The 71,816-nt window shown below is 47.6% G+C and overlaps 1 protein-coding gene across 1 annotated transcript; it reads right to left on the reverse strand.

Annotated features, from left to right (window-relative positions):
* Positions 1-2,040: 2,040 nt before the first annotated feature.
* On the reverse strand, positions 2,041-44,256 carry LOC8037894 (protein O-mannosyl-transferase TMTC1). Its single transcript, XM_040222162.3, has 11 exons — positions 44,149-44,256; positions 38,159-38,326; positions 36,620-36,733; positions 34,783-34,926; positions 33,245-33,456; positions 16,728-16,863; positions 12,875-13,019; positions 10,935-11,072; positions 8,049-8,171; positions 5,545-5,622; positions 2,041-3,767 (listed from the first exon to the last, which is right to left on the reverse strand). The coding sequence occupies exons 3-11, from the start codon at positions 36,697-36,699 to the stop codon at positions 3,594-3,596; spliced, it is 1,230 nt and encodes a 409-aa protein (XP_040078096.1). The 5' UTR covers positions 36,700-36,733; positions 38,159-38,326; positions 44,149-44,256; the 3' UTR covers positions 2,041-3,593.
* Positions 44,257-71,816: the final 27,560 nt, after the last annotated feature.

Below are 71,816 nucleotides of genomic sequence, written 5' to 3' on the forward strand. Positions count from 1 at the left end.
GGCGGCAGCCCCCATGAAAACCAAGCAGTCCGGCGGCTGGCTTGTGCGCGGAGGCAACCACTAATGAGCGTGAGCTCGGGTCCGATGCTAATTAGGTTGCCTCGGTTTCTCTTGTTTTTCTTTGTGTGTCCCTCTTTTTGTCGTCCTTCTTTCGAAACTCTTCTTTCCGTGTTGTGGCGGAAACCATCTTTCTCGGGCTTTCTTCGAGGACGCGCCCCTGCGGAGTTGGGCTTTGCTGTCCCGCTGGGCTGCGCTGCGAGGCGGCGAACACGACTGTGCAGGAGGTTCACACGCAGTAGTGCGTCTGTGTCTGTTTTATGTTTATATTTTTTTCTAGGAGGAGTTTGGTGCTAATTTTAGAATAAAAACTGTGAATAATGTTTTTTTGGAAAATCGAAGAAAGGCTTACTATACGCTTTATGCGGCGTATCATTCATTAGTGTTAGTGCTTTACATATATATAAATTTTTTTGCTCGATGTCTGCCACAGTATTGAACATTTGGTTTCGAACAAAGACTTGTATAATTTACTTTTAATTCCGGTATAATTTTAATAAGTTGAGCAAGTTCTCCGTTTTGTGACAGCGTACACGCTTTTTGAAATTTGTTATCGGTTTGGCGTGTCGCTAAAGAAAAGATCACGTCCACATAAATTGTGTCGCTTCAAAATATCGTCCTACTTAATAAAACCTACTTGTGTGGTTTCCTTTTTTTGCCCTCACAAGCTCCGCTATACTTTTTTTCTTTCCGTTTTTTTTTTTTCAACCCACATGTAGAAAGCCGGTTTGAAAGTAAAAGCGGTTCTTGGAAGTAAAAGTAAACTTGTTTGTCGCTTAGGTGATGCAACCGAAAAGATGTTCATAGCATACTTGGAATGCTAAAACTTTGCCGCGAGCCGTGCAGAAAGGACGTGTCCGGCGAAGCCCTGGAATAACGTTTCTTGGTGTTGCGCAGTTCGGTGTTGCGACAGGAAGAAATGAGATCGTATGGACAGTGCTGTAAACTTTCTCCCGTTTCGTTCTGGGAGAAGAGACATTTTTGAACACGTAAAACCACGTCTAGATGCTCTGGTGGCGGCGGTGTAGTGTGCTTGTTCCCAGCAAATAATAAACATTTAATTTTTTTTAGCGGTTTTGATAGCGCTTTTTTGGTAACAAAGAAAAAGTTTAAGAATACTTAACAACTTAAATGGTAATGTTTTTTCTCTTTTTTTCTCGCCCAAATGTGATTTGGATGAATATGGCGTTGGCCCGCGTAACTATAAATATATATAAATATAAATAACTATAAATAAATCGGTAGCACACGAGGAAATAATCATCAACTAAAGTAATGATTTACTAAAGTAATGATGAATGAAACACGTTGGTAATATACCAACGTGTTTCTAGGATTGAACAGGTGCACCAAAGTGAAGGCCGCTGTGGTTGTTTTTGGGCACTGTAAATAAAGTCATTATTATTATTATTATTATTAAAATATAGAGAAGTCTCGTCGAACATTCTTTCGAACAGTTTCGAAAGCATAATGAGCACGGGCGTGACATTTAAATAAAACAGCTTTTTTTTTTTTTTTTTTTTTTTTTTTTTTAGCACGGCCGTGGTTGTTAATTTTTTGTTTTATTTGGAAATACGTCCGTATCAACCGTTTTTTTGCTTGTGCTTACAAACTTTTAAGTCAGCGGTAACGTATAGTACTGTTGCGACTGAGTTACTAGGTCTGCTCACATGCAGCGAGAACCGCGCTGACTTTTTGCTGAGGTTCCCTTTTCTTCCACTAACATACAGAAGAAAACAAAAACTGTCGCAGGATCGTCCCACAAGAGACACGCGTCGAACACTGTCTGCAAACTGTCTTTCATATGATGTGGTAGCTGTGTGAAAGTGGCCTAAAGCAACTTTAAGAGAAATGGGTTATTATTTTTGTTTAGGCCACTGCGAGTTTAGTAGATAACTCGCCGCCGAGCACACGTAGCTGCGTTGTCACATTCGGCATCAAGTTAGTTTTAGCCTGCCTGTGAAAGCATACTCTAGCGAAGCCGGTATGCTTCCATCACTAGTGAATTCTAGTTTGAACGCGGTTAAATCAAAGACAGCTAGAGGAGGAACGAAAAATGCATCCTTACCAAATCCGATACACGTTGTGAACCACGTTTCGTTTATTTATTTTTTTCTAAAGATTTTTTTTTTATTCTCACAGCCGAGTTGATTTCTGCCGCGAAACTTGGAAAATTCTTCTTTGCTCCAACACCGCGGAACGTCTTGTCACATTTTTTTTTGTTGCAAACTCTAGCGCGGTTGAGCACACGAACATGTAACGTAGACTACGACGATGTCTTCTTTGTTGTCTACAGTCGCAGTTCAACCTCAGTGCATATCTGAATGAGCGTTGTCTGTCGTTTAATTCGGCAATCGGGACCGTTTCATCGGTTCCACGCCTTCTTCCCACACGACCGGGACAAAAACAAAAACCTTGGAACCCCTCAACAACTCGAGGAACCCGCCGGACACAAACACGGACAGATCCGGCCACTGAACTCGCGAACGCGTCGTTACAGTCCCGGACAAAGTTTGTGGGGTTGCAAGAGCGAGGTTGCACGTCGGCAACAATTGTTCGCCCGTTGCGGTGTTTGTTTTCACCCTGCGACAGAATTTGTGCGGCGAAACGCAATCTTACACTGTCAACACCCACCAGCTGACAGGAGGCTACGCACCGGCCCGGGCCAATCAGCAGCTAGCCTCCCGACCTCGTCACCAAACTCCGGAAACCAGGTGGGTCACGTGGTGCGAATGCACGATCGCTGATTGGCCCGGGCATGGCGGCCGGAAGGCCCCGCCCCCGACTGGTAGTTTAGCGTCCCTTTGCGTCCCGTCCCGACATCCTGGCTGCTGAAAGTTTCATGGGCCCGTCAAGCTGGAAAGCGACCAGCAGCAAAACGAGCGTCTACGGCGTCTACCTCCGTTTGGTGTACCACTTCCGGTATCACGACAGGTAACGGCGTGTCAATTCTATGACGTCATCGGGCAGAAGTCGAGAAAACCGCACACAAGGACGCGGTAAACCCACCAGTCGGAGAGGCGTATTCGAGGCGCCATAGTGCAGGGATCCCGTTCCACTGTTGTACCGCTCCACCACTGCGAGAATAGGAATGACTAGAGCGCATCTGACACTCCCTTTGCTAAAAAAAGAAAAAAAAAAGACATCAACAAAGCAAGAACATTACGACAACGAAGGCAGCTCTAGAATGTGTGTGTACGGAACGCTAGAAGGGGTCTTCATAAACCCACGCTCTTTTTCTTTGTCATTAAAAAAAAAGAAAAAAGAAAAGGTGAATCGTGGTTCGGGTGTCGGGTCTCACGACAGCGTTACACTCACATACGCACACACACGCACGCACATACACACGCACGCACACACACGCGCGACGGGCGAGTCTGTCGGACAGGCACACGGTTGCATAGCTGGTGGCGCGGTGGCCACTCCTCGAGGGACGTGTCCCGTGCGTGAAGTTGACGAACAACGTCGGTACTGGGGCAGCCGCTGGCCATCGGGGTTGAGAGGGGAAAGTCCGTCGGGGAGTGAGTCCGGCGCCGCTACCGGACGTAGAAGGCGGCGTCGGCGCTCGAAGTCTTGGCCGACGCGTTCTTCTTGGACGGGGGTCTGGTGAGGCGCCGGCGAAGCTTGGCCATGTTATCCACGATCAGCTGGTTCTTGGGGTCGAGCGTGAAAGCGGTCTGGTAGTGGCGGAAAGCCCCCGTGTAGTCGCCCTGCAGAGACGACACAAACCCAGAAGAGCCATAAAACGTACGCTTGGGTTCTTGCAAACGATGCGGATATGGAGGCAGTACGACACAGTTAGCACGAACGAGGGACAGCCGGGTTATCCTTTTTTTTTCCTTTCAGAATCGAAAGATTACCGCTTAAACTAATATACAGTTCTGACGGTAGTAGTAAAAAGAAAAATAGAAAGAGAGAGAGTGAGGGAGAGAGATAATGGATGTTGTATTTTGGAGTGTTTGACTCTCGTGGAAAAGACACCGGCTAAAGTATTAAAACTGCTTCGCGGTAACAGTGTTTCGCAGTGCACTGTACGTGTGAGCGAAGCTCAAGGTTAAAGCCCGAGCATCTGGCCTTGAGCGATGCTTGCACTGCTAAACCAAAACTTGAAAGCGGAAAAAAAAAAAGAAAACAGTTCAATGTTGATGAATATTCTCAGAGTAACGCATTCCATAGAATCTGTACGAAGTAAAGAAACGATCGGATAGGATTATCTGACTGGGTTATGCGGGCCATGTCGACGCCAGGAAAACGAAAAAAAAAAAGAAAAAAGAACGATTTATGCACACTGCATATCACAGTATTAACGTGAACACGACATTGTCGCTCTTTGCTTTTCTTTCATTTTGCTCCGAGAGAGTATGGTCGGGCAGGAAACTTTTCCGCTTAGAATACTGCACCGAATGGAGACTTTCTGCAACACAAACGTATTTTTATTACAGTACTTCAATTTATACGAAAAATAAAAAGGGGGAAAGAAAAATCCGACGAACCCGTGTTCGCACGAACAATGTCGCGCTGTGCGCAAGATACGTGTGCATTGCGGCAGTTGAACATCCGGTGAATCACCAGTCGTCGGAAGGTGATAGGCGAGTTGGTTTTTGTTTATGCCATCTATGTTAGAACCCTCGCAAAATAATTTCCGAGAAAGAAAAATGGCGTCTCTTTCGGTCGCTCACGAGAATTAAGGCCCGATTTGATAGCAGACGGCGGCCATGTTGTAGCCGCGGCAACGCAGATGAGAGCTGGAAGGCGCTGGTGGTGGGGAGGGGGGGGGGGTGCACTAGTGATGACATCAGATGTGGAAGAGGGCGGGCCTTGACCTCTTGGATGAAGCGGTAAACGCTGCTGCCCACGAAGCGAGCCAGAACGCGAAGACGCTCTCGCGACGCCAGAGATTGATGATGCTTTTAGGGGTTTTTGCCAGCCGCAAGGATCGCTGCTTCATCTTCGTTTGAATTGCGTCGTGTTTAGAGGGTTACGTTTTAGGCCAAAGACTGCATTTCTGGGAGCGGGTGAACGAGAGAATGGGTCGTGTTCCCATAGATTCCGAAGAACTTACGAAGTTGCTGACGTGGCGCTAGAATACGAGACTGTCACATTCGTCAAGGTCGTGAAACTCATAATAACTCCGGAAAACGTTATTGAATGTATTGCAAAACAAACAACGATACGGCAGCCGCGAATCTGTTGGCAAAACTTAAGTCGGCTCTATACTAACGTTTGCGGTACTTCCTGTTTGCTTTTAGAATCGGCAATCACATGATAAACAGCAAGGAAGAATCGTTTTCAGCTCTCAGGAAAAAGAGTCACGTGGTTTGGAAAATCACTTAACGTCACCCCTTCCGGTTGGTGACCCAACGGAAGTCGTGACGTGATCAGCGAAATTCTTCCCTCGAAGGGGTGGTATGAAACCATATTTGTTAGAGCTCGACATTGGAATTCAGATAAAGTGGTCATACGTTTTCAGAGATGTTGAGATCTTACCTGAAGATGCCTGATGACTGCGAGGTTAAGGTGGGCATGAGCCAGCTCCGGGTCCAACCTGATAGCTATCAGGTAGCTCTGCGAGAAGAAATAACAACAGTGGCAATAGTTGATCTTCACTAAGTTTAACTATACGCATTACAGGTGCACCGTTATATATCACAATAGAACGTATCTGCCATTGAATGGTGACATAACCTAAAATGAAACGAAATAAAACATTGTCTAGTGCCTACCTCATCTGCAATGGTAGTACAGGTTCGGCTGAAATTCAAATAAAAAAATAGAATGACAATTGATGGACAGCTTTTTAAAGGTTTTAACTTCCTGTGTTTCCTATAAAGTTCCTGTTTATATTTTCTGAACTGGTTTCGATCCGTATAATACTCACCTTAATTATACGACGCTCAAAAAAATAAATAAATAAATAAATAAAACCAAGCTTAGAACCAATGCACTAAGGCGCATGTTAAAGGGGTACGGAAACCAAATTCTGGAGCTCATTTCCTTGTTTCAACACGACGCAGGTAGCAGCACAACCACAGAAACATAAATATTGCGCTAGAAAACGCAAGAAAACATATTTTAAAGTGAATTAAACGATAATCAAAAACCACGTGGTAGTTGGTTATGAAGCTTCAATGGAATGTCGTGACGACAACATGCCTCTGAAAGCAGCGCCGCAGCGGTATGTCCGCTCACTGGTATAGATTGCCTAGGCCTGAACGCAATACTGAGGCGTCTTGGTGGAAAGAGCCAAAACGAAGTGAGCCACCTTGGTTTCAGCTCTCGCGCGACGTGCAAACGCGTGCTTCGGTTGTTCTCAGGTTTGGTGCGCGTGCTGGCCCCGCGATATCTACAGCCCTTGGGTACTTCGACAAAGCGGGATTGTAACGCGTTGACGCCTCCAAGTGGCAAAACTCGTCACTACGGTACGCTTGGTCGTCCGAGGCATGATGACGTCAAGACGTCTGCCGGATCTCCCGAGATGCATCGCGCTCCTCCATGGCTGATTTTGAAGCGCTCGCCAAAATCGCGGCATTTAGAGCATAAAATATAGCCATCTGCTCAAAATACGACCGTGCGATTATTCATTACAGGCTTAGCTGATCATATTGAACTCATTTCTTGATGTTTTCTCTATATTTCAATTTTCAATTCCGTATCCCTTTAAGTTTAGCGGCAGTGTAATGTTTTAAAGCATGAAATGCTGTTCCATGCTACCCCGAATCCCAAACGTTTCTCCGTCCGTGCATTTTCCGCTAAATTTAGCGGGGAAAATGCCGTCGTGTGACGTCAATTGACGTCACGTGTCTTATACACCTTAGGAACATTGACGGAACGTGACCGCTACGTCAACTCAGTTTCTCCGCTAAATATAGCGAGAAAAATAACGTCTTGTGGCCAAAACATATATTAAGTTTCCCCGCTAAATTTAGCGGGAAATTGACCCATACACTAATTCTGTCACCCTTTAAATTTAGCGGGGGAAATCAACGTCACACGACCTATAAAACCATTCAGTTTCCCCGCTAAATTGAGCGGGAAACTATACATCACGTAAGCACCAATTCCCTGTAATGCATTTTATGCATTATAGAACTTTGACGGTAGAGGTCGCTGCCACTGTTTTTTCGTGATGCTTCTCCGTAACGTTACGGTCATCTCAAGCCACTTCCATGCCGCGTTAATTAAAGGGGTCATGCAACGATATCGCGTTGGAATGTTCATGACTTTGCAGAGGCGTACTGGTCTTAGTCTGGCCCGAGTATACTCGCACGGACCGTCACTGATTCAGAAGCGCCTTGGTCGCAGTGGCATTGCGAGGATCAAAGGGGGACTATTTCTTTCAGTCTCGTCTTCGCAAAGCTCGATGACGTAATTGTAGGATCGAAACCACCCGTCTGACGACAGTCGAGTGTGGCTCATGGTTTGGACACGAGAACCGCGTGAGCACTCGACTTCGGCTCGTAACAATCAATGCCTCGGCGGACATTCGAGTAGTGGCTCGGGTCCAGCCACTGCGGCGATGAGAATAACCGACCTCTAACAATGCCTGGAGCTCGGCAGGCGTTTACTGCTTTGCCGAACCCAGCGCGTGGCTATGATTCACGTTGGCGGCATAGGACAGGCACCAGGTCACGTGGCCGCTTGTTGTGGCTCCGAGTTGAGGGGCGGACGATGCTCATATTTCTCAGATTTATTTTCCCATTGCTTAGAAAGAAAAACTAGGGCAAGTATATTCGGTTATTAACGTTAGGGAGTGATTCTGAGTAGTATTTAGTGAAATTAGAAAAATCGTTTCATGACACCTTTATTATATAGATGCGCCCATACACAGCCGATGTTTTCGGGGACGAACGCGGTAAATGTGTTAATTTTTGTCTCGTACTTGTGGGCAACTCAGGTTATAAACGATTTCGGGAGAAACGGAGTTTCCCATATTAACAAGACATTACATCTTTAAAAAAATGAAGAGTGAAGGTGAAAAAACGGGGTCGTACCTCTGCAGAAGAACTGAGGTCATCCAGGTCCTTGAGAATGTCACCGTGCTCGGCGTGGAGCCTAGCGCACGACCGATCATCGACAGCGCACAGACGGAGCGCTCTGAGAATGAAATCCAGCGCCTGCGATGACAGGTAAACAAGGAAAGGGAAATTTACAACCCGGAGAGCACAGGTGTATTAGAAACGTCTCGTGACTCGCTACCGCTTTTCTTTCTTCTCACACAATCGAAAGTGTAGTCGGCTACGAGTTAAGAAGGCACCAGTGGCTCCTCCCACACCCTCGTTTCCTCAGCCTCTGTTCCTCCGCGATGTGCAAATAGTTCGCTAGAGCAGCCATCTTGAAAACGCCGCGCGGGCATCACAATATTCGTCGGGACTACTTCATCTTCTGGTTGGTCCGCGGAAAGATTCGATTTCGTGGCTTGAACGTGGTAGTCTTTGTATGGAGCATTCTGGATTTGTATTCGATTTCAGGAGGCCCTGATGGGAAGAAGTGATCAAACTATTCTACAGAGGTCGATCGAGAAAATGAAACACGTTTTTTTTTTTGGCCAGCATAAATAAACTACGCATCGCAAAAAGCTGGAACTCCGGAAAAGTGTAACGCTTGCAATGGTGAAAAAAAAAGCGGAAGTTCCAGCACATGGCACATGGCGCTCCAGCACATGGCGTCACAAAATACAAAGAAAAAATTATCTTTGAGTCGACATCGACGTAAGCTCAAATATGGTATTAAAGGGAAACTGAAGCGGTTCTCTATTTGAGAAAAAACATTTCAATGGCCTTCATTCTACCTCCAGGATCAGGAATATCAAGATTATTTTTCAATTTGGTGCACGGAGGCTTCAGAAATTAATTTTTAAAGTACCGCCGAAGCCCCTCCTTCCCGGGGCGTGACGTCACACTAGGAGCGTTCGGAATATCTGCTCTCGCGCATCTTAGCGCCTGTCAAAGCTATGCACGCGCACTCTTGCTATTTTCAGAAAGGTCAGAAAGAGACGTCAAGACTGGTGTCAGTGCGGGGAAATATACCTGGCAAGCTTGCCGTTGCACGCGCTGAACACACGAGCGACACGCGCTTGGAGGCCCGAAGATCCTAGTATGACGTCACGACTGGCCGAATGTTTTTTCTCTTTTTTTCGCTTTTAGTTGCATCTTCGGGGAAAACAAAAGTGATATTCAGATTCACGGGATAAAAATAAGCCAGAATTCACCTCTAACTCGTTTTTTTCAAGAAGTGTTTCAGCTTCCCTTTAAGGACGCCTGTAGCATTTATTTCATTAAAGACTTGTCAGTAAGAAAGATAATATTGTGTTTTTTATTGTGTTTACTGAAATCCATGCCACACGCGCCCACAATCTAACTTTTTTTTATGACTTTGGTGGACATCGGTTGTTTTTATTTTGTAATGTTTTTCTCCAGAGAATGTCAGAAGCTGTGGTTATGAAATTCGAACTTCCGAATTTTATAACCACAGCTAGCGTAACATTCTTACGGAGGTTCAGTTGTCCAGAAGGCGTGGTTTTTCTATGCTGGCCGAAAAGCCGGGTTTCATTTTCTAGATCGAACCTTGTAGTTCTTTTTCGCTTACAACCCTTCCTTACAACAACCCCGCTTCCACAGACCTCATAATTATTTTCACTGCGTATTCGAAATCCACCATGAAGTGCGACATCACGAGGTTGGCCGTTATACGCCGAGCCTAAAAGTATCTACCATTCAATAAATCTCGCAGAGAACCGAAATGTCAAGCAACCCTGTCAGTATCGGTTCAGGAAAACGGCGCCACTGTCTCTTTGTATGTTTTCCATCCACACTAAGAGACTCAGTGAACTGTCAGTGCCGGGAACGCTTCGCATGTTTCACTACACTCTAGTTGTGCTGAAAGCCTCCCCACTATTCTAATACCTCACTATGCTCATATTGTACTTAACTTTCTGAACTTCCAATAGTGTATTAATCTTCCAAAAGGGAACTGGCTTCACTATCTCAATATGGTACAACTTACAACGGTTAAACCAGCTGCACTCCCAACGTGGTACTATTTTCACTATCCTAATACGATACTGAACACCCAATATACAGGGAGTTCCCCAGAAACAAGAACCGTGTTCTTGTGCCCGGGGAAACAAACTATGCACCGCACAAAGCTCAAACTTTGTGAGAATGTGACGCTGGCGGTAGGGACAGAACGTGAAATTTTGAAAACATCGGATATTGCCTATATTTAAAAGTAATCGAGAAAAACGAAATTTTTTTACGAGCCAACGTCCACCTAAGCCTAATATTCTTAAAACAAAAACAAAAAATGACACTGTGAGGGCATGTAGCATCTATTTAATTCAATGAGAAAAAAAAAAATTATCAAGAAACGGAATATTGTTTTATTTCTTGCTGACATGTTTTTTTCACTAAAATAGATATTACAGGCGCCCAAAGTATGATTTCTTGTTTTGGCGATATTAGGCTTAGCTGAACATCAGTTCATAGAGTACTTTCGTTTTTCTCAATTATCTTTTGATTCAGGTTTCATCGTTCTCTGCAACTTTTGCGTTCTATTCATACCGCTAGCGTCATATTCTCACGAAGTTTGAGCTGTCTGCGACGCACTATTTATTTACACGAGTCGAAAAAAGAAAACAAGAAAACACAGTTCTCGTATCTCGGAAATTTCCGGTACTTGTCACCTATGAAAATGTGCTATTGAACTCTCAGTATACCAGTGACCTCACTACCCTAACATGATGTTTAACTCCCAATATGGTAATGGCATCACCGTCCAAGATGCTAGTGAGCTTCCAATATACTAGTGACCTAACTACCCCAATAAGATACCCAACTCTCAATATGGCCCTGACCTCTCTATCCTAATAGGCTACTGACCTCAGCCGTCCGGTTGGTATGGTTGTAAAGCAGCGCCGTCTGGTGCAACGCCTCCCTGTGCGATCCGTTCCTGTGCACGGCCTCCAGAAGTAGGTCTTCGGCGGTCCGGAAACTCCTTTGCCGCATCATCAGCTGCGCCTGCAGCGGCATCGGGCACATGATCGTCGTCGTTCGTCGTCGCAAACAGCGGTCCCGGAACCTCTCAGGAATTAATGAGCACTTTCGCCGTCAATGTAGGCCGGCGGGACACCAACGCCACGACCAGCTTCACCCCCCTCATTCTCCGCCATAGCATCGCTGCAAGCCGTCGCCGCGGTGGCGGCGGCTCTCCCGGCCGGGTCTCTCGGCTTGGATGTTTGCTTGGCTATTGGCTACACTTCTGCTTTTGCTCGTAACGGTTCTTTCTTTTCCGGCTCGCTCAAAATGGCGTCACCTAGGATGGGTCCATTTACGAGTAGGCTCTCCGTGAGATGGTTCGCGGGAGCTCCGGGAAAAGAAGGGCGGAAATCGAACAAAGAAGCCCGGCGCTGACAGCAGCAGCAGCAGCTCGTCTGCTCGCTTGGCAAAAAAACAAAAACAATAAAACAAATAGCGCGGACTTTTCTTTTTTTTATTCTTGAGATGGACCGTTGACAAGGTTACGGACAAGCACAGCCAGCAAGGCCGGACCATCCAGCGTGGATCCGCGCCCACATCGCTTTATTCCTTTCGTTCGGTTGGGAGCCAATCAATTACCCGGAATGTTGCAACGTTATTACGGCCATTGGTGGGCTGAGCCAGTCAGACGCTGTGAATTAAGGTGAGACGCTACTCTATCCTTGTGGATCTGCACGCAAGTGACTCGGTTTCGGTCCAAGTAAGAGAGGAACGGAGCATATACGAGTCCGTTTCGGCAGGACAGTTCCCATGTCGGTTTTTTTTTTTTTCTTAGCACTTTTGCGCAGTCGTTTCATGCACTGGTCCCGCGTCTCGGCTTGAAGTATGTATGTACCATTTTCGGAATGGGGAACACGTATGTTACGACCCTGTTTATGTAGCCGAGTTTCCGCTCGGCTACATAAACACACAAGACGTCGCGAATGACCGAAAATAACTTGTGTTTCTGTCGCTTCGATACGCGGTTGGGACGACGCAAGTGGTTCTGTCGGGGCTGGCTGAAAACGAATAGTCTTACTCTTCGTGATTTTTCCATCCCACACTCTTCATTAAAAAAAAAGAAAAAAAAAAAAACAATTGAAGACAGGACCCGGTAAAAGAATTATATGTGTAGCCGTTTGCGGTGACCAGTTCAAACCAAAACTCAGTACCAAGTCTTTTTTTGTCGTTTCTTTTTCTAGCTGTATTATTGAGAGTTCCTGTGGTTGGATGCTGAGCCTAATGCTTTTCGCTGTCAGAAAAGAGAAAGAAAACTAACGACAAAATAATAATATCGAACATAAAAAAAAAAAGATCAGAACATAAAACAAGACAAAGCTTTACCACTAGCTAAAATATGAAGCTGTTTTTGTTCTACTATGACGGGGTTTACTCAATAAACAACTTTGAATTCATCTGCACTTTTAAATTTACGACATTCTTTTTTTCCCGTACCGTTTTCAGTGATGAGACAGAATGATCAATCTATCTCTCGTGTTTACAACGATACCCAGTGATTCAAAACCGCTACCTTTTAGCTAGAGTGCTTTAAATAAAACTATTCCGACATAACTCCGGTACATCTGAATTAAATCGAATCGGCCTAATTTAAATAAAATAAACATAATAATTATTACATAAAAATATAACGATATTTTTTTTACCCGGCTGCGAACACCGTGAGGTTTGTATGAAGAATGAGCAGTGATATTGCGGCATTAAGCTGTCAGTTACGGGTTCATTAAAACCAAAAAAAAAGGACGACTCATGCTAGCTCAGTAGGAGGCGACGTGAGAATCACTCACGTAGTGGACCTTGCTGTCGAGGTGGTCCGGAAAGAGTAGGTGCACCTGCTCGTAGATTTCCCTCGCCTGATCGGCGCGCCCAGCGTTGATGTAGAACACGGCCAGGTTGTCCATCACCTGCGGGTCCTGCTGAACCGCCAACGCCCTGGTGCGGAAAGTGGGAAAAGTAAGTCGGGGAGTCAACAAACACAGTATGTTTGGTGGTCGAGGGAGCGTAACACCAGACACTTTACAACTGCCGAAAACAATAAAAATAGCAGATAAAAATAAAATAAAGTGAATTAAGGAACTCAAAGGAAGTTTGCATGGGATGGCGCGTCCACAAATGGAAAGATACTCAGATCTGTTGTCTGCATGTCTAGGGGGCTGGAACTTAGACTGTCAGACCGACAGGTCAAAATTATTTTTTTTTTATTATTATTATCTGACACGAATGAAAGCGATTCCTGTATATTACACTCAAGATTCGAAACTTGGGAATTCAGTATTTGAGTTGTAAAAAAAAAAAAAAAAAGGGATTTTACAGCGTCGAATTCGAAGTTCCCGCGCGATCCGTGCCAGCGCAATGACGTCGAAGATTGAGTCGTCCTGCAACTCGAGTTTCTCTCACACCTCCGTTTCGTGTTCGCCCGCGCCCCGCTAGGGTGCCTGCATGTCTGTCTGTCTCAGGGTGAAGACATCCATTGTTGCCCTGGATGTGTCAGCGCGTGACGCTCTCGAGCGCTCGGTGCGTGACTTGGGCAGTAAAATGGCGTCTATGTGTTAGCCAAAGCTACGCGCTCGAGCTGACTGACACCGGATTGCGCGCACTTCAAAATGCATAAAAAAAAAAACGATTGGGCGGAAAAATGGCTGAGATGTCACCACTCAAGCAAAAGCGCGCGTGTGTATGAAGGCACTCTACGCCCCGCGATCAACCGCTCCGTGCGCGCCACCTATCGCTGTGAGCAGACGACGCTTCACTTTCGTGTTAGTTCTTTTTAAGGCTCTTTCGGCGATCTCAATTTCTTTGAAACGGTATGAGGTCAAAAAGAACGGGCTGTGGGCCTTTGGGAGCGACGTGAGGTGCCACATAGCGCCGGTTCTGCGTGAAAGGCTGCCCCGGCGGAGTCACAACCGAAACCATGGTACGCAGACATCAAACCCAGTTGTTTTGACCGTTTGACTATTTCCTTTTCGAAGTCTGAGCTGTTGTCGGGCGCCTAAAGAAGAGAACTTCGTCCGATTCCCCGACTCAGCGATCATCCTTAGTGCTACATGCGTCTAGCACCACCATATTTTTCTAGGGAGGATAAAAATCAAGGAGGCGACATCACTCAAAACTCAGATTTTGGTAGATAAAAAAAAAAAAAAAGAAAGAAAGAGAAGGCCGCAATGCGTTCGCAATTGCGTTAAAAAAACATGCTTTACGAATCCCATTAGTAAATATTATAGAAATGTCGTTTACAAAGCTTCTTAATTTCATAACCGATTCCATAACAAATTAAAAGTGAGGAATGGAAGAGAAAAACGTCAAAAATAAAAAGCGCGCGTGCGTGGGAATTTTTGTCTTGTTTGTGCTCTGGTATTCTTTTTTTTTTGCGTGTCTATGACGTTTTAGACAACAAAAACAAATACGACATTTAAAGTGTCGTGCCCCTTTAAAATATTAACATTCTAAATGCCTCACACACACACACACACACACACACAAATGCTTATTAAAAACGAAAACATGCATTTGTTCCCCTTTCCACTGTCTCTTATTCCGACCGCCAGGCATCGCCAATTTTCGCCGCACACTTGAAGAGGCGGAAGCTCCTCGCTTCTGTTCTTCACGTCTTTTCCACTGGGCGGCGTCGATATCTCTGGAGTTGCAAACAGGAAGGACATTTGCGACGACGTCGACATACCACGGCCCTCAAACCTAACTCTTGCTGGAGAGCCTACACGAGGTACCATGCTTGTAGAGTGACCGGTCATGCGCTGGCAAGCGCGACTACTTGAATCCAACAGCGACGTGAATTAACGGAAGACCATCAACGCACCCTCACTGTAAACGTAAATGGAGCGTAAACATATTTTCTTTAATGAAAATAATCCCTGGAGAAGGGGAAAATAATCCCTGGAGAAGGGGATTGTTCCCCTTCTCCAGGGATTATTTTCATTATTCTTGTCCAGCTCGCTTGCACCTTTGCATTTAATTGCATTATAAAGATTTTTTTCCTCGCTAAATTCAGGGAGAAAAGTTTCTCCGCTAAACATCAAAGCATCACATGACGCCATGGAGTCACGTGACTCCGTGACGTCACGTGCTACGACCCCCCCCCCCCCCCCCCCCCCCCCCCAACGAAACACATCCGGGGGGACCCGTTGCGAAATCTCGCCGTAAAACACCGGCTGAATTGTCTCTAAAGCGCGCGAGGCCGCCACACCGATCGCTAGATCACGGATCTCAACTCCGAGAGCGAGTTGACTTCCCTTCCTGAAATTAAGTCTCTCCCGGGTTAAATTAAGAGTATACGAAGAGGAGCTGCCGTCGACCGTAAAGCCAGGCTCGCACCTATATGGTCGCACTGTTCTTATACATCATGCAAAAGGCAGTCGGCACACAGATCCGGCGTGGACATTGCGGTGACTGGTGTCTTTGCAGACTGTCTTTTGTACGAGGCATCATAGCAGTGTACCCGCCATCTCGCGTATCTGACCGATTAGTGTACAGCCACGAGACGGCGCGGTGTACCGATTCGACGCGCGTTCACACACCGCGAGTCGAAATTCCGGCTTTGGGCCGGGCGTGATGGCGGCGTTAATAGGGAGTTTTCGTAGATCGTTTTCGGCGTCCCGCAAGGCCCTCCGCAACCCGCTACAATAGCGGGAACTCCACATTCGAGGCTATCGGCGCGCAGGCGCAGTAGCAACTTCTTCGTTGCGGAACGCTTAGCGGAGGGGGCAGCGCGGTCTACGAAAACTCCCTAAAGAATCGCTAGCGAGCGAAGTCGTCGATGGACCGCGTGCGCACGGCGTTGGCGGTATCGTAAGTGGCCTTGGAGACTGCGACGCCCGCAAAAGAACGGCCGGCGAACGACGAACGGGTCCCGTGTAGGAAGAAATGCTCGAGGTAATCGAGCGCGAAATGGAAACCGAGGTGTAGAGCCCTCGCTCCTCGAACGTTCGACGAAAATACTCTCGGTGTATATGCGCTTGCATATTACGCGGAGCTAGAAAGCCTCGACATATTGGCGGGACAAATGCAAACGTTTCCTCTTCTTCTTCTTTTTTCTTTTTGCTGAGTACGAGTTGAAATTTATTTTGTTTCTGGCAACGCCAGTAATTTTTCTTCGTACCGCATGTTCGGGAAGGTGTTTTTTTTTGGGGACAATTGCTAAAACTCACGCGTAACATATAAAAAAATAAAAATAAAAGTGTGATGACGCACGTAGAACACGTTATAGGCCTGGCTAAGCAAGAAACACAAACACAAAAAAACGGCATTAATCTTTTCTTCTTTTTAGAATAAATATTTTAAGGCTTTGACTTCTTGAGGAACTTAGAGCGCCCCACTGCGACGGCGCAGTGCCAAGCTCCGTGGAGCACCCAAAGCTCGTAGTCGAAATGCGCCTAGCAGCAACGAAACTCAGGTACGGAGAGCTGCGGCCACTACGCCCAAAGCACCTTAGCTGGACGGATCCACGCGACAGAACCCTTTTCATCAAGCGACGGCTTAATCCAGCCCGTTTCTAGCCTGAAAGGATGAACCCTATACTCAACGTACGTAACATTAGCGCTAAGCCTTTTAATAGCGGAAACCCCTAACAAATTAGAAGCCACGCGTCCGCCAGCGAACGCCATCTTCAGGTGTTTGTTCCTATACCTTTTGTAGAGGCTTTCGGCTTCGCGATTGAGCTTCATGCTGCGTAGACTCCTGGCGGCGTTGAGCAGCGCCACCGTGTGGTTGGGTTGGAGTTCGAGCGCCCGCTGGTACTGACGCACGGCCTCTTCCACCCGACCTGCAAAAAGCAAAACGAAGTGACAGTGGGACGATTTTCGGAGTACGGAGATATCTTCACTGTCGTTCAAACGCGAGGCACAAATGGACCTTTTTAGAGTAAGCTTCCGCGCATGCGTACACTCCCGCCGTCGCCATTTTCGGAGGGCATCGGGACGGTGCCCTCCAAAAATGGCGACAGCCACATTCATCTTCGCGCGTATTTAGCCTATTTTGACGCTTTGTTTTTTAGTATCGGTAGCATGGGGTATAAAGAACACTGAAAAACAATACAACGGCACGATGCCAATGTGTTTTGACGGGCGGAGGCATGTTGGGCTGCTCTTCATTTGTAGTTCGCAGACAACTCCCCAGACGGCGCTCGTTACTCGAAAAAGGCCCATTGAATCTGCCGTTGCACTGCCATTGCATCGTGCGAAAGAGAGTCACAGTATCTGAGGCGTGTCCGCGGATATTTCTCTCGTCATATCTGCGGAGAAACTCCGTGTCCTTTTGCACCATGTGTACGAGCACAAGAAACGCGGTTTTAGCGCTCATTTGGTTTCGTACGGGAGTCCTCGCTACCGAAGGGCGTTGCACATCCCCCCTACAGTTTGTTCAAAAAGCGTGGTTACTCGGAGGAGCTGCGAGTAAAGGCTCGTTCACACACTTGCGACCTCTTAGAACCGAAACCTCTTAACATCTCTTATGACAAGAGGACACACTGGCGCCATCTATTGGGTAGCAATGTAAACTTGGCGGTCCGGCATATTTTCTATTTCTCTCGTGCATTATCCTCTCTCTCTTGGCTCGAAAAACTTTTGTCAACGTTATAAACGAGCCTTTCTCATAGGTATTGCGCATATTTGACATCGGAAATCCCGCAAAACCTTCGCTTTTGTGAAATGCATTTCCAGGGTCACCGCATAGATGACGCCAGCGTGCCAGTGTGTTCTCTCGTCCTAGAAAATTTTAAGTTTTCAACAGGTCTCGTCTCTCTCGGTCATACTCGGTTGCAACTCTGTGAATAGGCCTTAATTGTACGTGCAAACCGCCTTTCCTGTTTGTATTTTTTTAGTTTTTTAAGTGAATTATTAGTGTAAGCGCCATTCGCCGTCTTTTTGGCGTAACGCCAAAAAGCTTAGTTGCGGGTTTCCGTCTCTCGTTTTGCACCAAGAGAAAATAGAACGTTTCTCTGTCATATGAAAAAAAAAAAAAAAGCTGTGGATTGTAAAAAAAAAAAGAGAGAAAAAAGTCTTTGAAAGACTTGTGAGCTAAAAGAAATGTGAGGTGAAAGTGCGTCACGAACTTTATTTTGTTATTAATAATAATAGTATCGTACTGACGCCGGAGACGCGGATAACGCGTTGGGTTAGGGAAAGTATCAGTATACGCACTAAGAAGTGCTAGTGCACCGCAATCTTACACTGCCGAATGACATCACAGTTAACAAAAGTATAATAGCAAAACAACGCAATATTTGAAAAAAAGGGACCTAAAAACAATTGGTTGCACTAAAATTGCTGTTGCATGCCTCTGATCTTTCCTATAATTCAGTCTTCTTCTCTTTTGTGGTATCAATGATAATGGTCGCAATATATCCTATCAAATAAATGTATAAAAATCAAACAAAATTTCAACACATATTTTGATAAACAATAACGGCGAGTCTGAATATATGTAACGTTTCATATCATCAGAATCATAAGTGAGTCCATTCACGCCGCTACGAAATAATAAGTAAATGAATACCATTGCCCATGTTCAACAACGCTGTCTAATGATCTTCGGCGTCGCCATCTTTTGTATCCACCTAATATCGTAAAACTAAAACTAGAACTGTTCCTTGGGCAGAATTTGTGGTCGTCTCAGTTTCCGCGTCATCTTCCTTCCGTTCCCACCAAAAAATCCGCGCGTTCCCAGCGCATAACTCTTATTCCCAAAGATATACATAACTGCACTCATTCAGCGATGTCTCGTTCATACGGGCAAGTAAGTCCCCCGAGAAAAAACATCCGTAATGTGAGTTGTCCACAATAGCGAAACGAAAAACGAATGTTTACCTTGTTCGATCCCGAAAACGTTGACTCTTCAGTGGAATATCTATATCTTAATAGAACCCCCATTAACGTGACATGAGTGTAGTAATTGTCTTGTTTCGACATAAAAAAAGATCCGTAGTCAAACATGTAGTAATCGTCTTTCGTTGCTCCTAAAGGAATCCATAATCAAACATGTAGTTATAGTCTTTTTTTGGTCCTAAAGAGATCCATAGTCAAACATATAGTAATCGTCTTTTCTTTTCTTTCCACGGTCATAAATCTCTGCCCCGTTTTTCTTCCCTGAATAAAAGGGGTAAAAAGGAAAGAAGGAAAAAAAAACTAATAAAAAAAGGTAAGAAAAGGGGAAAAAAAAAAGTGGCTTGACGAACCATAAACGTTGGAAGCAGACGGGCCTTTTCTGGCGTCCCTTAACGCAAGACTGAGTTCATTGGCTCTGGACGGTGACCCATATTGACTTTGAGCCAGGGGCTGAGTTATGACTCGAGTCTCTTTTGATTCATCCGCGCTGTATTTTGTTTGCTTTATTTTTTTACGTTTCGTCGATTATTTATCCCGCGCGAACTGGCCCTCTTTCCATGAGCTTTCTTTGATATCTTTTTTTTTATTATACAGTTGCTCATCCATACGCTAGGCTGAATGATCCTGCAATTCATCATGAGGGACTCGCTTGGGAGTGCCTCTTCGTAAGCGAAAACAATTGGGACATAGTTGTGGTTCGACCGTGGCATTCCTGTGGCATGCGTCGATCAGCGGGCTAACCGCTTGACTCAACAATTAAGTGATTGGCAGATTTGTTGATCGAGTAACGTAAAAGCCTAGCCTATATAGCTATTTGATATGTTAGTGAAATATGTCGAACTTGTATTGCGTATATGTTTAGACAGCGCAAGGTAGTCAGTGCTAATGGGCGACTGGTGTCTCCAGCTGTAGACGAAAAAACATAAAAGAGGCCATGAAACGATTTCTATACTTTCACTAAATCCTACTCAGAATTACTACCTAACGTTGATAACTGAATAAACTTGCTTTCGTTTTTTTTTTTTTTCTTCTTCTTTTTAGGCAACGGCAGTCGCCAAAAAAAATCGAAAACTCGGAGCCAGAACAAGCGGCTTCGTGGCCTGGTGCCTATCCTATGCCGCCAACGTCAATCATTGCCGCGCGCTGGAGCCGGCAAAGCAGTAAATGCCTGCCGAGCTCCAGGCATTGTTAGAGGTCGGCTGTTCTTAACACTGCAGTGGCTGGACCTCAGCCACTTCCCGAGTGTCCGCCGAGGCATTGTTTGTCACGAGCCGAAGTGGAGTGCTCACGCGGTTCTCGTGTCCAAACCATGAGTCGAGCTCGACTGTCGTTTTACGGGTGGTTTCGATCGCACAATTACGTAATCGTGGTTTGCGAAGGCAAGACTAAAAAAAATAATTCCCTTTTATTCTTGCATTTCCACCGCAAAAAAAAAAAAAAAAAAAAGCTTTTTAGTCGGTGGCGGTGTGTGCGAGTGTACTTGGACCCGACTGGGACCAGCACGCCTCTGCAAAGTCATGAACGTTCCAACCCGATGTCGTTTCGTGACTTCTGTAACCACTGCTAGCCTGAGCTGCGATAACACGAGTGAAGGCCCGAACGATGCTGATCCAGGTGGAAACAAGGAAGGCTGGGGATTGAGGCCGTAATCCTTGGGTTCTCCAACGCGAGCGACTCCACACGCCCCGAGCTGCAATTGACTAGCACACTCGGCCACCGATCTCCCCTATAAGTGTGTGGAAAATCTCAGTTTCCGCATCTTTAGACGCGAAAATTTAATCAAACCAAAACGCATAAATTGCCTCCGGATATACAGTGAATGATGCGGACATCGTTAAAAGACGTCGATCGCTTATTTTTGAATCACACAATTAGTGTCTAGTTTTTCGAGTATTGTGCGCATTATGTTTGTTTCCCGCACAATGAGCACTTAGGTACTTGAATATTGTTGCGTTATTTCCGTTCACACAATTCGCACATAGTCATTTAAGAATTTTCTGCGCATTTTTTTTTTTGTTTTACAGAATCCGCACCTAGTTACATGGGTATTGTCGAAATTATTTGTTTTTGTTCACACAATCAGGATCTGTTTATTGTAGTACTGTCAGTATTTTTTTCTAATATGCAAAGATTGTCAATGAGGCAGGTTTTAAGCACGCACTTGCAAATCTGTAAAACATGACGATCAATTTTGAGTTGACATCGCATTCATAAAGAAATTTAATACGGTTGACGATTGGGCTAGTTGGTCATTCATATTAGCGGAAAACAGACAGCGCAGGGACAAGGAAAGAGTAGAAGGCGGTATACACACACAGCGCTGACTTACAACTCAGCGCTGTGTGTCTATCGCCTATATACTCTGTCCTTGTCCCTGCGCTGTTTGTTTTCCGCTTATAACGAAACATCGCATACTTTAATCTACTTTTCTATGTAATGCTCTTCGATATTAAGAAATTTGTCATGTCGTAGCGCGCGGTTTTTGATAACCTCCTTATAGGTGTCTGCCGCCGGGAGTCTTTAGCCGAGGACTTTCGCAACCAGCACGAACACAATTCGTGTTACCGAAGTGTTTTGCGGTCCTTTCGTGAAGTACAAGGATTTCGAACGGCGTCCATCGCGCTACTGAAGTGTTGCGTAACCATTTCGCAAAATAATGATTTCGTAACTTCAGGGACACGTATTGCAGGATCGCAAACTATAAAACGTCGGTTTTCCAGAACTTTTTTCATTCCCTTCGTCCATCAAATCGTGCGCGACCAGAGACGGTCTGCCTTACATCAAGTACGGTCTCTCGCCCTTCGTTAAACATTCGAATGCGTTTACGCGCCATTACTTCGCCCATTACGATTACTCTATACATTTCGCCATAACTCATAAATGAATCTTTGATTGTCGGCGTGATATGACATTTGTCACGTTCGCGGACATCTTATCACAGACGCATTTTGGGAATCGGTGGACCGTTCTATCGACTTCAACACGATCTTCACGAAGCACACATATAAATTGCAAATAATATTCTCATAAAATGGCGGTAGGAAGTGACTATGGTGCAACACAAATGCGCACGAGGGACTTGGAAGGGAATAATCCTGCTAGATATTACGAGCGGACGGTGCTGAGTTTCAGAACATGCCTCCGTGTTCATATTCTGCACACTGATCGAGAAGGCCACCTTCCTGCTTGGAACTGGTCTAATTATGAACTATATAAGGTAATCAGTGGACGCCATACTTGATAGGCCATGTTTAGAGCGCATGCTCAGAACGAGCTCACATTACTAGGCTGCTTGGACCGTCAATCTGGATGATGCGGATTGCACGTGGCGAAAGAACTGTGGAAGCCTGCCGTCAGCACGCGCTCAGAAGTCGGGCACGCAGCTATGGCCCCCAGTGCATACTCGTTGAGGACCCCGGTACAAGCTCGTCCTCCAGCGCGCGCACGTTGCCTTTCGCCATGATTTAGTGCACGTGCGACGAAGCGCTACCAAAGGCAGAAAGCTCGCGCTGGAGGGGGAGTATCTGCAGCATTCTTAAGCAGTCACCAACCGTAGACCGATCACACCCAAGTGTTCGGCGCACGCGTGACGCCGCCATAGCTTTTGTCCACGGGAGCGCAACGAGCGCGTGCTGGACGCGAAGTGTTTACTACTATCGAGACCGGTTATAGCGAACTCGGTTATATCGAAATAGCGGCTACAGCGAAGCGATCACGATTTCCCATTCCCTTCTGCACTTCGTTATAACCGAAATCGGTTATAACGAAATAGCAGATATAGCGAAGTGATTTCCGATTCCCGTTGACTTCGTTATAACCGGACTACCTTCTCAGCATGTCACTGACAGTTTTGTACACGTTACTCGAAATAAGTAATTGATTACGATTACAACCACCCTCGGTTAGAAAATATTAAATTGGTTTACTCGATTACTTTAAAAGAAAAGTAATTGGCCGTTTCTCGAAAAAATAACGCCTACTCTTCCGGTTACATCAGATTTTCAAAACGACATATTTTTTCTGCCGGTTTGAGAACGGGTCTTTCTGTGCCGTTCAATATTGGATTAGAATCACCGAAATATAAGCTACTCGTACTTGGTTAGAAGCGTTACCGCACGACCGGCGCCATTAGGAAGAGAAGGGGAACATAGTGCCGGTTACAGGTAATGTCAATACTTCTAAAAGTAATAAATTACTCTCGCGATTCCCGTGCCTAGCAAATGTACACAAAGGTTTCAAAAATTACACACATTACAAGTATAACGTTATTCCTTATAATGGATGCCTTACAAGTCCGGTCATACACCCGTTCAGCGCTCATCACTTGGGCGAAATATGCCGGACACTATGGACACATGCGCGGCGTCTGATCTTCGGCAGAACAGAGTGAGTGCGCATGCTCAGAACGCGTTCCACAAACCCTGACACAGAAGCGCGGAGAAGGCGATCGTTGGAACGGTCCAAATCTATGCAGTCCAACAAAATCGCGATGTCGGACGACCGCAGCAATTCAACGTAAACCCCCATACGCCCCCCCCCCCCCAAAAAAAAAAAAAAAAAAAAAAAACAATAACAACAAAAAAAAACAACAAAAAAACAATCAAACAAACGCATTTGTATATACCAGCGCGCACCGCGAACGCAGCTATATCCTGAAATCGTCCATTGCGACGACGAGAGTCCTGCCGGAGTTCCGCAGGCCCAGGAATAATACATTAGGCCCCGAAGCCGTTCGGAATCGTAAAAATAGAAATAAACACACAGAAAAACAAAGACGTCGAATCGCACCGAAGAGAACACGGACCACACCGCGTTTCTTTTGATGTTGGACCGGAGAGAACGCTACGGGCCATCGAAACCAATCCCACGCCGCGTTAATGTCACCTGTCCCTCCGGAAACGCTCATCGACGCTCGCGCGTGCCGTCACGTGGTATGCTCGTAGCGCTGGAGTACTACCTCAGATGCAGTATTGTGGAGGTTACTCGATTAAAAGGGAATCGATGACAACAGCATTTAGTCTCTCTTGAAAAAAGTATTGAATTGGATTACTTGATTTCTCGAAGCACAAAGTAATTGGCCGTTACTTGAAAAAAACTAATCGATATTGAGAAGAGATGTTTCTGCGGTTTTGGAAAAACGGATTCCGCATACTGTTCATTATTAGATTAGGATCACGCAATTATAAACTACTTGCCTTCTTAATCAACCAGTTTTTGTGAACCAGCGTCCTGTACAGCAGACTTAATTCGAGGATTGCTCGGTAGGAAACGGTTTTACGAGCGAAAATGCGCCATTATATAAACGGGAAGAAATAAAAAAGTTGAGCGTTCCTAATATAAAGGGCGGACGCGTCCTTCACCGATTGGTCGCCAGTGCCCACGCGCTGCGTTTTGCCCTGGTCGGAATGATTAGAGTGTAGACGCGAGGCTGCAAAAGCATCTTATAGCTGGCCGCCTCTGTCTCCTTTCGTTCTTAAAACGCGTCCGAACAGAGAGTAGAGGCAACACCAGCTAGCTTTGCGCGTACCCACTAAACCATCCAACCAGAGCTCGCTGTTCTCACCGACCCCGTATGCACTTGTCTGCTCCTCTACCTAAAGTGTGTGCGAAGCACAAGTTCGTCTGCTTCCTACACGGGGGTTGTGATGGTGTCAGAACGCTGAACTCTTATTGGCTGATTGACAAACATAGTGGGTAGAGCTCGACTTATCTAGCATCGAGGTCTACCCACTATCCTTTCGTTTAAAGCCAATCAGAGCTCGCTGTGGTACTGACGTCACTGCAACTTCTGCGCAAAAAGCAGACGAACTAGTGCTCCGCATAGGCACTCTAGGATGGTTGGTGGCGTCCGGTGCGGTCCACCGTAAGCTGTAACGGGGTGTGGAAAGAGAGAGAGAGAGGGAGAGAGGGTGGAGAGAGAGAAGGGGATGGTTGCGGGTAGGTCATCGATTGTTCTTCGCTGCGGACGATGGCCAATTAGAAAGCGATCGCGAGCTGACAGTCCGCGGCGCAAGCGGCAATTACTCGGCGGGGGGGAGGCAGGCTTTGCGAGCCGACGCCGCGGGTGCTTCTGGCGCCCGAGCCTTTTTTGTTTTTCTCGCGCTGTAGCTTTCGGCGGTGCCGATAATCAATCGCGCACGCTGCTATCGCTCGCTCGCTCGCTCGCTGGGCGATGACGGTTCGGGGAGTATGCGTGCGTGGAGACCGACGACGACAACGGGCTGGGTACGGGGGGACGGGGACCATGAAACATGACGATGAGACGACAAGTTCCCGTCCGACCCTGTATGCGTGTCGGCGTCGTTTCGTAGCGCGGTTTTTTGATCGAGCCGTCGGAAGCATGGGTCATGAAGCGAACCTGCGTCGAAGTTCGAGCTGAACCTGGTTCGACATTGGTTTCGAATTTGTATAGCAGCGTTTAACGAAAAGTTCGACTAAACTGTGTTCGACACCTTGAATGCCTGGGAATTGGATACTAAAAGTTGACAACCCACACACAAACCTGTAGACCACAGTGTTGTCCTACGTCCGGGGGGGAGAGGGTTCGAGATGTTGAAAGTCCACCAGATCGGTTACATGTACTTTGTTATTTCTATAATTGTGCTGCGTGTTTGTCTAGACGGCGGAAAGTTAGACAGCCTTTGAGGGCGTCCGATGTCTCCGCGGCAAATGAGAAATTTAGCCAGTGTAGTATCGCCGCAAGCCTGGCGTCTTTGACACGCTCCACGCAGTAGTGACGTAACGACACACGACCGCAATGTGCTGTACGATGCTCCTCCAGATCGAAACGGGCAGGGGCGGGGTCCTGAACCTTGGGGTTCTGGGTTCTGGAGCGCGAGCTTGAGCTCCACGTGCTCCAAGCTGGTGTGCCTTAACGCACTCGGCCACTGAACCCCGAAAAGTTTAAGCAAAGTTCCGACTTTTGTGCGCATGCGCGCAAATTGAGAAGAAGCTGGCTCCACCTGCCGGACGGAAATTCATTTTATTTATTCAGTTATTCGGTACCCACAGCGCCTTTCGGTATTATAGCGGGGGAAAAACAAAAAGAAAAGCTAACGGGTAATAATTTTTTAACATTTTAAATGTTGTTTCACATGATTAAACTAACGAGAGCGATACAAGTAGATATGTTTGCTTTTATAGTCTGTATAAGCATTAGTGATCCTGTTTGTCAGATACAAAACGAGCTACTTTATGAATAGAGTTCCGTGCTTTCGGTAAATACCAATCAATTTTACCGATTATTCGGTAAATACCGAATAATCGGGGAAAACTGATAACAAAAACCACCAGATGTGAGCTTTTCTTGATTAAGGAAAAAAAAATAAAAAGCTTTACGGGAAGAAAACATTCGTCTACAGCTTGTCTACAGCTTTATATTGTCTTCATCTCGAAACACAGCTCCCAATGAACTGTCCGCGAGGCCTTACCTTGCTTTGGAGCCACACATCTTGTGTCCGGGTCACTCGTATCTTCCCTGGAAGCTGCAGAATCTGTTTGCCCGTTATCTAATATCCTTAACATCTGCCCTAAGACACCTGCATTTTTCTCGTCCAACATCAAAAATTGATACCGAAAAACAGCGAACCTATAGGACAAAAATAAACCCCGAAAGAAAAACAACCTCGAACTGAAAGAAAATAAAACCCGGAAACCCGGAACTCTACTTACGAATTGTTCTTTTTTTCCCCCTTAAATTCAAACTTTTACTTGCAGAATACGGGAAACGCTGAATAGAATTTGAACCTGCAATTATTCAGGAGGGGGCGATAGATTTAGCCGGATCGCTGGGGTTTGTAGAGGAGGAGGGAAGGATGGTTGATGAGTGCATTGTAATAACAAAAAGAGATTGGGGAGACTGGCGGAAATTATCTAGGGAGAATTGAACAACGTACAACTAACTAACAAAACTGGGGGAGACAGGCGGGTCATACGAAAATAGGGACTCCCTCCCGCGTGGCTCCGGCCCAATGTCTCACCCCTGTCTCCCAGTGGGCCCCGTGCTGGGATAACGCCGACGGTGTCTGGTCCACGCACTGGCTCTGCCCGCGCCTCCCATTGACCAAACTCTCTCTATATACGGCTCTAATTCCATCCGTTCCATCCATTCATCTAGGGTAGTGACGGCGCAAGTTTCTGCTCGTTATAAAAAGGTACCGTTCGAAGCATAGCCAAACCAGTGGAACCTCGCGGTTCGACGAAATTTCGCAACATCACCAGTTATAAGCAGAAACGGTGGTGACAAGGGGGTAGGCGGAGATGAGCCGGAAATTTGGAGCCGCGTACGGCGGCGACGCGTTCCGGAAAAATAGATTTTTGTTTTCTTGTTGCCGTCGATAACATGGAAGGAGGCGTGTTTGTGTCGCGGCTGCTTCGAGCGGGTAGCTGTTTTCGGTCGATTATCGCGGGTGTCCTGACGTAGGATGGCGCTTGGATTTGGGGGGGGGGGGGGGGGGGGGGGGGTCGGAGTCGTTTATTGAAAGGATTGTTTGTGTGGCAAGAGGTATGCCTTTATGTCGTACACCCCAAAAGCGCGATCAAAATTGGCTCGTTGTCGTGTCGCTGCGTTGTTGTTGTTTTGTTTTTTTTCCGCGTTCTTTGCATTCCTGACTAACTTGCGTCGGCATCATCAGCAACGCGTCTCGAAGCGCCTCGCACCGGCGCGATTCGATCACGAATCGATGCTAAGGCAAACGCGTCTCCCGCTTTGCAGCGTCTCTCATCTCATCTTCCCCAGCTCCTGTCCGTTCAAGTTCATAAGCAGAGACGTCAACGCAGACAAGACCCGCCCGCGGCGCTCGCACTGCTGTCTCCCATCGCATCGCTCAAAAGCGTCCGGCGTGTCGCACCATTTAATCTCCGGGAAAAGTGTAGTGAGATAAATGGTCGGTAGAAATAGAGAGAGAAAGAGGAAGAGAAAGTGGCGGGACGTGCGTAGCAGTAAGTGGTCGCTTTGAGCAGTTTTCGAGCGACCAGGGGGATGGTTTAATCAAAATGGACGTGCCTCGCATGCCGTCCGCGCCGTGTCGCCCTCCCCGCCCGCACCGAGTTATTCAGATGAGCGCGCCTATCTCTACACAAGTGGTTTGGCCGCCACATTACGTCACCCTCTTATCCTCGTTTTTTCAATCTAGCCGTGTCGCAAGTGCCGCTGTCGGGGAATGCTGGACGACCGCGGACAGCGCGTGGAAGTGGCGTTCGTTTTGGCGGATGGGTTGGGAAAATGGTTAAACTCGAGGAAAAGTTTTCGTGCTTCGTTAAAAAGGGGGAGGGGGGTTCATGTGTGTGCGTGTGCGTGCGTGCGTGTGTGTTTTGTATGTGTTGTTTTAAATGGGGAAATGGGAGTGTTGCATGTATTGTTAATCTCTCCCTGAGTAAGACGCGGCCATGATGGGGGAAAAAAAAGACAACGGAAGAGAGGGGTTTGCAGTTTTGGTTCCAATGGTTATACCCATTCATATAAAACTTCGATAATTTCCCTTTGAGCGAGGGAAATCGGGGGGGGGGGGGGGGAGAGGTTGGTAGGTGCAGTGGTGAGATCTTCAAGTACGTAATATACGCAACGAATAAAGATTAAAAGAAAAGTTGTCACCAGGTGTCGAAATGGTACTGAAAGTACTGTCGAATAAATGCGTGACTGATTTTTTTTTTCTTCATTTACCACGAACTTTGCATGACTAAAGATTGCCACCACGCCGCCTCCAAAACCCATGTACCTCATTAAAACAAATTTATATTAATTTTAAGCCCGGTGAATAGACCTAGAAAGACAGCAAGAAATACGAGACGTAAACTGGATCAGCATACAGAAATCGTGCAGGAGACGGGGATCACCCATTTATTTAATTTTTTTTTTAATTTTTGTTTTTTAATTTAATTATTACTTAAGGAAGAGCACTAAAGCGAGCCGGTGCAAATGATTGCCTTGGCGCCCTTCTCAAGGGAAGCTGTGGCAACCTCAAATCGTACCAGAAACGCAAGACAGAAATGTTAAAAAAATAAGAAATCGCGCGAACGCTTGGGTTAGTTTACATATGAATATAAACCACGTGTGTAATAAACGAGCGTCCACCCGAAAAACGCTTCTTCCAGAAAAATGCAGAGTCACAGGAAGCCGGTAAGCCGTCCTGAAACGTCCGCAAACGCACGTTTTTCTACAAAAAAAACAAAAAACAAAGAAAACAGTGCCGGTACGGTCGCGCGCGCACGCATCCAAGTCAGTGCCCATAAACCCCTTGACTGCGAAAAGCCTGGGTAACGTATGCAGGCGAGACGTCCAAAACCGCGGCATCTCCGACAGCCAGCCGTCGCCGAGCCGTTTCCGGTCAGCATGGGAACGCCACGCGCCTTCCTCAATGCCTCGCTTATGCGAGCAAGGGACTTCCGCAAAAAGAGAGCTCGCCGACGGTGCACCCGCCGACCAAGATCTCCACGAGACCGGACACTCGGGCAATGGATTGCCGAGGATGCCGAGAGCGAGCGGGGAGGCGCTCTCGCTCCGTTACGGCTCGAGATGGACCGAATGGAAAGGCAACGACCCAAGCCAAGCCAACCACGATACCCCATTTCACCCAACATAAAATAGCGGCCAGGCTCTTTGAATCAACCGCGAAAATCGGTTTCTTAACCTATCGCGTTCCGATTTTGTAGAGCGTTAGCCACAGGTGGTGCATTTTTTCCATAAAATTCGGAAAGAGCGAACTTATTTGAGGGAAAAGTAAAAAAGGAAAAAGGCTTAACTGCTATGGAAACGCAAAGAAGTTACCGGTCTTCGAGCGATAGGGCGCCCTATGGTCTGATGACCGGTGGCTTCGCCGCGTTTACATAGGAGTTAAGCCTTTTTTCTTTTTTTTACTTTTTCCTCAGGCAAGTTCGCTCTTTGCGAAATTTATAAAAAAATTGCACCACCTGTGGCCAACGCTGTACAAATTCAGAACGCGATAGGTTAAGAAACCGATTTTTGCGGTCGATTTCAAGAGCCTGGTCACTATTCGGGACACGGGGTAGATTACCTCAGTTGTGGAACTCCCGCGGATGGGGGTACAACCCCCTCACTCACTTCCGTCCGTCTCCCGTCGTTTGAAGCGCCATCTAGATTGTCGTTTCTTAACTGCGTGTTCCATAGAATACGAGGGAGCGTCATCTATACGCTGTGCTTCGAAACGTGCGTATTCCATGGAATACACTGCAGTTACCGTGGCAGCCGTCCGGCGGCGCGTCGACCGACGGGAGGCGAGTCGTGGTGAGTGAGGGGGGGGGGGGGGGGGGCACTGGCTCGTGCAAGCGGCATCTATGAGCAGTTCCATAACTGAGTTAATCTAAGTTGTAGAGTTGTACGAGTTGTAGATGAGTCTTACGCGGAAGCGCCTACGCAGTTCGTACCGGACGTTGTATCGCACCGTTACGGATGTGCGAAAACGGTTCTCTAAAACTCTCTAATAACGTCGGTTTCACCTTACGATAGCGAACGCTACGAGCGTTCCAGCCAACACAGTGCCGAGAACCTGTAACGCGATTAAACACCCCGCCCGTCGCGACGTTCCTAACGAAGGTCACGTGACAGTCATGCGCCATTAGATTGGCTTGGATCGGCTTGGCTTGTAGCGTCCTCCGTGATCCATCGTAAGCTGAAACGAAGCGTAGTCACGAACGCGTTGCGTCACGGAAAGTCACGATCGAGTTAACCAATGGGGAGCCGGGAGAACGCGACGCCATCCCCGTCACTTCGTGGGACAACCAATGAAGCGTCGGAGACTAGGCGCGAGCGCGTATAAGGACTATCGCGGTCGGCTTAGCGTTCGGTCCATCCGAGAGAAAACTGCGAGAGAGCGGTCGGCGGGATTCTTTCGGCCGTCGGACCCGCCGCGAGCCGTAGCTTCCGGGAGGACGCTGCTCAGCCGATGCGTGAGACGCCGGCCGCCGTTTCGTCCCGCGTCTCGATGCGCTCTTCCTCTTGTGTTTATGTGCGCGTGTGTGTGTTTTTATCTCCTTCGAAAAGCAACATCTTAGATGCTCCCTCTCCATTCCCTCGTCTCTTTCTCCCGTCGTCCCTCGAGAATTCTTCCCCCCCTGCTTGAGCGAGTGGGCGAAGCAAGCGGCGAAGGATGGTCCGAGATTCGTGTGTCTGTTTTGGGGAAAAAAAAGAATAACATCGGCGAGTGAGACCCTCTTTCGCGTCGGTAGGGTGCACTCGTTTGAGCGTGCATCGTTGGTAGACTCCCTGCGCCGCGCGGAACGAACGTTTTGTTGCTTGCGTTGTTTCTCGTGCGTGTGTATGTGTGTTTGTTCGTTATGTTGATGTCGTCCTTTTCTCCTCATTCCCACAGGGAGAAATGGTTGGGCGTTTGTCGTGTTCGGTGAACGCTGCCTTTTTTTTTGTTTCGTGTGTGTTGTTGTGTCTGTTGTCCCTGGATCGCGAGCGCGTTTTGCGCGTGGTTATTTTGTTCGAGGGTGCCGTATCGGTGCAATCTTTCCGGTCCCGCGTCTGCATATTTCAGTCTCTGTGTGAGTGCGTGCGTCCGTTCGCTTGTTGCTGGCGAGCTTAAACGGAAATCTCTGACGCGTTCATTCTGAGATTGGTCTCGCCCTGCCCCGCGTGGATTCTTTTTGTTACCGTATGTGCTTATACGTAATCGTTCTTGTATCCTCTCGTGATTCGTGTATAGGTTCCTCCGCTCCTAAATGAAGTTGTAAAAACAAAATCTACTCCATGTTGATTAAAAACCGGAGGTTGCGTACGGGTAAATGCAGTAAAACCTCGACGGTGATTAATTTTTCGATGCTAATTCGCAGCTGATGGTATTCTTTAGCCGCATAGTTTACGGCGTTATTCGGCAGTTGTTCCAAATCGCTACGACTGCTGCACCTAACCTACGTTATGCAACTCCTACAAAAAAAAAAAAACAAAAAAAAAAACAAGAAAACACCGAGTTCTTTTTTTTTCTTGTGAAGTGGGCGAGGGTTGCAGCGGATTAGCATGTATAGAGCAGGGGTCTTTCAACTTTATAGTTAGGGGGCCAGATTATCTGTCTTTCGCAAACTCTAAAGTAAAAAAAAAAAAAAAAAAAAATTAAATCAGAAAAAAAAGCACCCTTTATGGTCTTAGATACTGATTTAAATAGAAAAAAAAAAAACAAATTGGAATCAAATTAAAATCCAAGGCGGAATAATATAAAGCCTACATGCGAATAAAAAAAAAAAACGTGCGAGTGATGCAGTTCACTATATAGCATAATTTAGTATTTCGCTAATCACGGCATTGTACAAGAATTGTAGTCCAGAAAACTCACCCGGCATAAATCCAAGTGCATAAGAACGTTAGCTTATTCCCAGAGGGCAGAAGACTAGTGAGGATAGTTCGACCGATGGTGGCCATACGCAATACTTATGACACGGGACATTAGACACGTTGCAGTATAGAGGTTTTTTTTTGCGCTTGTCCGTGTCTACTCGCTTGTAATTGTCCCCTGTGTCGCGCAAAAAAAAAACACCTCTATACTGCATCATGAACCAACTAGGCCAACAACAAGTTTTAATTAGACACGTTATACGTGAGAACGTAAAATAATTTTGACATAGTTACAAAGACCTAAAACAGGGGACCAGGAGTGGAGATGCCGGTGGTGACCATGTGCAGTAAATATGACACGCAATACCTATCAAACAAGGCGATAAGAACCAGAACGAATACGAAGCACTACACGCGACTATCTTTCTTTTTTTTTTTTTTTTTTTGCCAGCGGGACTGGAAACGGGCCGTGGGCCGGGCGTCGCTACAAGGGCGGCGGCCAGCCACGGACCGGTGAAGTGCGCTGCTGTATGCGCAGACTCTTCCACCTCGCGCGATTATGGTTACCGCGAACGCGCTGTGCCATAGCCTCCTCTATACTGACAGAACCTGGCAGATCGCCACGAGAAGCGGCTGCCGAAATTGAAAAAGGTAGAGAGGCAGACAACGGATGAGAGGAGAGCCACGTGACGGGCGCCCCGCTGCGGCGAGATGCCGAAACACACTTCTCCCGAGCGATAAAATGTCCGCTCGTGCTCATCGCGTTCCTCGAGCTACCGCTTTTTTTTTTTTTCCCGTCGGGTTTGAAAACCATGTTTCGGGTCCTCGCCGCCGCAAAAGCTGTGCGCTGACGTTCAGGTTTCCCCGAGAAATGCTCTGTGCCACCAGACCCTCGCGCTCCAAATCTGCGACCGGGCACCCTATGGCTCCGTCGTCGAACTGCCAGGCTTTGTGAGTATAGGGGAGGCTATTGCAGAGCCCACACGTCACGTGGAGAGACGCGAGCTTGTTCGTAAACAGCGACAACAGCTCACCTTGTGTCTGAAGGAAGGTGCCGTAGTTGTTCCGCGCATCGGCGTTTCTGGGGTCGCTTCGCAGCGCCATCCGGTGGAGTGACTCCGCCCTGGCGAGGCTTCCCTGATCGGCCGCCAGGGCGGCCAGTGACGAGTACGCCTCGCAAAAGTCGGGCTCGAGCTCCACGGCCCGCTCGAGGAGGGTACGGGCCAGCTGCTGATTGCCTCGCTTGCTATAAACGCGCCGTCAAAGAGAAAAAGAAAACAAATACAAGATTTCTTTATATATGATAAAGCTCAGGTGCCCAAGTTCAGAATGAGAGTTGGTACTTGCTTTTTGCTCATGACGTTTCTGTTTACTATTTTTTTTCAATTCTTTTTTTTTTGTGAAGTTCAGCAGACGTTAATGGAATTTAACGGGAAACGTTTCTTACCTAGATTATGTGGTGCAATGTACTTTTTATTATACACCATTTCGGGTATTATTTTCGTTAAATATAACGGGAAATTAGATTGGTAAATAATTATACACATGTTCAAGTTTGCCCGCTAGATATGAAGGGCAAAGGGATCTTTTATAATTATAAACCTATTGGGGCTTCCACCGATAAATTTAGCAGGGCAACTGAGTGTCACACTTTCGCGTTATAAAAATCTTAGTTACTATGGTCTAGTACTCACGGGTCTAGTATCGAAGTTACCAATTGTACACTACAAAGTACACTAAGGCATAGTACATAAAGTCCCACAAAGTACACCAAAACAACAAAAACACTAAGGTCTAATATACAAGATCCCAAAAGTACGCCACAAGGCACACTAAGCACCCAAGGTCTGACGAAGTACTCCAATGAGTACGCTAAGGTATGGTATCCAAGCTCCCTAAAGTACACTTCAAAGTACGCTTACCTCTAGTATCTAAGGTTTCAGAAAGTGCACCAAAGTCTAATATTTATGGTCCAAAAAGTACACCACAAAAAGCAGTAGAGTCTAGTATCCGAGCTCCTGAAAGTACTCTAAGAAGTACATCAGGATATAGTACCCCTGGTCCCACGAAGTAAAACAAATAGGGTATCTAAGGTCCTAAAAAGTACACTAAAGTTTAGTACCCAAGGTTCCACAAAGTGTACCGAAAATTACAGTAAAGTCTACTACCCAAGCTCTTAAAAGTACACCACAATGTAGGCTAAGGTCTAGTACCCAAGGTCTCAAAAGTACACTACGAAATACACTAGGGTCTAGTACTCCAAGTCCTATGAAGTACAGCAAAGTCGAGTATCTAAAGGCCCAAAAAGTACACTAAGGTTCAGTACCCAAGGTCCCACAAAGTACACCAAAATGTAAACCTACGGTACCACAAAGTACACCAAAAAGTACACTTGAGGTACCACGAAGTACACCAAGGACGAATGCCCAAGGTCCCATAAAAGAACGTGCACGCTCACGAGCTGTCCTGCGTGAAGGTGTTCGGCTCGTCAAAAGGATTAGCCTCTCTTGTGGGCAGATGATTGTCGGCGTTTGTACAGCGCGCTGGTGGTTCTGAGGCCAGACGACTGTACCTGAAGAGGTTGGCCAGGTTGAAGTGGGCCCCGGGATGGTTGGGGTTGATGCGAAGCGCGTGCCGGAAGTGGCGTTCCGCTTCCCGGCTGGAACTTAGCACGGCTCCGAGGTTGTTGTGGGCGCTCGCGTGGTCCGGCCACAGCCTGCAGACGTTAGGGTTAGGGTTAACGGTTAGGTTAGGCTGGAAAGCACTCGGCTATAGTCTGCGGACGTTAGGGTTAGGATCAAGGTTAGGTTAGTTCATGAAACATCCGGGCATAACCTGCAGGAGTTAGGGTTAACGTTACGCGAGATCCGGCTATAATTTGCAGACATTAGGGTCAAGAATAGGTTAGGTTAATTCATGGAAGATCCGGCTATCACTCGTAAACGTCAGATTTAGGGTTAGCGTTGGGTTAGAGAGTGCCCTGTCGTAACCTCAAGACGTTAGGATCAGCGTTAAGATTACGATAGGCAAGGTCCGACCATAATCTACAGGTGTTAGGTTTAGGGTAGAGGTTACGTTATGAAAGGCTATTGAAGAACCGACAGTAATCTGCAAGCGTTTAAGGCTGGTTTACACGGCCCCAGTTTCTTACCTTACGTCAAGAAGGCTTACGGCATAAGTTACCAGAACATCCGTGTTTCACATTAAGCGTGACTACCAGTTCAATGAGATAGCCTGGCACGCAACATTCGAGGCACGAATGTTTCGGTAACTTCTACGTAACGTAACTTAGCGTAAGAAAATGGGGCAGCGCGAATGAGCCTTAAGAAAACGGTGCCGTGTAAACGAGCCTTTAGTATGAAGGCGATTTTAGCTTCGGTTAGGTAACGCCCCGAGATGTCAAGTTTTCAGGGTTATGGTGAAGATTAGGTTAGGTTAGCTGAATAATGTCCGGCCCTTTACCAGCAGATGATAAGGATAGGGTTTTGTTTGATTTGATTAGGCCTGCCCGTAACTTGCACACGCTAAGATTAAGACAGTTTAGGTCCACTCATAACCACCAGGCAGTTATAGTTTGGGTTACGGCCATAGTTGGGGGGTAAGCAGATGTCTGGAGTCTCAGGTCGTAGTGTCGCCGCCCTGAGGCTGTGAAATGACTGGTTCTGCTCCAGCCAGGGACTTTACAAGCGTCCAGTGTCTCTCTTCTTAATTTTCATGTCCTGATATTCACGGTGTGAAACGAGGTTGCCACTTGCTTTGCGTCCTCCATTATCGTGAGTGATAAGATCTAGTCGGCGGGTTGCCCCTTTGTAAAGATAACTGAACAACGTTGGCATAGAGCTATTGTTAGGAAAAACAAGAACAACAGAAGATTAGAAGAAGCTTAACACGTAAACTCTGCGTTCTATACAATGTTTACCAGAACTCTTTAGTACATAAAGCAACCTTCATTCAAATAGGCGCCTCTTTTTCGCGAGGGTCGATCGATAGAACAGTAAGGCGTCTTTTCCTTCACGAGGCGGTATTTGAGGGGAAAGCTGCTTTACGGGTCTGGCAACGCGGATTCAGCTTTTGTTCAATAATCTTCTAGATGATGCTCCACACCACGGCGAAGTTATTTACAAAATCCCCTTTTCCCCCCCATCCTTTTTTTATTTTCCCTTTTTCGCTACGCGAGTTTTACCCCCTGCACAAGAGGATAATGGTTTGCATCGGCATAAAACATCGTTTTGCGTACCGCCAGTACATTTAGTTCGGACTAGGCTGTGTTCTTTTTATTGCGTATCTAAGCGCGATTCTAGCCTTCTGAGAAACGTGGTGCATGACTAAAGTGAACAACATTTAGAATCCAGATTAAATATTTTTCTCGAAAGAGGAAGCGTTGGGTCAAGCGTCCAAGCTTCTCTGACCTGATGGCAAGTCTGTAGTGCTTGATGGCCAGCGGCGCGTTGCCCAAGTCCTTTTGAAGGTTGGCGTAGTTGTAGTGCATCTTGGCGTTCTCCGGAAGGTCCCGGATGCCGGACCTGCAAAAACACGTCACGGAGAGAGGGCTACATTCCGCAAAGCAGTTAGGTCACACACGAAGTTGACTCTTGTTCTAGTGTGCTACGCGTGGAGGCTCTGTTGAAGGACACTACGGTTTACCACCGGATTCAAAATCATTTCGATAAAGGTGATTACTAAGCCCCGATCCCCCTCGACCATTAAGCAACAAAACAGCATAAAAAACAAACTAAGATGGGGTGCAGAACTTGTTTTATGTATTCCTAATCAGCGCAGCTATTTGGGGGAAGGGGGGCGGGGGTGTGCCTTATTTATCATAAAATTTAGAGAACACTAGAAGTGTTGTTTTTTTTTCTCGTCAAAGTTACGATTCTGAATTTTAGAGTCGTACGTCTTTGTTCAAAAAGAATAAAAAAAAAAAAAAGACCCCTACTAAAATGCATGTGCAATCAATCGATTTACACAATGCTGCTTCACGAATAAGCTGAGGTCGGCTGATGCTTGAGGCTCAAATCACGTGCCACCTTTCACACTCGCACCGCAGGAAAGTGAACAAAAATAAGTACATTAGCGAAACAAAGGCCCCCACATCCAATCTTCCAGAACCGCCTTCATTCTGATTATATATATATAAATTGAGTGAGCCCAATGCGAAGTAATTTAGAATTTGTTTCTGGTTTTCTTATTCCCTAAACGTGGTGGCATATTTTACCTTTAAACAGAACAAAAAAAGAAGAAGAAAAATACAAAGCAAGAACCAACGTTATTAGAACCAACTCAGTTCTGGAACTCCGCTGAGGAGGAGGGTTCCTTTGCGTGGCGCCTGTTAGAGGGCGCGCGCTCCACGTTAACACTCGCTATCATCATCATTGACGTCACACTTATGGCCGTTGCCATAGAGATCGTACATGGCCGTTGCATCTGGCCTACTGAGCTTACGGATGTCCGTGGCGATTCTTTGACAGTAACAGACGACTTTCAAATTGTTTCTGCTGCAGATGGTAGTCATCGGCACATCTACTATTAGAGTAGGTACAAACTTGCCCTGATTGCAGCTACCGGATTGTGGCGCCGACGAATTTGGGTTGTTCGAAACGCTTCGCGCAGTCAGCACAGCTAAGGCAGCAGCATTTTACAATAATGCAAAGCGTATGCCAAAACGGTCGTAGCGCGTTTCATGCTCAAATTGTAATTTTTACTGGCGAAAGGGCAAACATTAACCGACAACCATGCTGAGCCTCGAGAGGAGTCGGGACTCGCAAGCAGCCGCGGAGCAGTAGCAGACACAAACGCGTAGAATAATGCGCCGGCAGCGCCACCTAGCTGTAAAAAAATCGGACACGGTGTCGGACCCCCTCCATTGTACAGCGTCTATGGGAAGTTCCATAACTGAGTTGATCTAGTAACGCTGGCAAGAACCGCCGAACTCATAGATTCGAACTTACTCGAAGAGGGCCTCCCTGGACGCCCAGACGGAGTTTCGGTCGAGCGTCTTGACGGCGAGAAGCGATACCAGAACGCAGGTGAGTGCCGGGGCAGCGCTGGCCACGGCGCCGCTGAACCTCCGCTGGATCCGAGACAGCCCTTCCCCCACCAGCAGGCAGACGCCGATGCTGGGTACGCACAGATCAACGTACAAATGCAATTAATTCTGTTCAAGGCGTAGTACTGGAACATGGTCACGAAAAGTGAACGGCGCCGAAGAAAGCGAAGGACAAGAGGAAGGCGGGCCACACTGACGGAGTCGGCGCGCTTCGTCCGCGTTGGCTGAGTTCGTTGAACCTGATTACAAAAAGTGAAGAGCGAAAATAAATTCGCTTTTTTTATGGAATCGCGTTATTTCATTTGCAAGACGTTGCGAGGGCACGCCATTTTTTTTTTTGTGTCGGAGGGGTGATTAAAAAAAAAGGTGTAACCGCACAAACGGACGCAAGGTCAAGCTAAAGTTAGCGGGAAAATTTAGAACGTTACGTGACTTGACCATGTGGAAATTCGTCACGATCCCAGGTGGCACCGCGCGACACCTTTGTGTCGCGCGGTGCACCACCCTTTTCACTGTCACTTTAAAGGCCGGTTCTCACATGCAGCGAAGCGCTGATGTAGCGCTGCTCACGTGCCGTCAGCTACTTATCGTCTGCCATGAGCAACAGTTTTGACGGTGCGATACAAAGCTGGTGAACGCTCCCGTCGGCACGTGCTTAGTGCGAGGTCAGCGCTATGCTTGTAGCGCTCCGCTGCATGTGTGAACAGGCCTTAAAAAGGGACCACGAAATGATTTTTTAACTGCATCTTCCCTATAGCTTTATTTCTCAACTCGAAAAGCGAAACGATAAATCACGGAGTCGACCTGCTTGGGCACTAATGCGATGACTCAAAGCTTCCACTGTGCTTTCTTAAGCACACCATGAAACTTGTAATTCGCAAGGGATGATAAGTGCCGTTGTGGCGCAAGTTGGGCACGAACGCGAACCTAAATATTCGTCGACGGATTGATACGAGTGCGTACGTCCGTGTGACGCTGTGATCGTGTCCAATGTTTTATGCGGGGTCGGCTGATGTGTTTTTGGTACCGCGGATTCATCGCAGTGAAAAGGCAGACAGCTTTCGAAAGAAAGAAGGTACGAAAGAATCCGCTGTATCTTCAAATTTTTGTAGCAGATGCAGATGTTTTACTTCGTACCTTTTATTTTTTGGCTCACTAAACGATATGCGATTTGAAAAATTCCAATCTAAAATTTACTGCCCCGGCCTAAAAACAATTTCACGGCCCCTTTAAACAAATCACAGAAATAGTAAGGCGTATTTGAAATGAAACCCCTTTGTTAACTTCAGATTGCCAGTCTAGGTTAACGTCTACAAAGCTTAAACCCTTTGCGATTCCAGTGACATCGAGACCCCTCAAGTTCTTCTCACTTCCTTAGTCCGATTAGTAGAGATGCTCTTTTTTTTTTCGTACGTTTTACTTATCTTCAATTTTAAGTGATATCTTACCCCAACACTCTCCCATTTCGCTGCTGTCGTTCACTCGTCTACGGTCGTTTTCCGCGCACTTTTAGGATTTCAAGCATCATCATTTTTTTTTTATTCTGAATAAAAAAAAAAAAAAAGGTGTATTGAAATATGGACGCTACTGCGAAATCCTGATATCCCTAACAGAATTTCTTTTTCTGCGAATTCTACTTGATTTCTTTTTGTCTTTTCTTTTTTCATTTTAGGCTTTTCATGGCGTATATCGTAACATAAAAGCTATGCCACCTATCCCCTTCCCGGTTTTTTTTTGTTTTCGTTCTTTTCAATACCACTGGAGAGAAAATGTGTAGGTTCTCGTCCTCACCGCGTAGAAAGACACGAGAGAAAAACAAAATAAATACTACTAGAATATTCAAAGAAGCCAAAAAACGATTCCGAGACGCCAGACACCAGAGTCAGAGGAGTGCAGTAAAACTGCATGAAATACGCCATGCTTGCGGCGTCTGCCGGGAATGGGCGAATGAAAAGAATGACCCCCGTGTCGCATTACAAAAAAAATGTTGAAAAAAAAAACAGATTTAAGGAGAAGGCTGAAAAAAACACACTCGCAAGCAAAACAAGACAAAATAAAAAAATGTCCAAAAACCTGCTCTTCGCATCGAGACAAAGGCGATAAAAATGGCAGCTTTCAAAGCCTCGAAATATCTTCCGCGTGGGGTCTTTGGGGGAGAATAAATAAAATAAATAAATAAAACGCGCAACGCCAGACGACGCACGTGAACCTTGCATCATAACAAATACAAAAATAAAATTAAAAAAAAGCGGCACAGATATTAAGCAAAAAAGATGAGGGAGAACCGCAGGTCGCAAAAACAATGGCATCAACAACAATCAAAACAGCAATAAAAGAAGAAAAGATGAAGGAAGTTCAGAGTATGTATATGCCGTGCTCCCAAAAACAACGAGAAAAGGGGGAGGGAAAGTTTTCGGCTATTTCTTCGAGATTCTCCGAGATTCCACGAGATATCGGCCATTCGCAAAGTCCGACCGTGAAAGCATAGCTCGCCTTTCGCAGACGAGACCGAGTGTGATCGGACGGTGCGTGTTTATTTTTATCCCTTTTATTTACAACATCAGGACAAGCCGCGTCGGACCGTTTATAGCAAAGCTTGGGCGAGCTACCTCAAAACTCTGTTTCGCGTTTTGCTCTGGAGCGAAAATTGTGTACTTTGGCGAGCGTTCGGTTTATAAACAAAAATCGTATTTTCACTTTCATATAAAAACACACACACACGTACACAGACACAGTCAAACGTGGCGGTGAACGCCCGTGGCAACTGCGTGGGCGATTAAAAAAACGCAAGGAGCTAAGGTATTTGTTTGTTACACAAACCAATACAAGATCTTCGTCACTTTACAATATCCACTTTAGAACTTGGGCACTGAAAACAGATAAGAAAAATAAACTCTTTTAAGACACTTTGTCACTTTGAAGCTGCAGAAATATTCTCATTTTCTAACTGTGGTGTTTGCCCGGGTGCGGATTTGCAGATTGGTGCTTGGGTAGATTTTTATGGTTAATCAAAAATAATCTCTTTCTGTATGCTTGAGGGTGCGTTTCGCCGAGAAGCTACACTGCAATCGCAGCTTTGTTCGAAATTTATCAACTGTCCATCCCTTCGCCTTCTCTTCTGTTTTGGATCTCTCGTCGCGACTTAAACAAAAAAGAAAAAAGGAACGTCGTTGCCCTACCCTTAAAAAAATGTTTATCGGCGACATGCGTTCGATGTCACCAAACACCACTTGCAGAGATTACAAGTATGTCATCACTGCACTCCTTTTCGGCGTTTTCCTACTTGGTCCACATCCCGATGACGACAAGAGCGCCGGCGTGCGGATGCCCAGGTGACGGGTTCGAATCCCTGCCGAGGTGCTCGCAACCTCACGGAGGCTCATCGCGGAAAAAAACGCCGTTTAACCGAGCTGTCGGTTGCACGTCAAACGTTGTCCAGGTGGTCAGCGAAATCTATTCTCAATCCTCCGCTGGGGAATGCCAAATGCCCTTGGTTGGATTGGCACGAAAAATTCCCCAAATCTGTTTCTAATCGCTCATTAAGGCATCATTAAAAAATATAATCTTTCAGTAGAAAAAAAAAATACTGAAAATAATCGAGTTTTATTGTTTTTATAATAAACACCCGACCACAAAAAGCTTCCAGAAACCTCCAGCTTGACCGGCTAGCCTCGGCTAATGCATCAACATCACGCTACCGGGCACAACTTATATTTTGATTTTTTCGAAAACACGTACCATCGATGCAAGAAAGCACGATTCCACACAAACGGATACTGCGGCGACATGGCCTCTCACTCCAGAACTAAACCTGTTACGGTCAATTATGCGCAAGAACAAAGAGCTTTTTCATCGAAGTCCATCGCGAACTTCCGCTTATTACGCATAGTCCACGATCGTCGACTGGCAGCATCGCCCTCGAACTATAACAAAGAGAAAGGGAAGTCATAGAACTGACACATCCCCGTAATTTCTACGCGAGTTGCTCCCTCTATAGGCTTCGTTATTTTATCCGAGCACGGTTCATCGCAGCTCCAAAGAGAGATCGGCGAGCAGCAGGCGCCGTTTTTATCTTTCTTTCTTTCTTCTCTGGAAATTCAGCGTTAGAAGAGGCGCTCATTCCTTGGGCGCTGTCACCCGGATCACAGCATGGTGAGCAGCACCGGTCCTTTGCACTAATGAGAGCCGGCCATCTTTTGTTTCGACGAAAAGACAATGAGCCCTAGACGCCAAACACTCTCCCAAAAGGTTTTTTTCTTTAAAAAAAACAAAAAAAATATATATATAAGGGGCAGTGAAGACAAAACAAAACAAACAGAACAAAAGGCAAACGCCAGATAATTTAATACATGTAATGGAGAGAGACTTCACTAGAGAGAAAAATAAAGAGGGAGAGAGAAACCTAGAACGACAAAAAGAAAAGAAAAGGGGAGGGGGTGACCAGACCACTTCGTTTCATTGTGTCCTCCATCTAATTTGCGCGACGTTTCTTCCGGTTTCTTTCATTCGAAGTCTTAGAGCTCTCAACGTGTTGTTTTTGCGGAGCTTTTTTCTTCTCCTTTTTTTTCTTTTTTGAGAGAGAGGGGGGGAGGGGGGAGGGGTTGCTCCTTTCTCGACCTTTATTAAAAAGGGTATAATCCGACCGATAAAGCTGACAGTGAGAGCTGCGATTAATTGAGACGGGTAGCAATAAAACCGAATTGAAATATTCGTCGAGAGCACGCGTCAAAGAGGAGCTAAGATCTCGAGATTTCCGTCGAGATATTCGTCGAGAGCATGCGGTTTTGACGTCACGCCGACGTGGTGGCTATGTCGTTGGCACGGCGCGTACGCCGACGGTTGACTTGATGTATGGATGATTGTATTCTTCTTTCTACGGCGTGACAGCCCCCCCCCCCTCCCCCCCGCAGAAAAAAAAAAACAAAAAAACAACTGCACTTTTCCAACTGTTTTTAACTGTTCGCACCAACGACAAAGACGCTAAAGTTTGTCTGCTCCTTTTGCAAGGGTTGTGGTGACGTCAGAAAGATGCCGAGCTGTGATTGGCTCCTCTGATGGAAGGACAGTGGGTAGACCTCGAAGTGCCTCGAGGTCTACCCACTATCCTTCAATCAGAACCAATCAGAGCTCGGCGTCAATATGACGTCACCACAACCCCTGCACAAGAAGCAGACGAATTTGCACTCCGCTCATTGTCTGGAGCGCGTCCCCTAAAAGGTGCGTTTACCGCGTTCTCAAAAGTGGTTATTCCGTTTCCGCCTGATGGCGTCACGAAAGTGTCGCGCTATCGCCTGTCGCGATCCTGGCGGTGTCACAGCGGCGGGTGTGTACGTTGCAGACGCCTGTTCCGCCGCTGGTTGCTCCGCAGCCGGACAGCCGACGGAAACCAAAGCAGACGCGAGACGGGACGCCGCGACGGCAGCGACCCTGGCGCTCGCTCCTACTGTCCCCCAGCGTTTCTACAACCAACCGCCAGGAGCGCGACATCCGACGGCATGACGCGCCGGCTCTTGCGACGCCGTTTGTTGTCATTTGGGGACCGCTTTCGGTGGGTGGACAGGATAGAATGATAAACACACGAGTCGCAGATGCGCTCCAGGCACTGTACTATACGGAACGCAAGTTCGTCTGCTTCTTGCAGTGATGTCAGGTTACCAATCTTTTATTGGCCGATTAAAAAAAAAAATAGTGGGTATACCTCGAGGCATCTAGCATTGAGGTCTACGCACTATCCTTCCAATCAAAGATCGGCGTCGTTTGGACGTTACCGCAAGCCCTGCACAAGAAACAGAAGACTTGCTTTCCGCATAGAGCTCTTTACGGGAGCGAGCTACTAGATGCGCTGGCGATCGATATGGAGAAACGCGGGTTGAAAGGAAGGGCGAAGCTCACCTGGGGATGTAGAGCACGCGCTCGGCGACCACGAATCCGACAGACACCAGGAGATTGGAGGCAGGTAGAAACGGGAGCAGTGCTAAGAGCAGCGGAAGTAGAAGCCCGCACCCGCTGCTCGAAGAGTCCGTCCCGTCTTGCGAGTTGGCCTGCAGAGAGCGCGAAACAAGAACGACACCGTCGCAAATATCGAACTCGCAGCTATTGGGGAATGAATGAATTAATGGACACGGCTGGTACCCGTCAATTGGTTGGCGGCTTGCGCCACCTAGCCAAAGCTTTTAATTTAAACAATCAACAATTTTTTATTAAAAAAAAAAGAAAAGAAGAACCCTTAAAGGCTAAGCTTTTTTTAAAAAGTACGTTGCTAAATATGAAATTAATGAAGCATGGTAAAGAATACCATTCGGCTGCTAAGCACCAGCGTTCATCTTACATTACCCGTGTAAGTGGGCAGATATCCAACCGTAGCACCTCTGGCGGCTACGTTGAGAACTAAACTAATGGGGACAACAACGAGGTGATGCATTATTTGTTCGTGTTTCTGACGCGACGCTCGGCTCAAGTGGCCAGCGTTCGGCTGAAGCTCGCGAGCGGTCAATGAAAAACCCATCAAGTGGCTACGTGCAATGGCGGTGCAACTTCAAAAATGCATGCAGTTTGGGGAAGGGGGGGGGGGGGGTCGCTATTTTTTTTTTTTGCCGGTCAAGAATAATATGGTTATTCAGTTCGACGAGAACGAATACCTCGAATATCACATCGGGAACAAGACAAAGAAAAGGCGCAGCAATTTGTATCCGTACCTCTGAAAACAGAAATATAAGAAATGGTACAAGTCGAGTTGTACATATCATTTCATGGGGGCCCTCAATACACCCTTTTTTTTTTCTCAAAAACTCCGCGCCGACCCTTGTCCGCCATTGCTCGATCACGTTCTCTGAGCAGGTACAGGACACGTTGCCTGCAATGGCGATCACCAGTGTTGCCTGCTGAACTTTTGAAAGGGGTCTTCCTTCTTTAATAAGTGGAAATCGATGGACAGGCTGGCACTGTTTTCACCAATACCGGCTACTCCATAATAATAATAAAAAAGTAGAACAAAACATGATAACGTAGGTATATGTCACGCACATAAGGCACTTAGTCGAACCGGTGTACACATTCATAGACGTACGCACTCCCGAACAATTATCTAAACAGTTCTAGTCGCATAAAGTCGATAGTTTGTGCGAAAAGGGTCGATTTCGTCCAGGTCGAACACCGACGGAGCACTCGCGCGAATTCTGTGCTCGGCGCATAATCGATAAAGAGAATGTAAAGAATCCACAGGATTCGGCGTTGAACACGCAACCAGCCCCGTGGGAAAACGAGCCGGACAAAGCGCCCCCTATAGTGCGATCTACTCGCCGATAGTCGCTGCAAGCCTATAAAGAAGCACGGGGCGCGGTGAGTGGTGAGCAGAAAAAAGTCGCAGCCTGCGTTATTTGAGCTGTCAATGACAGTAAGTTTTTTTTTTTAATTTTTTTACGTGATTGTCAGATTAGCCATGTGAAATATGCGCGAAGGAATCTCGCCGGCGTCTGGCGCGAAACAAGAAAGCACGCGATATATGTCGACCAGAAAATACACCACATACTGTAAGCAACTTCGTTTTGTTCGCGATTAACTTATTTTTGCGAAATTAATAACTCAAAAAAGCATCCTGAAAAAAAAAAATCTAATCGCGCGAGTGTGTCATCTTTTGGTAATAATTAAGTATACCGCACTCCCAATCGCGAAATGTTTGGGCGCACGCGAATTATTCCCGAAAGACGGCCGACAGTTCTGGGACGGACAAGAACCATTCTTTTCTGACGAATATGCGGGTTCGGTAAATATTTACCTCATTTTTCCCACCGACCGACTATACTAAATAACAAGCGCCTCTAAACCGCCGCCGTAAACTATAATATCAAATAGCGTCCCCAGGAAACTTCCGCGTGGATCGACTGCAGCGACAGTCTGTACCGCGTAAACGCTTCAACGTTTCACTAAGAAAGCAAAGTTCGTTCCGCTGAATTGTTAACGCAAACAAACCATCTCCGTTTTAGGGGCGAAGCTCCTTAGGGGCTAGCCATGTCCTTATGTCCGACCAATCTCCGGCGTCGGGTGCTCGTGCTCACGAGCACGTGAGCACGTGCTCCCGTGCTCGTGTAGGGCAAAAAAAAAAAAAAAATAACAACAACAACCGCATCTCCACGTGTTGAATGATGTTGATTGGGGCGAAGCTCTGGTGGTGCTTGTCTGCGTAGACGCTGAGCCGCAGCATGCCGAGCCTTTCGTTCGTTTTCATCCATGTCAGAAAGAGAATGTGTGGTATGGAACGTGGTTATATACGCATTGGAGCATTTGACCGCAGCGTGACATGGATGAAAACGAAAGAAAGGCTCGGCATGCTGTGGCTCAGCGTCTACGCAGACAAGCACCACCAGACCTTCGCCCCAATCAACGTCACTCACCACGTGGAGATGCGTTTTCTTTCCAATTTTTTTTTTCGGTGTTGAGGAACTGTTATTAAATGTACTACATTGGGCCGGGAAGGACTTACTTGGTGTGCTAACCTAAAGCCGTGTTCACGCTTCTAGTACATCGTACAACAGACAGACATCAGACAGGTTCAAAGCATACAAATGTAGGAACCAAACACACTTGGAATATGCTTGAGAACTGTCCGCAGATAGTTCTGTCGTCCTGTCTGGAACCAACGCCGAAGCTCTTTGTATGCTTTCAAACAAAAAGCAAAAAAAGAAAGAGACGGAGTCGTGTTTGCGTTAAAAGTGTCGCGAACTGTACCTCCCAAAACAGCACTGCATCACGCGTTCCCGTCGCTGCGGAAGCGGTCACGTTCAGGCCGTATATGGCTACCGAGAGCTTTTCGCCCTCCCCCCTCCCCCCCCCCCCCTTTTTTTTTTCCAAAAAAACGAGCAAAAAACAACGCCTGATAACCGATATTGGAGCGCGTTTCCCAGCACGTAGCAACCGAGCGAAAACTCAAAAAGAGAAGGGGGGAGGGGGGTCGATTCGGGTACGTCGAGCGGGCACGCGTCGCACGGCAGCAGCGTAGAAGGTGAGGGGTGGGGGGGATCGCTGTGTGGTTGACCACGTTTTCAATCTTGTTCAAGTCAGAGAGAGAGAGAGAGAGCTTCGTTCGGTGTCGGCGTCTTTGTATACACAGCGAAGTTTCTAGAAGCTATCGCGCTGTTCTCGATCTGTGCCTGCCGGGCCGAGTGTTGTTCCATCGTTCCGTTACGTCCTGGTTCCGCTCGAGCGACAAACGGTAACAGCCGACACCGACGAATATCGTGAGCCCGTGCAGCGACCACGCGACGAATGGTATCTTTGGCAGGTTTTCAACAACTCGTGCTTACTTCGCGGGGCACGCAGAGCACGGTGGAAGAGGAGAGAGGCGTCAAAACGGGCACCGCCTCGCCACGGGGGGCAAGTGTGGCGGAGGTTCGCTCGCATTTCTGACAAGCGCCGTGCGACGGCGCAGCGTGTAAGGGGCCGATCCATCCGTCCATCCATCCGATGAAAGCCAATCCAGGAGCCGTTTCGGTGCTCACGTTTACAAGACTGCGCGACAGCGCGTGCGCGAAGGCCCCAAATGGAGGCTACTTCCGCCGAGGGACCCGCGAAGCACGGGCGAACTCTTGCTGCCTTGGTTGGCATCGTTCGGGCACCTCTCTCCCGACCGACAGACCGCAAGCTTGATAAGAGTGCCCTCGCGAGCGGTCCGCTCGAGCTTAAGGTTTGTTCGTCGTCGGTTGTCGTTATTTTGTCGCTAGTGTGGGACCAGGGCACAAGAACGACTGACAGATCGGTTTGGTCGCCGCGGCTTAGTACGAACTATTACCAGTCCTACCGACACCGACGTCTGAACGGAACCAACATCCGGACGACAACGAGAAACCATTGCCTCCACCGCTTCATATCAACGAACACATTATTTTGTTGCCAGTGGACGAAACTCGAGCGTTCAACGAAAGTTGGTAACAAGTGGGCACCCGCTATTGTTTTTTTTTTTTTTTCTAGACGTGTTTGCTTGTCGTTCTAATAAAAACACCCCCCCCCCCCCCCGCCAAAAAAAATAACTTTTTTTAGATTAGGTAATGTGTAAAGGTTGTGTAGCTAAACGACTCGGTGCATGATCAGATAAAAAAATAAAGACGTAAGAACAAGTAGAAGGGGGGTTGGACTGTGTTTGTGAGTGTCTTGTAATATAACCTTTTCGAAACCTCGTCAAGCAACACTGGCGGTCGCCATTTCTTGGGCACGAGGCGTGTGATTGGATCCGAGTCCTCGCCGAACGCGGACGTCACGCTCGTTTTTCGATACGAGCTGAGCCGAGCTCACACCGATGGCTGACGCAACCCTCGTGTCCAATCGACGCCCAGAGTACGTGCCCGGACAATGGCGGAGTCGAATAATTTGCGTAAAAACTAGTGATAGACCGAACTTTTGCCGGATCGAAAATTCGGCGCCGAATATTGGGATCCGGCAATGCCGAATATTTTTGCCGAACGTTTCTAAAGATTCGCCAAAACTACATTGTTGCCAGACCTAAAAGTTGATATTTCATTTTTTCGTGCAAACAAACGTTTTTAGGTTCGTTTTTAAATGCAGATTGACTCACTTATTACTAAATAAGGTGATATTCTACAAGATAATTGTATCGGTTTCATATTTGTGTGTTTGCTGGCAATTTTACAGTGACGTTTTCAGCAGTGGTGTGACAACGAGGTTACGATATGCGAGTGTCTGTTTTGAGGCCTCATCAGCGCAAGCCTGCAAGTGTGAACATTGTTGAAATGAAGACAGTAACACTGTTCTAACTTTCTCTGTTAGTCACCGTTTCGTGCGCAAAAATGAATGTATCGGCTGCTGAGCCTTCACCAGAAGCGATAACAATATTATAGTAAATACACATGTTTTTTTTCCAATTTGAGTCACTTCAGCTTTGCACAAAAGTATGAGTCCCATATTCGCAACGACTCGTTTTTAACTTAAAATGCCGGTTTCTGATGTTAGGACACACACGGACGCTTACGAAGATGGGGAGAGTCAGGAATGTCGGATGTTCTACGTCGAGCATGATACTTCTGTGTTTAGTTTTATGCGGACGGATGAAAACCGCAAAATAATGCGAATTTAGGAGCAATACTATTTGTTTTGGCACAAAGTACTTGTGAGCCGAAAACAGGATTGCTATAATGATGACGAGTTGTTTAAAGTACATGCCAGTCAATGTTGCGACTACCTCGTTGCATCACTGGAAAGATCATATAAAAATCACGTTATCCAGAATATACCGCATTAGTTGTCACTTCCGCAGTAAACTGCTTCAATTCCTGGTCAATCTTCTGTTCTTGAGGCAGGAAATATTGAAGAGAACCACGCTCACAATGGCTGACAAAGACACAGTTACCACGTCACCTACTCCGCACCTCGCCGTAACCGCTGGTAGCGCTACACTGTACGGTGGTAACCCCACGGCGTCCATTTGCAATCCATGGTCCCGTAACGTTCTCGCACGTGCGCATACGTTTGCCGAGTTTTTGCCGAATCGTTTCCGAATCTTTGCCGAACTTTTCCGATCCCGAAGTTCGGCAAACTCGATCCATCGATAGTAAAAAAAAAAAAAAAAAGAAAGAAACTACTGAAGGACGCGCACCTAAAAAGGTATATTTTCCTTGCGTGCATTTTGCCCCCGCTGTTTTATTTATTGTTTATAAAACTTGCGCCTGAGGTCAGGGTGCAATACCTACCGACTCCCCGAAAACTGATACCAAAATAAAGGAACAAGTGCGCACAATAACAAATGGAAGCAAAAGAGAGATGCGAGAGACAAGGTTATATCGTCGCCATCGCGATTTCGTTGGGAAGTAAGTATATAGTGCCCGTATTTTTCAGTGAGATATTTTGTGCCTGAAAAAGGGTGGAAGGGGGGGGGGGGGAGGGAAACTCTGTCGCTTTTCATGTGAATCCGCGGCAAAGTTAGAGTCCCCGATGCTCTTTTATGTCTATATATATATTTGTGAAGCGCGTTGTCAGACTGGCGGCGTGGGGGGCAACAGCGTAAGCAATCGGGAGCCAACCAAATGCGGGGCGGCGTGCAATCGCAAAAAAAAAAAAAAAAAAAAAAAAAAAAGTTTGCGTTTTGTTCCCTCGAGTTCGCCGCCAGCACACAAACGAACGTGCTCGAGATCTTCTCCATCTCGTTGGAGAAGAAAAAGAAACAAAGTCAACAACGGAGAAGAAGCGTAAAATAATACTCGTCGCTAAAGTAAACAACAACCATTGAGAACCAAGGGAAAACGTAAAGATAGAGTATTTAAAAAAAAAAAAGAATATAAAAACACTAAGAGAAAACTTGCAGAAATGAAGGAAGCGGGTGGAAGGAATAGATAAAAAAAAATCGTAAGACCAAGAAACACACAAGCACGCGCACACACACACACACACGCACGCACGCACGCACGCACGCACACGCACGCACGCACACGCACGCACGCACACACAGACAGACAGAGGTGACATTGGTCGAGAAAATGATGAAAGAAAATAATACCAAAAGGAGATAAATGCGAAAAGCAGGACGTATCGTCTAGTTGGTTTCCTCCTTTTTGTCTGCCTTAAATCGGGGAGGAGGAGGGAAGAGGGGATTGTGTAATTTTCGTCCCGTTTCCTTATATGTATGTCTTTAAAGGAAGGCGGGGTGATCCTTTTTTTTTTTGGTTTGCTGCCTTCCTTCCCACTGCCGAGAAACGCTCAGCTATACGGCCTTCAGTTCATTTCTTTTTGTTTTTTTCCCCTTTATTCTTCGCGGCTGACTTGTCGTAATTAGATTCCGGAACGGCGACAAAAAGGAACGCTTGTAACCTATGTCTAAGGAAAACGAGAAAAGAAAAGGGGAAAAAATCAGTCATGGGTCTCGTTTCTACGAGCGAGAGAGGGAGAAAGGGGAAGATAGAGAGAAAAGAAAGAGAAAAATATAGGGAAAGAGAGGAAGCAAGAGTCGTGTACGGAAGAGAGATCCTCCCGTACGTACCTCCCGAAGCCAGCACAACCCTCGCGCAAAAGAAAAAAAAAAAAAAAAAAATTGCGGAGGGTTGTTTTTTGCTTTTTTGTCCTCGCAGGCATTCCGGTGGCGATCTTGGGTTCGGACGTGGGGCTCCCAAGAGCCGGTGTGAGGTAGAATTAAGGCTCGTTCACACACTTGCGTTAAGTTCGACTGAAGGCCGGTTGAGACACTTGCCTTTAAGTGCGTTTGACTGCGTAGCGTCGAGAACCGAAAGCGAGTCACCGGCCCATCTGTGTCCCGTATGAATCGAGGAATCCAATTCAAGGAATCATCTTGGCACGCGATATAAGCAGCAGGGATGTCCTGGTTTCTCGCAGCCGCAACCAAGTGAAACGCAACTGTCTGAACCAGGTTTGAGTACGAGGGTTGCTATGGCGACAGCTACGTCGGCTCCAACAAAACGGGGTAAAAACCGGCTTTGTCGGAGCCGACGTGGCTGTTGCCATAGCAACCCTCGCACTCCGACGGACTCGACGCAAGTTTGTGAACCACCCATTTTGTCACCGGGTGCGGTTCACGTGGTGCGCATAAGGTCCCGGAGGTGCCGCGCTGGGGTCAACGAAGCAGCGGAAATGGTTCCCACAACGCGCTACAAACACCAGTTTTTCTCCGCCAACAAAACAAAACAAGCTTTTTTTTTTTTTTTTTTTGATTGAGCTAGTTTTGACGCAATAGGCCAGTTGCAAAACGTACAGCACCAAGACGGCAGGGAAATCTGGGAACCCTCAGCACAGATCACGCGCGTTCTCGTTGCGCCCCCGCGACTGTGCGCGCGTCCCGGCAGCCTTTGCAGCCATCCGCCATCCCACCTATCTGCCGAGTCGTACGTCGATGGCAGCGTACCGTATCTGTGGCAGCGTAAACGCATCGGGGCAGGTGAACTTTGTGGGATTTGCCCTTTTGGGGTGTTACCACTTAGAAACACAAAGGTTCGATGGGTCCGGATAAAGACGTGTTTATTTACTGCAATGCCAACACGCTTCGCTCTTGATAACGAAAAGTCTGGGCGCTGGCTCAATTGCCAGTATCACCCGGTCGGTTTCCCGCGCTGCCGCATTAGACAGAATCACGGGAAGTCGGAGGCCCACAAAGAAAAACCGAGCTCCGTAGAGCCAGGGCCTCCGCCGACGAGAGCCCCTGGCCCACCTTCGGGGCCAGCTTATGTAGCCTCGGAGAATGGACGCGCCCGGGGAGGCCACTAGCAGTCGCGTCCATTATAACTCTCAAGGGTGTGCCGAAGGCGCGTTCACCCAAATGGGCAAGGGAGAGCCGGCCCCTTCGGGGAATTCGGCCTCGTGGTTCCTTGTATCCGGGAGGCCGACGCCATTGGTGACGACGACTCCCACGGCCTGCTTGAAGCTAGGCCTGGATAGGGATAGAGGGAACCCAATGGTTCCCACACTCCCCCCTTCTCAAGGCTAAGGTAGGCCTAAAAATAAAATAACCTACCGGCTCTCAAAAACAAAATAAAAAAAAACGAAACGCTAGAGCGAAAGAGCATGCCGTGAAGAAAAGCAAAGAAATAAAAAAACGATCAGCGCGGTACATGCTGAAAACTCTAGCTCGCTGCTTGACAGTGGACCCCGGGTGCAGCCGAACTCTGCAGCCCACGCTTCTTGGCAGGCTTACCGGGAGTAGCGTTGCAATGTCCGTGTAGTGGCCTGGCTTGTGCAGGAAGGACGGCCCGGACACTCCATGACGAAATGTTCGAAGAATCACAGAAAGTACGGCGGCTGGGCGTCTCTCCTGGGGGACGCACTAAGTGGCACGGGCACTGTCACTGGGTGCGTGACGGGATGCGAGCTGCTTGTTGTCGGCACGGGTCCACAGCCCGGGTCCGCGACTGGATGCCACGTGTTGCTGGGCTGAGGACGAGTCTAGGCAAGATGGCTGCTGGCCATCTTGGCCAGCAGCCGACGAGCCGGATCTGGACACGCAGGCCGGCGACCCTGCGGCGACGATGACGCTCCCTGGCGTCGATGCCACCTCGATGTGGCCCCATGAGTCAGGAAACGCCGGCCACTGGAATGCAGCCTGCACTCTGCCCCCTCTCCCGTTTCTTTCCCCAAGAAGGAAGCTTCGGACATTCCGAGCAAGGTGGAGCCGTCCAACTGAGGACACTCGACCAATCTCTGGGTGCACAAGGACCCAGAGATAAAAAGAGGCAGAGACAAAAGTGTCTTTTCTGCCGTGAGTCACGTGCATCGCACTGGCTCGGCTCGCGAAGTTATTGTGAAAATAGTTCCACGACTCCGCTTAATGTGAACACGGATGTCCACATACCAAGCTGACTCGCGTCACCCCGGACAATAGATTTGTTGGTGACTGATCGACTAGGCAAAGTTCTTTGTAGCTGCTTTTGCTAACGATGCCTAATCGCTTCGATTTGCGGGCGCAATGAAGTGTCAAATGCACCACCCTGTCCTTTCTTGTGATATCGAAACGATGCAGGGCTGCAATCGGGCAGGCTCGCCAACATTGTTATTTTTCAAACATGTTAGCTTTTACCTGAGACTAAAACACAAATGCCTGTGGCCAGGTATAGCACAGCGACCTAACTTCGAAAAGTCTTGGAGCCGCGTGCTGCCCTGGCCAACGCGAACAAAGGAGAGCACCGAATGCACCTCCCAGCCGCGCAGGACAGCCACCTTAATCTGCAATGTTCGTAGAGGCCAAGCGACGCAGCACGAGTTTATCCGCATCAGCAAGAACAGAAACCGATCCCAAATAAAAAAAGAAACCCCGTGCCAATAGCAATACAAGACTATTTACGGCACCGATCGGCAACAACACGAGTTGCTCGACCCGGCGAGTACGCTGCCCGGCTGCCAAAGCCCGTCTGCAACAATACGAGTTGCTTAGTGACGTTAGTGGCGAGCGTACCGCCCGGCGGACGCACCGCCCGACTCCGCAGAGTCCGCGAAAGTATTTACAACTATTCACATATTTACACCCCGGATCGTTCTGCTGGGCATCAAAAACTCATCGGTGCTACCGTCGATTCCCAACGAACACTTCGAGTTCCGCGGCTCACGATCTCGTCCAGTGACCGCATGGCGGTTACCTTAATCGGACACGCAATCATCTCGGGACGCAGTTCAACCTGTTGCACTGCCCGGTAGCACGATCGAACTGCTCCCGGACCCCGCGGCGTTTCCACAATTAACGTCGCTTTTACGGGGTCGCAACTCGATAGGTGGCCCTCAAGGGTTCCTAACGTTATTGTTGCGTGCGACGCTCACTGACTTTTGGCCGGAGTCGATCGCGGGTAAACGGAACATACTAAATTCTAGTAGCCGAAAACCATGCTCACGCCAGTCCTCTGTCCCTTGATAGCGGGAAGGAAAGGCGGAGTAAAAAGGAAATCATTTTGACTCACTCAGTTTTCCTGGGGGGCCTTTGTTCCGGGGTCGCTTGGTCAACCTGATGGCTACTGGTCCGTCGACGCGGCGACGAAGGGCACCATCGGCGGTCTCCGCAACCTCGCTAGACTGGGACCGGTGTTGCAGGCACAGCGCATTTTCTCGCTCCGAGATACGCTTTTAGTTTGTGCGCTGACGGGGTGTCCACTCTGGGTGGGCCCCGCGAGCCGTCTCGAAGGCAAAAAGCTGCACTTGCTTCGTGTTGCGTCACCGTGCTTTGTTCGAGAACGGGCTTGACCTCGAAAAGCGCAGGTGCGCCTCCCCAGCGAAGTAGGCTGGCGTCGTCCCGAAAGGGAATGCCTCGCCGCCTCGGACGTATTCCGGGCGTTTAGTCACCTCCGTTTGGAAGCGAGCTCGGCTGAAAAGACACTGCATTGTGTCCGTGCGTGGCTGACGTGGCCACTAAGCCGTTGAGTGGCGTTGGGTGTCGGGCGTTCGCCTCTCCCTTTGTCCACCTGTTTGATCCTTGGCCGGAAATTGACCTGGTTCGCTATCTTAGCGAAAGGCGATGGATGCTGCTGTCTTTGCAGTCCACGGTAAGCCGCACGTTGGGGCGCCAGATGTGGGATTTGCCCTTTTGGTGAGGGGAGGGGGGTTACCACTTAGAAACACAAAGGTTCCATGGGTCCGGATAAAGACGTGTTTATTGACTGCAATGTCAGCACGCTTCGCTCTTAGACAATGAAAAGTCTGGGCGCTGGCTCAATTGCCAGTATCACCCGGTCGGTTTCCCGCGCTGCCGCATTAGACAGAATCACGGGAAGTCGGAGGCCCACAAAGAAAAACCGAGCTCCGTAGAGCCAGGGCCTCCGCCGACGAGAGCCCCTGGCCCACCTTCGGGGCCAGCTTATGTAGCCTCGGAGAATGGACGCGCCCGGGGAGGCCACTAGCAGTCGCGTCCATTATAACTCTCAAGGGTGTGCCGAAGGCGCGTTCACCCAAATGGGCAAGGGAGAGCCGGCCCCTTCGGGGAATTCGGCCTCGTGGTTCCTTGTATCCGGGAGGCCGACGCCATTGGTGACGACGACTCCCACGGCCTGCTTGAAGCTAGGCCTGGATAGGGATAGAGGGAACCCAATGGTTCCCACAACTTATTTGAATACGTTATTCGTCGTAACTTACTTTCACGTATTGAAATGTCACTGAATCCACGTATTTTGCACCGCAACCGTGGCAGGTTTCGACCAGGTTCGACAAAGTGTTGGTGCAGCAGACGACAGAGCAGGTACAAAGGAGAGAGATGAAGAAGGGGCAGCCGTTGGCTCGTCGCTCGCGCGACTCGGCTGCTCGAAAGTTGTTGCCGTGGTAACCTGCGTCTGCTCGCGTATGCCATGTGGTCACGTGGTCGCGGGACGAGCGGCGTACCGAGGGCTCCCATTATTCGTCGCGCGGCGCGCGCGGGAGTTTGGGATTTTTGCAAAGGATCGATTGCTCGTTCCCAAACACACGTTTTTTTTTTCCTATTTTTTTTTCTTTGCAGACGTTTGGGTAGAAAAAACGGTCTAATAACAAAGGGGCACATTTCTTGTGATATTGTTGAAAGTCATCTTTTTTTTTACCTTCCTACGAACGCCGTAATGTCGCTTAGAAAGCTTCTAAATGTAATAATGTTTGACGTCACAAATACAAAAAAGAAGCGAGGAGATGAAAGGAAGGAAAGAAAAGCGCCAAAATTAAAAATGCGCACGCGCGAGTGGAAAATATATATACAGGGTGTTTTTTTTTTTTTTTTTAAGCTTAATAGAATCTTTAAAAACAGACCATAACAGTTAGGTTAATGCGGTTCGCGCAGGTGAGTAAAGCGCGATCCAAACCAACGCTTCTTTTTGCGCCTGTAGGTCGTGCGGCTGCGGATGTGACGCATTTCGTGGCGTTTTTGCTGTTTCCGGGCGCGCTTTCTGAGTCAGAACCGTGCGCTTTGGTTTGGACGGGCGAAACTTTGGGCGAGCGCGCACGCGCGCACGCAGGCACGAGCGCACAAGCAAAGTGCAACTGCGACAGACTGGCCGGCCAGACCATAGAGTTATTATAATGTACGCTAGAGGTTCAACTGGCGCTAGTGTCTATGCGACTTCCGTGACGCAAATTGAAGCAGACAGCAACCAGTCTACTTTTCCAGTCTTCCTGTGTATTCCTATGGGAAAGCGCGCGTGAATTTTGTCTCTTCGCCGGAAAATAACACAGAGCACTTTGGTTATTGGGGTCGTACCGGATAGTATGTACCTTGATTAACACTGTAAAAGTGCAATTGCTTTAGTTAGCGCATTTTTCTTCATCAGTCAACGGTGTTTAACTTCGCTACATTTCAGTTCCAAACGTGTGTTCCGCAGCAGGTGTGTAAAAACAAGCGACGATTCGAAGCAAAATTACAATCGAAAGGAATGTAGAGTGTGTTCAAGGCTCGCCAGAAATCCGGTGACGCTTATATATTGATAATATGCCAGTCCTGTCACTATATAAAAATGACCCCGTCGTGCATGAGCGGATAAAAACATTCAAAACGTAGAGAATAAAGTACGTGGCTAAAAAAGGTGTCTCTTTGTATTGTTTTTCTGCCGGGCAGCTTTTATCGGGCACTTGTTCTCAAAGATTTCGAGCGTGCGAGTGATATTTTGAACGTAGAACAAGCAGCTTCGCTCAGAGCAGAAAGAATAAAACGGTACTTACTTATTTAAAATAGGAATAGATTACATGGTCTTCAATTAATTTTGATCGTATATGCAATGATCCGGTGTTACTGCGTAGTTCTTGCCGTCTTTCTTAATTTCCAGATGCTCTTCGTTCGTTTGGCACGTATATCCCCCACGCTGAAAAGCGCCGACGTCGTGTTCGCGCTAACAGTGTCCGACAGTGCACATAAATACACGTACGAAGCCGTTTTAGCACCGTTTTTAATGCGATGAATTTGAAAGAAAAACGCCGTAACTGACCAATTATTTCGTCGGCCTGACTGAGAAGTGTTCCAAGCTACCTAGTACGTACGAATTATTCGGGATATTTGCTTTTATGATCGAGCGCAGAGAGAAAATGCACTCACTTTTTCCCATAGAAATGCATTACCGGAAGTCAATTTTCGACTGGTTGCTGTCTGCTTCAATTTGCGTCAGCACACTAGCGCCACTTGAACCTCTAGCGTACATTATAATAACTCTATGGGCCAGACGGCGAGAGAAAGAGAGAGAGAGAGATCGCGTTGCAACCTCGTTGTCGCGTTGTCATGTTGGAAGAGAATAAAAGGGAGGGAGGAGAGGGCAGCCAGAAGGCGAGAAACGCGGAGTCGGAACTAGCTTGCCCTCCACCGATTGGCCGGGACACAGGAGCGCCCTATACGTCACCGCGCGTTTTTGTGCGCGTTGAGAAAGAAGTTGAAATCAACCAACTTTTTTATGCGCGCCCGGAAGGAGCGAAGAAGCGGCGCGACGTCACGAAAATACGTCACATCCGCAGCCGCACGACCTACAGGCGCAAAAAGAAGCGTTGGTTTGGATCGCGCTTTACACGGCCAGGGGGACATAGTATAGGGGGCCAATCGTAACAATCAGTCGGCTAATTAGTTAAAATTTGTTAATTAACTTTTTAATTAATGAAAATAGACATACAGTTCCAATTAGAAACTTGCTCAGCGTCATCGAAAACCACTAAGTCAGTAATTTTCATAAAGACTTTGAACGCGTGAGAAGCGTAGTAGTGCACTAAAGTTACCACTCGTGGAGCAAGTACAAGGCTGGGGCTAGATAAGAGACAGAAAAATCGCGCGGGCGCCTTACCGCAACCGCTAGCTTTGTACGTGCTCCACGAGTGCTAACTTTAGTGCACTACTACGCCTCTCACGCGCTCAAATTCTTTCTGAAGGTTACTGATTTAGTGGTTTTTGATAACGCTGAACAAGTTTCTAATTTGAACCATGTGTCTATTTTCATTAATTAAAAAGTTCATCAACGAATTTGATCTAATTAACCGACTGGTCGTTATGATTAGCCTCCTATATTATGTCCCCCCGGCCGTATGACTCACCTGCGCAGACCGAATTAATCTAGCTTTCATGGATTTTTTTTATCTGTTAAGCTTAAAAAAAAACAAAAAAACACCCTGTATATTTTTTGCGTTGTATTTTTTGTGTGGTATGATAACAACTTCTCTCGTTTTAAACAACAACAACAAAAAAATGCGACCTTTCTAGTGTTGGTGCCCGTTTAAGCTGAGACTGCACTCAATTCCACAAGCATGCTCGAAAGCTCGATGTCGCTGCTTTGAAGCTTTCTTCCCCAGAACGAGCACCCGCACTTTAGAAAGACGCGTCTCAGTGGCAGAGGAGCGCGAGCTAACTCGCACTTGTAGCTTTGGCTGCTACAGTATAAAAACGCACGGTTGACTTTAAGCGGAGAGTGCCGTTTCGTTGCCATCAGTAGGCGCTACCGTCGACCTTTTTTCCGGCGCCGGTGCCTGCTCGGTCTCCGACTTGCACTGTGTCGCCTTCCACTTCGCCTAACCTCTCCCTTCACCCGTTCCGGAACCCCTTGTCCACGAAATTGCTCGGCGGGAAATTGGATCAAGTGCGCGCTTTGCCTCTCTCTCTCTTTATTTCTCTCTCAATCAACGAATCTCTTTTCTCTCACTTGATTCGCTCGTCGGCATTCGCGGCTCTCTCGCTTCTGTTTTCCATCGCTTTCTGCTGTTACGCGTGGAGGGCGGCGAAGACGAGGGCGACTGCGTTCCAGAGGAAATGAGCGGGCAGAGCGATTACTCAATACTCGACTGAGTACATTTGGGCTTGCGTGTTTCGTGTGCTGAAGTGTCTACGTGCGCGTGTCCGTGTTTTGGGTGTGTAAGCGCGAGGCTTGCCCTTGAGTGAAGGTGTGAGTGGTCGTTTCACTTTATCGTTATAAGCGTACGTGTGCGTGAGTTTGAGTATGATAAGTGAGCGCGAGCCGCTGAGTGCAAGTTTGGCTTTGTGAGCGTGAGTATCCGGCTGTGAGCTCAACTCTGTAAGTGTCAGCGTGCGAGAATGGACTCGTGTAGGTGGCTACGGGCTACGCTTGAGCTATTTGGTTCATGCACGTTAATGTGGACAAAACAGCATTGATGAAAAAATGGGCGGGGACCTTTACCAGGAGAAGGGCTGTAATGCATGCAATGTGAATAGACCCTTCCCGAAATCTGGTGGCTATAATGGCAGTTTAACTTTCGCCGTACTAATGGTGGCAATGAAAATGGAGTGTGCCGTATTTTATCGGGCGCCGTCACTTTGGCAAGTCAACGGCAAACGACAGTGTGCGCTTCACAGTACATTTCCTTCTTTATCTCTTTCAGTGACGACAGAAACAAAGATGCAACCAGTCAGAACGAGGCGTCAACCCACGTACGCGGCTTGATAAAGCTCTACAAATCAGCCTTGATGTTACCAACAGATTGGCTGGGCCCGAGCTAGAAATGAACGCTTACGCAAATCTTGCTTCCAATTCCTGCTTCGCATCGTGCTAACGTCACGAATGTATAAGACTCGAATTATCTGCTAAGGAGCATCTTGACTTTCTTCGTTCATCAGTAAACAAAAGGCCGCCATTAGTACGGCACATATGCCATTTTTCCGATGATGATGGTGATCAAAGTGGCCAGACTAAATTTTGGAAAGGGTCTATTGATGAGGAAATTGGCGTGTCACATGACGTGTGTTTTCCCGCTAAGTTTAGCGGGGAAACTGAATAATGGTACAGGTCACGTGACATCAGGTCACGTGACGTCCACTTTCCCCGCTAAATAAAGCGAGAAAACTGGACTAGCGTCTGGGACACAAGACGTCAAAGTTCCCGCTAAATTTAGCGGGTTGCAGAATTGGTGTATAGATCACTTGACGTCACTTTTCCTCTAGATTTAGCGGGGAAACTGAATTGGATGTTTTGGCCAGAAGACGTGAATTTTCCCGCTAAATATGGCGGGGAAACTAAGTTGATGTATTTATAGGTCACGTGCCATCAATTTTTTCAAGGTTTATGGATCACGTGACGCCAGTTTCCCCGCTAAATTTAGCGAAAAATGCAGGGACGGGAAGACGGTCAAAATTTTGGGTTTCTGTCAAAATTTTGGGTTTCGGGGTAGCGTTAAAAACATTTCATGCTTAAAAAAAAGAAAAAAAAAGGTAAGAAATAAAAAAAAGACACCACTGTTTGATTACGTGTGCGTGAAGTTTCGAGTAGGCTTCAATATTTGGGGAGGATGAGTTTCTGAGCAAGTTGTAAGGCGTGGGGCGAGTTCTTTGCGCGAGTTTGTTTGTGTGAGTACGATCATTTGAGTGAGCTCGACTGCGCACGTGTCTTTGCTTGAGGGCGAGCTTTTGAATGTGAGAATGATTGTGGAATTATGAGGATGTGAGAGTCAGGTTGGCTGGGTTAGCACGACGCTGTGACTGTGGTGTTGAGCGTATAAGTGTCAGCGTCTGAAAATCAGCGTCTGACTTTGAGACGAATATACACTGCTCAGAAAAAAAAAAAAGAAGGCTAGCGCCTGTGTTATACGAGGTTGTGAACTTGAACCTGAAGGTAGGCGGGTCAGCATGGCAGCTCGAGTCTCCGAGATTCAGAACATGGTAGTGCGAGTCTGTGAGGGCCAGGTAAGCTGCGTGATTATATTAATACGAGTGTGTTTCACTGTGGGTCAGTATGAGCCCATAAGTGCGAGTTTGACTTTCAATATTAAAATGATAATGGTTTTGAAGGTGTGCGCTCAAACTTGAGTGAAAAAGTAATGAAATTCTGGCCGTAAATATATCCCTGTTTTGTAGTCCACACATGACAAAACGTACAGAGACGCGCAGCGACAAAACGACTTCAGTTGTTTAAGACGGTATAGTTGAAACGAACTCGGGATCCAAAGTACATCTTTCGTTTCGTCACCAAATGAAATGAAATAGAAGAACTGAAAATAAACAAGACAGGGGCGGAAAGCCACTATGAAGGATGCTCATAACGTGCAAATACTCTTCAAAGGGCCCGCAACTCTTTGATGTTTCGAAACTCTCGTCGTGCCCGCGGTGGTGATGACAGTCAGATACGAGCAAATATCACGCGCTTTGACGCACCGGTGGGCGTAACGTACAACATTTCAAACAGTTCCGGCTCTGGATACTATACACTTTTGCAAGTGGCATTTCGGCTTAACCTCGAACCGCGCGCCGAGGTTAGGCTTGCAATGTTGACAAGCGTCTTTCGGGAAAGAAAAAAAAAATATTTTAAAGAATACCTCCTCCCCGCATTCCGAAACAGTAAGTGCGTCGCTAACGCTGCAGCCGTCAGCCACGCAGCTCACGCCGCCATCTTGTTCTCGCCCACTCCGATGACGCGCTCCCAACCCACCTCAACATGGCGAAAACATTATGCGGCGCATGGATCGCTCAAAATGGCGGCGCACGGGAGTGTTTCTTGCGAGACGTGTATAGGGAGCATTCACTGGCAGCCATGTCTGTGCGCGCGGCTGCTGACCGCGTGCTAACGACGAGCTTCCGCATCACCAAGACTGACGACCAAGACTGCCGGCCTGCTAATGTAAGCTCGTTCTGAGCATGCGCTCTGAACATTGCCCTGAAATATGGCGTCCAGTGAACACCCCCTACCGGTGTAACTTGTCGCTCATACCACAACCGTAGGGCGTTTTCAGCGGCGTACGTGTTGCCGAGCATAAGAAAATGCAGTGAGCATCTTTGACACACGCCCGATGCCTTCGCCGTATGCTTTCACTAAAATCCCCGAGACCAACTACAATTACTGAAAGGATTAGGACGGCAGGGAGGTCTCTGAGTTTTCCCCGCCTCCAGCGCGAGTTTTTCTTTTTTTTACCTCCGATAACACTTGGGCGTCTCGTGAGCTTCGAGCGTGCCTGCGCAGGCAAAGCACGACGGAAGCCAATGAGCGCATGCTGGATGCATAGTGCCAGATCTGAAATGTTCTGTTGCCATTTGAGACCCGCATAGACTCGGATAACATCGCAAAAAAGATATAGAAAAAAAAATAGCTATCCACTCAAAATCTCCATTGTCTGCTCGCTGAGTGCGGAGTGCGGGCGGGACCCCGGATCGATAGATCGGCCGCTTATGGATCGTTTCGGGGATAAATGAGGGCTTTCGGATTGGCCTGGCCGAGCCAGACAGGCTCGGCTTGGCTCGGCTGGGTGCGTCTTTGGGGAAAACGCGTCGAGAGGCAGTTTGGGGGAACGGGGGTGGGGGAACGCGGGTGCAGTTCGTGAGTGCACCTTTTTTTCCCTCTTTGCTCGGGGAAAGTTTTCCCGAGGGATCTTTCTTGCCGGACAGAGGCGTTGCTGGGAACGATGAACGTGACTCAATGTCAAGACCGCGTCCGGGGTAAGCGGGGGTGGAATCGACGTCGTGCCAATGGTGGTCTCGTGGCCGAACCGGCGATGGCAACGCCTGAATTCCACGGACCCGGATTCCGCAAGCACAATAGTAAAGTTGAACGAGGCCGGTTGCAGCTAATCGCACGTGCGTCAATCTTATAAACGTTTTATCATTACAAGTATTGATTTAGGAAACTACTCGTCACTTGCAGATATAAAGACACCTGCAAGGGTATGACTAATCTCTTATTTCTGTTCCCATCTTGCTCGCTCAGAAAAAAAGTAAAAAATAGAGCGCATTCGCAATATTTTCTACCCGGGATGAACAGAGTCTTGAGATGAGTTTACTCCGGTCCACAGTATGCATATTTAGACAAAGCTATAGAAGATTGGAAGCAGCAGTTTCTCTGAAGTCTTATAACTTATAAACCTTCCTGAAAACTATTCTGTAAAAATATTTTAGGAGTCAAGGTACCACCAAGCACTGCACATAAACTTCTTTTTTTGTGTGCGTGTTAAAATCGTGCAGACCCCGGTGGGTCCAAGCACGGTTGAGAAAGGGAGAGAGGATCTGAAGGGCAAGGTCTCGCCATGGTTTGTTCGTATTTCAAAGGTTTGTTCGTATTTCGATGAACGCCGTAATACGCCACAACGCGTTTACGGGCATTCTTATGCACATCAAGGGGCTAATGACAGCCACTCGAGGAAACATCCTTATTCGCGCACTCGTTTACACGGACACGCGGCGCGCGATCCCGCCCTTGCGAAGGATGGATGGATGGATGGATGAATACGGCTGAGCCCTTGGGATCGGGCGGTAGCTTACGCCACCTAGGCCCCCAAACCGACAGCGCCCCCTGCCGGGAGATGCCCGAACTCCGAGCAAACATTGGCATCATCGGATGGCCTCTTTCAAATTCATCTTTCTTCTTTCACTTTGCTCGAGAGGTATTGGAAGCCGAACACACCAGACTGAAACGTGTCTCAGGCGGCGTCGTGGGTGCAACCAAACTCCACAGCCGGTTTGATGATAAACGCGAGTGTCTCTCGCGGCTTTAAATCACCTGCAAGAGGAATATTGAGGTCACGTGACCGGCTCCGTAGGAACAAAGAAACTAAGGTCACCTAGCGTTCCAGCCAAATGGCTGTTGCGAATCCGTCCTCGCTTCGGATCTAAAAGTCAAATTTTGAACGCAGAAAAAGGATGAAGAGGCTTGGAATGCAGGTAAAATTAAATGAATTCGTGTACTTTAGGAGCTTCGTCTAAATATATTTCTGGGGAAGTTGTTGTTCGATCATTAAAAAAAAAAAAAAAAGACAAGCAGGGTTTTCGTCTGCTGAGCGGAATCGGCTAGAACATTAGGTACTTTCTCCCCACGACGCCAGTCATGTGAGCTTAAAATGCCTCTTGCCGCAATTTCATCCGCCGGGAGAAACACCCGCATTGAGTAGCAATCCTGCCAGGTTTGTTACTCAATACTAATTAATTGCTGATCAATAGTTGCTTATCACTGCTGACCAATGCAACTCAGAGCGCAGGACACGAGGCGTTCCAGACGATTCTGCCCGGCAGACGTAAGCCTTCTCTGATGCTTTCTTTAAATCTCGCTTAACCCGATATTCCCCCCCCCCCCCCCCCCAAAAAAAAAAAAAAGAAAAAAAGAAAACAGCTTTACATGCCGCTCCTTAATTGCTCAAATGCAATTCTTCTTACTTACGTTTCAAGCCTGTTGATCTTTTTTTTTTTTTTTCTACACACAAAGACGGGCTGAAATAATTGAAGCGAGGCCTAAATTACGGCCACCATTTCCCTGTCTCGGCGTCAAGTATTTGTGCTACATCGTTAAGGCGGTGGCAGCTTCCACAGTACCGTAATCAAGAAGGTTATGAAAGTACTCAACGCTGCCAAAGCTACTTGCGCGAGTGCATCATATTGTTTGGTTCTTCGCAGGACAGTGTGCGCGAAAAGTACGCAAGACGAAGCAGCGAATAAGGACGGTTCCTGAGTTCTGAGTTGCAGCACTGAGGAAGCAACGCTAGCCTTCACAGCGTAGCAGAAAATAGCTGATGTGGAGCTCTTTTTTACCGTGTCCCCATGAAGCTGGTCACGTGACCAAAAAATATTTCTTGCGGGGATTTTAGCCGCCGGGAGAGATACCCGAATTCATCAGCAAACCGTCCCCGGGGTTCGATTTTTGGTCACTGCGAAACCGAGAACGAGATTTAATTTTCCTCTCGCGGATCTAGCGAAGATAGCGTTCGCAGACGGTTCGTCTGCTAAGGGAAGCGAAGAACACGGCTCGTCTGCCACGAAGCGCCATTCGCAGACGGAGATAAAACGGGTAAACACCGTACCGCGTCTGCTACCAGACGGGTGAAAAAGTTCGTCGTCTGCTACGAACCTAGCACCGCGGCGAGGTGAGATCGGAGGAAGGCTGAAATTGTGATCGTGTATTACTTCACGTTCGAAGCCATTGACAACACGCACTTTGTTTTCAAACTTTAAGTCGTTCCGCTGACGTACACAAGCTGACATTTATCGGTGGGTAAATGAGTACGAATGGCAACAACATCAGAGACCAGAAAACTTCTCGCTCTCTATGTTTTACTGCGACGTTCTCACCAAAATATTGACCGATTTCAAACCCGCGAACGGCTAAAAAACATATCAATGGTTGATTAGGCGCAGCCTGTGGCGCAACGCCCAAGCAGCTGCCGAGAACACACTCGCACTCATCTTAACCAAACTCGGGCCCCGGGCGAAGCTTCTGCGCAACTCACCTGTTCCCGGCAGGCCCTCCAGAAGAGCAGAAGGAGGACGGTGCCCAGGGCGACGGTGGCCAGGTTCCTGGGGTCCAGGAGCGAGCTGACCAGGGGAATGCTGCCCATCTGCCAGTCGTAAGACAGCGTGCGCGGGCACAGCACCAGCCAGGCATTGAAGGCCCCCAGGTAGCTGTACGTCAGCAGCCTGAGGACAGGAAGGGATCGGAGAAAAGGCGTCGGAAAGCGACACACGGTTCGGCATCGTTTGCCGACAGAATTGGCGTCGTCTCCGCTGCGGCTCGATAACACGATAGACTTAGGTTGTAATATCTCGGGTGATATAAAGGTCGCATTCGCATCGCTCATACATCATACTAAATACATGGCGTTTGCTTCAGACAGGACAACAGAAATATCTGCGTTCATACATGCGTATGCTTTCGACACGTCCCCAAACAATTTTTGTTTTAATTACCATTGTGACAGGATTACCATAAAAAAAGAAACACGCGACAGACAGTGTCCTTAGATTGTCGTTTGCACGATGCATGGGCAGTGTAACTGCGGCTTAGTTTTGTCCCGTGCATGTTTAGACGGCGGGCAGATTAGTCAGCCACAACCGGGGGTCTGCTGTCTCAGCTGTTGGTGAGAAATGTAGCCAGCGCGGTATCCACTGCTAGCCCGGGGTCTTTAACGCGCGTCCCGCAGTGGTGGAACACGACCAAACGCCGGTACGACGATTATCCCGATGGAAACCGGCGGGGGTGTGGGTATCGAACCCAGGACGTACTGGGTTCTACAGCGAGGGCTTCCGCTCCACACGTGCTCCTCGGGTTCTGCCAATCGCGCTTCTAACCATAAGTAGGAGCGCAGTGGAAGGGTAGAGGGCATAAAAACGCGGACACGACGCCAGAAGTGCAAGGTCATGGCAGCTTCGCTTCGCTTGATTGGTCTAACCAGTGACTGGGCACGCACGGAAAGGTGAGAACGCCATGACGGTACGCTTTTCGCGCCGCTTGTTGATTGACACCATTAACTCCGGGTTGACGGTTGCGCTCGCTCTGGCCTAGAGCGAAACAAACGCGGTAGAGGGCCTTAAAGCAATAAACTGGTATCCCGTTCACCAGGCAAAAGTGACCCCAACATTGGCTGCCGCCATGTTGTACACTTTTGACCGCTAAACACGTGACCGTACCAAATCCTGAGGCGTTTACGCAAAACTGAGCTGAGATTTGTACTGCGATCGCTGTAAAAAAACATGATAAACTATTTTTTCAATACTGTTAGCCCCAGAGATCAGTGTCTAGCTCCGATAAAAACCCAAAATACAGCAACCGCGGCTGAAGGCATCTAGCGGAGGCATTGCGAAACTGCCCGAGGTTTTGTCGTAAAAGCACATTTCAAACTTAAAACAAACGAAACATGACTTATCTCGTCGGTTATGTTATTAAATATCAATAAGAAATTACTTGTGCCCGGTACTTCGTTATAATCTAGACGTAAAACTATAAGGTCACGTGTCTAGTGGCCAAAAATGTGCAACACGGCGGCGGCCAATTGGGGTCACTTTCAGTTACCAGTTTATCGCTCTAAGGCCCCCTACCTCGTTGAGCGAAACCAAAAGGCAAATCACTGAGAGTGCTGACAGTGCTGGTACTCTAAATGACTATTTGTCTTGTAAATAGAAAGTAAAGTTTGACAACACGAGGTCCCTTAATGAAATACTGCCTAATGAAAGCATGCTCGGTCGCTGTGTGGAGGTAGAATAACGGAATTATATTTGATGTACACGAATAGTATGTAGCCCCCGAAAGCACTTCTGCGAGCGAGGTATACTGGCGGAGTTTACTTATTGTATGCAGAGTATTAGTGTATAGAGAGTACATTTGAATTGCACCAAGCGCCGCAAGAATACTTAGTGTATCATTAGTATAGTTAAGGAATATATATACTTGTGCGCTCCAAAAATATCATGCCGAAATGTTTCCAAGTAGTTCGAAAGCGGAAAGCAAATATACTGAGCGTGTAGTTGCGATTAAGAAGAAGAAATAAAAGGCTGACTCCCCCCGAGGCGCTGGCCGTGCAAATGCGAGTTTTTATGAGTTGCGTGTAGTGCCGTTTTTTTTTTTTTAATTAATATTTCTGTTGCCAGCCCATTGTGAAAGTGACGGTTTCCGGTAAGTTCAAAATTCACCCTGGGGTGACGGTGACGGGTAAAGCTAGAATATGGCACGGCGTGTCAAATTATTTCACTTTAGGTTATGTCGAGACGGGCTATGCCACACTATGTTAAGGTGGTTTTACAGCGAATTCTTACGCTTCGAAACACTTCCAAAACCTACTTACACTACAATGTTCGCAAATATCCACTCCGCCGGATATCAAATATTAAGTCTTCAAAAAGAGATAGAAAGTAAAGATGCTTTATGCCCACCGAAATCGGGTACTGTGTGCCCTTGTCCTAGGAGACACCGAGACCGAACATCGTGTCAGGCTCTTGCCGTGTGACGCGCCTTAGAATCTCCCAGAGAGGCGAAAACCCCAAAACCGAAAGATGGTTTTGGTTGTGTTTCTTTGTCTGGGGCGAGGCTTCGTATTTTCCAGACACCGCCGTGGCAGTTTGACACATCGCGACGCCGTAGACGCGGCTTCGTGCGCGTCTCTTCTTCCACTCTAAGTAGACCACCACGAGCGGAGAATGGGAGCGAAGGCAACCCTTAACAGACAGCTAACAAACAAATCAACCCCCCTCCCCCCTTCCATCCTCCAACTCCGAGCGTACAGCCAACCCAGGTGACGCGATCCCACCAAAAACAACAATAAAAACAACGAACAAACGAAGAGAAGCTCGGATAAATTGTGTTAGGCCCTTGACGGCGTCGCGTTCTTGAGAAGCGGGCTTCAATGTCACGCGCACGCATCCGACCGAAAAACGTCGCCCGCGCCCGCTCGCGTGCTGTCTCTCGCTCGGAGAACCTTCGCTATCCCACGGAGAAAAATCAAACAAATAAACGCGAGAGACGTTCGAGGCAAGGGAAAAGGGTGAAACGGAGATTCCGGTAACGCCGCAACAAATACAAAAATATATATCTAGAAAACGCGAGTCATTCGAGGAAGAGGAATGACACGTAGTCGTGAGGGGGGGGGGGGGGGGGGGGGGGGGGGGGGGAGGGGGAGCAGAGCAGCCGATGCTGCTTTGCAAGTGTGTGGTGTCTGTTCTGTCGCCGGTTCGTTCGTTTTAGAAGGGAGACGCGCTGTATCAAGCCGCCAGCTCGCGCTTTAGAAGGCGACGCAGGGTGGAGAAAAACAACAACCACAACAACAAAAAACAACAAAAGAAACAGGGAAGCGATGTGGTGGTAAAAGTCTCAAGGCCTGACGGGTGCCACCGTGCCACGTTCTCTTCGAGAGAGAAAGTTGCGTTGTTTATTGATTATTGTCTTCTTCCTTTTATTCCCGTACCCTTCCCTTTCTCCCTTCCTAATGGTGCTCCGTGTTGTCGGTGGAGCGCGCGCGAGTGACTGCGTCGTCCTCTTCGTAAAAATCACGGCCGCCTCGCTTTATGTATATTGTTTTATATATGTATATATATATACAACACAGGCGTTTTCTTGGTTCCGCGGCGGTGCGACGGAAGGGTGCTGGTGGGATCGCCAAACCGTCCTCTGTTATCTGTTACTGTTACGTTTATGTTTAATCGCAATGTTCGCGCAGCGTCTTTTTTTTTTTTCTTTCTTTTTTTTTTTTTTTTTTTTGCAACAGAAAGTTTTCGCCACCGATATCGTGCGTATTTGTTATTAACGTTAGCGTTTCGTATTGTTGTCCTTATTGTTATCACCGAATAACCATTCCCATAAGTGAAAAAACTCCTTCGCCCCCCCCCCCCCCCCCCCCCCCCCCCAAAAAAAAAAAAAAAAGAAAAGTTGTAGAGAAAGTGGCGGGGCACACAACGTGTGCGGCTAAGCGGAACCGAGGATTCCCTTCCCCAGGATAACGCTCCCTCCCTATTCTTTCATTTCTTCCCCTTCCGCGACGGGAAAGTGGATGAGGATGACTCTGGATCACTCCGTAAATCTCCCAGGAGACCCAAAACGCGCGAGGATGCGATTCCTTTTTCCGGGACTCTCTCTCTCTCTCTCTCCGCTCATACAAGGCGTCGTCGAGACGCTGCTCTCTTAGCTAGATGTTTCTTTTCCTTTTTTAATCTCTCCCACTTTTTGGGGAGGGTTGGGAGAGGGGGGAGGGGGATTTGAAGCGAAGATGCGGAACTTTGTCGAAGCGGAAGAGATTGTTGTGCCGCCGCGGGAAAGCCAGAAGTTTTGCAGCGCGTCTCCGGTACCATCCCCCCCACAACCACCACCAGCGGAGGCACGCGGTCCTCTTCGATTCAGGTACTCGCCTGTTTACGCGTCTGTTTTCCTTCGTTCGTGTGTTTGTCCGCATAGATACCGTGTTTCGGGACAAAAGGTACGTCTGAGAAGTGGTTTAGAGAAAGAAAAACTCCAAACAAAAAACAAGCCAGAAGATTATATCCGCGATGGTGCGAGACGAAGAGAAGGAAGCCACTCCAGCGAAGCCGGTGTGCCGTAAAAAAATAAAAAAATAAAAAAAGGAAGTGATTTTACGGATTTGCTGGCTCGGTTTGTGAGAGGGGCAACTTGGAACAGAGGAGAAGGAGAAAAAAAAAAGTCCGCTTCTTCCTGGCTGAAGGTTCGAACCCTGTTGCTTGTTTCTTTTTTATAGTTTTTTGTTTGTTTTTTTATTTGGGCGGAACGACGCGAGCGACAAGAACCGAAGAGGCGGTTCATTGATTTCCCTTTTCTTCCCTTCTCGGTCTTCCCCGTTTCCCCAATCTTCATTCCACGCGGTGTACCGGGCGGGGTCGCGTCCTACTCGGTCGTGGTTGAGTTCGGCGGATCGGAGGCCTTGCCGGGAGAAGAAGATCGCTATAGCGCGTGGCGCGTACCGAACCACGAGAGCTAGTATTATTCCGGTTTCTTAGTTCGTTTTGTCTGTCTGTTTGTTATTCGGGAGAGCGAGAGCCGAACGGGATAAAGGAGGTTCGCTGTCCGGATAAAAAAACGCGAAGAGGGGAAAAAAAAAAGGGATAGGCAGCAAGAAGACGCGAGAGAGCGCGCGCGTTTGAAATCGTTTATCCTCTCCGATGCTTTCTGGATGGAGGATAGTCGTCTCTGAATTCTGAAGATGGGAGAAGGAAGGCTGGAAAAGGGGAAGAGAAGAGAGAAAAGGAAGAGAAGAGAGAAAAAGAAGAGAGGAATAGCTGCAGGAGCGCGATATGGGATTTGGTTTTTAGGGACAAGGACACGGCAGAATGTATGCCGTCTTGAAAACAACTGGCGGTTGCGCGTAAAACGAATTCTTATGCGGAACCATCTTTTTTTTTTTTTACGAGGCTTGAGAGATTTTTATTGTGGGGTTTAATTTAGGGGTGGGGGAATACAACTGTAAGTGTTGTGTGTGTTTCGTCACGGTTTATTAGTAAAGGTATCTTATCATGGAACAACTATCATGAAAAGAAATAAAGGTTGTGCGATGACTCCAACTAAACCTTCATCAGTCTGAGGCTATTACTACTGTAAATGACCGTATTTTCGCGAAAATCTTGGTTTCGCAAATTTCTCGTTTTGAAAAATAAAAGAATATAAATATAGGAAACAATTGAGCACGCGCACTCGTCCCCCGATGGTATCGAATCTATAGCACGGCACCGCCCATCGCGGAAGGCCTCACTCGAAAAATCCTCTCCACGTCCACACATTTGTGCGTACTGATCGTTTGTTTGGGTTGTAGCGACTGCAGACTCACCTGGTCGAGAGTCTCGAAGAGAAGGATGCCGGATTATCCACCTCAGAGAACTGAGGCAGCGTTCCATGAAGCATCCATAACCGGAAAGCCAACAGCGCCGACAGCTGCAGAAGGAAAAAAAAAAACACAAAGAATTTTTCTAGAATACTCAGAGCACGAAAGAGAGCGTGTATAGTAATCTTTTCTTTTTAAAT

This window comes from Ixodes scapularis, unplaced genomic scaffold (assembly GCF_016920785.2).
Source record: "Ixodes scapularis isolate PalLabHiFi unplaced genomic scaffold, ASM1692078v2 PGA_scaffold12__126_contigs__length_90152505, whole genome shotgun sequence".
Taxonomy (NCBI): domain Eukaryota; kingdom Metazoa; phylum Arthropoda; class Arachnida; order Ixodida; family Ixodidae; genus Ixodes; species Ixodes scapularis.

What these genes read in the sequence shown, in the direction of transcription:
- LOC8037894 (XM_040222162.3), bottom strand. Translation starts at nt 36,699, where the DNA reads ATGCACTACAACTACGCCAACCTTCAAAAGGACTTGGGCAACGCGCCG. An exon ending in AACCTGGCCAACCTCTTCAG is followed by an intron (nt 33,457 to 34,782) that starts GTACAGTCGTCT and finishes GCGCGTTTATAG; the next exon opens with CAAGCGAGGCAATCAGCAGC. An exon ending in TCGACAGCAAGGTCCACTAC is followed by an intron (nt 11,073 to 12,874) that starts GTGAGTGATTCT and finishes ATGCCGCTGCAG; the next exon opens with GCGCAGCTGATGATGCGGCA.